The sequence below is a fragment of the Numenius arquata genome, chromosome 16, assembly GCF_964106895.1.
Source record: "Numenius arquata chromosome 16, bNumArq3.hap1.1, whole genome shotgun sequence".
Taxonomy (NCBI): Eukaryota; Metazoa; Chordata; class Aves; order Charadriiformes; family Scolopacidae; genus Numenius; species Numenius arquata.
The window spans coordinates 1,039,558-1,110,430 of record NC_133591.1 but is presented as its reverse complement, the minus strand read 5'-3'; the positions used below and the strand labels follow the sequence as shown (position 1 = coordinate 1,110,430).

At 48.1% G+C, this 70,873-nt stretch overlaps 2 protein-coding genes across 3 annotated transcripts; one reads left to right on the top strand and one right to left on the bottom strand.

The window, feature by feature from the left end:
* Window positions 1-13,740: 13,740 nt before the first annotated feature.
* GNB1L (G protein subunit beta 1 like) lies at window positions 13,741-44,554 on the top strand. Its single transcript, XM_074159713.1, is given in 7 exon segments — window positions 13,741-13,914; window positions 27,162-27,289; window positions 27,516-27,641; window positions 29,575-29,737; window positions 33,395-33,493; window positions 39,385-39,600; window positions 43,834-44,554. Coding segments are annotated over 7 exon segments (1,173 nt in total). The 3' UTR covers window positions 44,101-44,554.
* A 12,952-nt stretch (window positions 44,555-57,506) lies between these two features.
* Window positions 57,507-67,169, bottom strand: TBX1 (T-box transcription factor 1). Of its 2 annotated transcripts, XM_074159575.1 has the most exons (9): window positions 67,136-67,169; window positions 65,777-65,946; window positions 65,541-65,728; window positions 62,049-62,150; window positions 60,572-60,743; window positions 60,213-60,368; window positions 58,885-58,952; window positions 58,579-58,679; window positions 57,507-57,925 (listed from the first exon to the last, which is right to left on the bottom strand). In XM_074159575.1, the coding sequence occupies exons 1-9, from the start codon at window positions 67,167-67,169 to the stop codon at window positions 57,507-57,509; spliced, it is 1,410 nt and encodes a 469-aa protein (XP_074015676.1). The 2 variants fall into 2 exon arrangements, with proteins under 2 accessions (XP_074015676.1, XP_074015675.1); XM_074159574.1 differs by lacking the exon at window positions 67,136-67,169 and having other exon boundaries at window positions 65,777-66,007.
* Between the last annotated feature and the right edge of the window lie 3,704 nt (window positions 67,170-70,873).

Genomic DNA, 70,873 nt, shown 5'->3' with positions numbered 1-70,873 from the left:
TAAGGAGCTTGGACTGTCCACAATAAAAGTGTTTATTTTGAAGATAGGAGGTTGAAAGGTTTATTTGACTAGAGGGCTGATTTCACCCCTCCCTCCCAAAAAAGAAAAGGGGTGATCCCCTAGAAGACTGAAAAACGGGAGAAGGGATGAACAAGTACCAAGGCAGGGGGCAGCCCTGCAAAGCAGCCAAAGCAAACGAAGCCCTGGTTTCTGTTTAAGCCTCAGTTGTGGCCCCCTGTGAGAAAGAACAGGAGCACAGCCCCTGGTGCACAACTGGGCTGCGGGGCCCCGAGGTTCTTTGCAGCAAACACCTAAGGAAAGAGTTATTGGTGACAGAATAAATACATTGCTGCTGTTCAAAATGGAGAATCTGCTCTTTTGAGATCCTACTGATGGGAGATAACATGTCAAAACGTGCACCACAATGGAACTTTCAATTACAAATTGCATCCAACTGTAATAAATTTGATCTTGCGTTAATTCATGTTAAATTAATTGGATTCTGTCATTCCTGAATTCTGGTAAGCACCTTATCTTGCCATAGAACTCCTTATCTTTGTGTTGTGAAAGGGGTATTTAATTTGCAAGGTGACTGTAGGGAGCATTAACAGTACCATATTCTAATAAACATTTTAGCTCCTAACAAACTGAAGACCTGGAAGTGTACTGCACACGTGGTTTCATTAGGCAGAGCCTTTTACAGCAGTGACTGGCTGCTCTGAACCTCTTAATTCAAATCATTTCAGCAAAACATGTAGGGAAATGGGCTGTATTTGTGCATTTATCTGAGCTTAGGAGATAGCCAACGACGAGAGGCAGAGCCTCCTCTGTGTACTGCACTTTCATAACCACTGAATGCTGTTCAAGAGCCCTTGAGAGCAAGGATTTAGGAACCAGCGTTCCTGCTAATGTGAAATTTGATACAATTTGAGTAGAAAAGCAAGGCCCAGATTTTCCCTCAAAAACTCACAAAAATCTCCATGCCTCTGTTTGCATCAATATAGCGGAACAGAAGAGCACATTGAACAGCACCATGGTACTCTAGGTGTCATTTAGCTCTGAAAGAATCTTTGGCTCCATAGGCAAAAGTGTCAGGAAAACCAAAAAGCATTAGTTGTATGAGGTACCAATCTTTCCAGCTGGAATTACAGCAGTATAGCCTTCTGAGAAGCCACATAAATGAGGAAACTTTTATCTCCTAGCTAGGTGACACAAGCAAACGATGGTTTATTTCCTTTCCTTGAGCAAGTCTTGGTGTAGCTGGAGAGCACGAGGGGACTCTTAAGGGGGATGACGATGCTGTTCTGCAGTGCTGTCACACGGACACACCTGCACGGAGCTTGCCATCACCCGAGGAGAGCGGATGGGAATGTTGGCAGCGGATGTTCCAATCCCACAGAGCAGCATTTTTGTTCTAGTAGAAACAACACATACTGGGTTATTTCACTGCTGCCCGATTTAGTCCAAGTATGACACCTAACCATTAATTTCCATTTGGAACCATTTCAGGCTCTCCTGCAAGACAGCATCTGGAAAACTAAGTGTGGCTACGGTACACGGAAAGACTTGGGTCTGTTCATCCCGGAACAAATCCAGATTGCCAGCAGCTGCCAGAAGAGGCGAATGAATTCAGGAGCACGGTAAGGCCGTGCTGAGCAGAGCTCCGTGCGAAGGCCTGCTGTGGAAGCAGCGGACGGGAGCCTTCCCCACCGTGTGTGCACCCCGCTGACCAGACCGCAGGCCCGCCGCCACGAACCACGTTAAGTCACAGCTGGCTCGGTGCGTGCTCGATGGCAGCAACAGCCCGACACCCGCGCCCCAGCCCGGGCCTTCCCAGCCGGCTCCGGCGCTGCTGGGGCCGCACCTCTCCGCTCCCCCGCCTTCTCCCTCGCACCTCCTGCCCTTCCTGCCCGCCTCCACACGGCACCCGCGGGGCTCGGGTCCGGCCCGGCTCTGCCCCGCGGCGAGGGCAAGGCCCTCCCGGCCGGGGGTGAGCGCGGAGCCTCCCGCCGCCCCGCGACCCGCAGAGCGGAGCTGCCTCCCGCCGCCCGGGGGTGCGCGGGCCGCCCGCAGGGGCCGGGGGTGGCGGCGGCGGCCGCTCGGGGCCGGGCCGTGACGCACCGCCATCGCGCCTGCGCGCCCCCCGTGACGTCATGCGCGGCCCGCCAGCATCACGCCGGCGCTCGGCGCTCCTCTGTGTCTGCCTGGTCCCTGGGCTGGCAGCCCTAGGTACGGCGGAGGATCGCCGAATCATCGCTGTCACGCTTCCCGTCCCCTCCAGGCGCAGCGGCGCCCGGTGAGAGCCGGCGGGGACGGGAGGACGGGGGCGGGAGGGGGTGTGTAGGGGTACGGGGAGGACGGCCCCGCCCCCCCCCCGCCACCGGGGGCTCCCGGCTCGGCCGCGGGGGAGGCGGAGCGGGGGGCGCGCGCGCCTGTCACCGGCGCTGCGCGCGGGAAGTCACGACTGCGCCTGCGCGGGGGCGTCGCCAGGGCAACGGCGGAGCGACCGTTACCCGCCTCGCGCCTCCCCTCAGGGGCGGCGGCGTGAGGGAGAGGCGGGGTCTGCGGCCGGCCGGCGGGGGGCTTCGGCGAGAGGAAGGCGATCTGCCGGTGACAGCCCGACTCCGCCGCCCCGCCCGGTTCCCCCGCGGGTCTCCGCGCCTTGGGCTTTTGTCGTGGTGTAACCCCGTCCGGCGACCGGGCCCGCGCCGCTCGCTCAGCCCCCGCTGGGACGGGGAGAGGATCGGAAGGGTAAAAAGACAGTTTAATAGGTAAAGCAAAAGCCGCGCGCACAAGCGAAGCAAAACAAACCAAGGAATTAATTCCCTGCGCCCCGTGGGCAGGCAGGGGTTCAGCCGCCCCCAGGAAAGCCCGGCCCTGTCACACCTACTGGTGACTTGGGAAGAAAAACGCCATCACTCCGAACGTCCCCCCCTTCCTTCTTCTTCCCCGGCTTTATACGCTGAGCCTGTGCCATATGCTATGGAATATCCCTTCGGTCAGTCAGGGTCAGCAGTCCCGGCTGCGCCCCCTCCAGCCTGCTCACTGTCAGGGGGGTGTGAGGAGCAGAAAAGGCCTTGACTGCACGGCAACAACCGAAACCAGTGCACGATCACCAGTATTCCCATCCCAAACCCCAGACACAGAGCTACAGCAGCTGCTAGTCAGCTCCATCCCAGCCCAAACCACAACAGCTTTGAGTTCAGAACACACCCCATCAAATGCTTAGTATCAGTGAGCCATAAATACCAAACCTACTTGTAGTGGGGCTTACAGTTCTGATGTATTGAATTTTACAACTCTTCCATGGTAATCCCAGTGCCTTGCTTTCAGGACCAACAGAAATGAGTGGGTTTTAAGGTATTTCAAAGTGATAGTGAACGAGCTTATGTAAATGCTGCTTGGGCAGATCGAGGTGAGGCAGGGAACTGTGTCTGCTGAACTCGGAACCCAGACCTGTCCGTGGAAAGCGCAGCCGCCGGTGGGTCGGTGCTTGCTCTCTGCCTTCCCCCCTGCGGCTGCAAAATTGCAATGGCAGTCCTCAGGGGGACTCGCAGTGCTTTAATACCCTCCAGCTGAAAGCATTTACAAAAGAAAAACATAGTCTTGTTAATAATACATATATGCAAAAATAATACTGAGCTCTGATCAACCTGGTGGGGTCTCATAGCTGACCCTGCTTGGAGCTGGAGATCAGGCTGCAGGCCTCCTGAAGGCCCTTTCGTCCGGAGTGATTCTGTGACTGTATAACTAATACACTGTAATTTCTTAAGGCAAACTTCTATTCAGGTGTAGCCTACAGAAATCTACAAAACTAGCCTCATTTCAAGATTGACGAGAGTCTCTAGGTTTTTGCTTTGATTGCTATCAGAAAATGGAGAGAATTTTGCCTTAATGGATTTTTCAGGGATTGTTTCACTGAAGGGGAAAGAAAAGACCAACCCCGCTCGTTTGTCTTCACCCGGTGCGTACCCTGGGTGAGCTGCTCCTCATTCACGGAGCGGCAGCGCCGGGGTTCCCAAGTTTTCGGGTTTCCTTGCTTTTGCTCCCTCTGCCGGCACCGTGATCCTGCGGGGAGGCACCGCACGGGCCGCCGGTGGGTGAGGCGTGGGATGGGGCACGGGTATTTTCAGAGTGGGCGCTGTGCTCGCTGTGTAGCATTTCAGGGACCTCGCTGGCATCCCGAATGTCATCTCGCAGTGTTTGGGTGACATCTGCATACTGATATCCGACTTTTGGGTTCTTTTGTTGTATGTTTTTCTTTTCAATAGTACTGGAAACAATGAAGAAAATGCCTTGTACAACTCCTTTATATACCACTTTACAATAGAAAATAATCTCATATCCGGGTACCACAGCTTCATTTTGAAATGCGCAAGGTAAAAAGCAGGCATGGTGTGTGCTCTGAAAAACCAGAGGGCAGGAGGGATGGAAATCTGTGTGTAACTTTTTCACTGGGAACCGTTTTGAAGAGCACGTCTCTATGCTTTTTAGCACAGTCTTTTTGTGACCTGCCATTCTTCCAAAGCTTCTTCCACCAACCCCCAGTTTTAGTAGTATTTCTGTGAGGTTTTAGAGAGGGCTGAGTAACTGGGAAGCATTTCATTAATAATTTGTCCTGTCTTCGTAAGTTATATGGAGTAGAGAGGACATTTGATTTATTTTTAACTGAATTACTACATTTTCAAGAAACTACTGGAGTAATGTCTTGTTTTTTAATGACTCCTGTTAATATTTTTATTGATTTACAGGTAAACCATTTTTTTCTTGCTGTAAAAATATCCTATGATTGGGAAATCTGTTTGTTCTGGCTTGGATGTGTCATTATCAGTTATAAAGATTCTGCAGATGGAAATTTTGTTGGTGCATGCACTGGAATAGACGCCAGTTTCTACTATCAGATAAATAGTCTGGTTTTGGTTAATTGGTGTAAAGACTTATTTTTAAGCATTAGAATTGTAACATATTAGGGAACGGATCTCTTGACTATGTTGCGCCTTTTCTGACCCCGTATTTTAGAATACTGTGAGGGATTTTTGTGAAGAAATGATTACCTATTGACCCCTATATGTTCTTACATTTGAAAGAGACAAAGTTTATTGCTCTCTATCTCGTAGTACGTTGGGCTATATTATATTTTGTGTTTGCATACCTTTTGTTTTTAATTTGAGTACTATTTCTCTGCAAGCTCAGCCATAACAATGTACTATTTCATTGGAGCAGTATGAACTGTAAACCAATCAGTTGTCAATAATTAGCTTATACGGGAGATTTAATGCTGAAGATTCTGGTTTTCCGAAATGATATTCTATGAAGGACTGGCTTCACTGGGGAAAACAGCTACTATGACTACTCTTCTGTAAGAAATTGTTTTATCGTAGTTACATTGGATTATAGATGTATGTCTGAGATTTCTGGGATTGTGAAGACAAGCTTAGTAATGATTGAAAAAAAAAGGGTGAACTTTCTTTTTTGGACACCTTTTCTGAGTTGTAATGTTGATACGTTACTTCTGTACAAACTTGAAACCTCAGCACAATGTTACATGTTTGTGTGTATGTCTTTATAAAGCAAAAAGCACTAAGTTTAGTAGCAGTAGTAGTGTCTTGATCCCAAAAAAATCTGTGTGGATAGATTTATGCTTTCTTTGTAAGAATGCAGTTTGACTGCACTAGAATATACTTGGTAGTACAAATGAAGGGTTTCAAATTAGTAATAGCTTGAAAACTACTTCAGCTACTGGGTTTTTTTGCCCAAATTATTGGTCTCCGTGGGGCAGTAAAAGTGATCACAAAGAAATGAGAAAGAAATAAATCTACAAAAAAAAACCTGTACAATTTTTGCCCAAGCAAACCAGGTTCCCTTTGAGCTACCTGCTGGCAGAATTGTACGATAAAAAGTGGATTTTTTGCTATTCGTAAGCAATGAAAATAATCTCTCAACTATAATGAATGCACTTCCTATGGTACATTTTAATTATATGCAACTAATTATGGCATAGCTCGTCATTTCAAAAATCGTTTCAATGGCATTTATGACTTGGTGTAAACACTCGTATGTCGTAGGATTTTTTGAAAGAACTGGAACTTTGAGAGATGTCAGCTTTGCCGTGCGGAGAAGCGTGACTCCTTAAACAATAGGTGCTAGCTATCCAAAGTGGATTGTGCACCACGTTTAGGCTACAAATGTTAGAGTCAACTAATTTACTTTAAAAAAGAGGTATTACTGGGTGTCATTTAAAAAGGAATATATTAGCCTTGAAAGTTTCCGGACCACTGAACTGGAGAATCCAGGCTATGTCACGATTCAGAAGCATTTAAATTATGAATCAGTCTCTTCTACATCTCAAAAGTGAAAGTTATAAGGGAAACCACCTTTTCTATAAATGGATTTACCAGCACAGGTCTTTAGAATTGTAACATCATACTGTAAGCAAATTAGAGGTCTTAGGAGCAAAAAACCATTTAGTCAGCAAGTTTTCTGTTTCATGATTTATTTTTAAAGGTCAGAAGGTGACCACTACAGTCAAAAAATAGTGATTTGTGCAGGAAAACCTTCCCAGATGAGATGCAACCCTGTCCTAAACCTCTGAGTTTGCAGCCAAAGTTTCCCAGAGCTGCTGGGTGACTGTTGGACATAAGGTAAAGCTAAGCAAGAACTATTTGGAAAGAAACATAGACTAATGTTTTGCCTTTTTTTTTTTTTTTTTTTAGTTTTTCCACAATTTTTCAGTAGAAGCTAAGTTTCTTTGATTTAGGGGAGGGAAGGATTCTTCTTTAAAACGTACCAGATAGGAATCTTAGGACAGACTTTTCACACTCAGACAGCTGGAGCAGCTGTAGATTCCCCACTGAAATGAAAATGCTACAATTCAAGCTTTAGAAAGGTAAAAAGTGTGACCAGAGCATTAAATAGAAGGGCCATGTGATACCAAAATTAAGCTCTGTGTTTATTATAAAGAAAATCCTAGTTGTAGAAGGGAAAAAAATGAACTTGTTCCACCACTTTCTTTTTTCCTCAGGAGAAAACACAGAATATATCCTAGGTAATAAATCTGTTTTATGGCTCACATGAGAAAGGGTGGAGAAAGTCCCATTATTTTCTTCCCAGAAATTGAAATGCACATGAGCTAACATGGGAGACACTGGGATTTTCATCCAACAAATGCACAGCTGGCTTCTGCTTTTATTGTTTTTCTAAGCCTAATAATTTTTCATTTGATTAGCTGGTGGCTGACAAAACTATCACTTGTTCAGTATTTTATATATTTAGTAAAGTAGGTGTGATGCAAAGAAGGTATTGTAATACATACCCAGAAGCATAGTTCAACTTGTTCAGTTGATGAGAAATTTCTCCTTGCCTCTCCTTAAAATGCAAGTTTCTGTCTTCAGAATTTGAGTTTGAATATCAAAAAAGTAACTTCTTGAGAACTAGAAACAGGAGAATTGTGTAAGCATTTGAGGATTAATTTATTTTTGCATTCACATTGTAGAATTGCATGGTGCTCTATGCATAGAAGTAAATAGTCAGGAACCAGTTGGCAGAACACAGGGGCAATTTTGCCATGAGAAAGTGGTGGGACTATTTGATGGAAAAAAAGTCCTAGTTAGGAGCTGGGAGAGGTAGAGCTGCAAACAAGATATATCAAGGATTTTAAGGGTGAGCTGTGAAGAAGACCCATGGACACAGTGTGGGGGGAAAAAAAGCACCAAACAAACACAAACCCACGCAAAAGAGTGAGACAAAATGATAAAAGTGAGCACAGGTGGGAGGATAGGAGCCATCTAGGACTGAGGCTGCTCAGAGCCATGTCTGTGCCAACCTCTGTGAAGCCGTGGATTCTCAATCTGAAATCAGGAGGGAGAATGGACTATCACAAAACTCCTTCTCCTGCCTTCTGCAGAATACAGAAAACCTGTTCAAGAGCTCAGTATCCTGGTGGTCCATGGTGCTGTGCCGCGTAAAGAGGTGACACACAGCCTTAGCTGCAGAAGGGTCTCTGGCCTGGTGCTGTTACACAGCATCTCTGCGCTCTGCCTGAGGTTTGCCAGGTCTGCTGTTGGTAAGGGTTTGACCTTATTGAACAAGGCTCTCAAATTGGAGAGTAATTGGGAACATGGGAAACATTCAGGATTTTTTAAATTTTAAATTTTTTTTTGTCTAGTTGTGTGTTTAGGCCCCACACCTTTCACTTCAACAATTGAGGGTGTTGGTTACTTCCTCCTGTGTTTGTGTAAGAGAAGCTTTTTATAGTCCGTTTTTCCAGTTGGCGTATGTACTTCCTCCATTGCAGCTTAACACGTCATTCTTCCCACTCCCTCCCAACCACTGAAGCTAGTGGAAGACCTTCAGTGTTTTTTATTTATAATAAAAATGGAGCTGTGGGGTTGGGAATGGTCATTATTCCTACTTTGAAATGTGTTATTCAATAAGTTGTGTTTTGTTCTCGGTAAAGGAGAAGCGTGTAAGGAAGCAAAGAATGTTTAGTTTACAGGACATTTAGTTTGAACTGGACGTTTCCAGCTCAGTTTTTGTTCGGCTGAAAATCTAACTAGAAAGAAAAAAGTTTGTCAGAAACATGAATGGAAGTGGCTGCATTCTATTTTTTGACCAAAAAGAAATACCTTAATGTAATGCCAAACGTGAAGAAGTTTTCAGTGTCATCCATCCCAACTTCTGCAAGGGTCACAGCTGAGGTGAAGGCAGTCTAGGAGCTCCACGTCCACCCGTTGTTTCCCTGTACGGATGAGTCTGGCACACTGACAGCTCAGCAGCCTGGCAGGTTTGGAGCTGTGCTGGAGCTCTTACCTTTAAGCAGCACCAGTTACAGCAAGAAGGAGGGAAGTTGGCGTGCCACTTCCCCTTGGTCGGCTGACAGAGGTGTCCCTGTTCAGGACAGCATGCACTGCATCCTGGTTAAGGACAGTGCAGCATCTCGTTTACCATAGCTTTAGTCCTCTTTGCTGGATCTTTTTATCACCATTTGTCCAGGACCGTTATGTAGCCCCAAAATAGAATTAGTAATATTTTTTAAAATCGCAGTCTTTTTTCCACCCTCTATGACAGATAGCCTATTGAGAATATCTACTGGGAATATCCTTTATTTCCTATGGTTTGGATGATATTTCTCAATAAAGGTTATATTTTGGAACTCATTTTCCAATTAAAATTATTTTTTTTATATAATCCTGCAAGGTTTTCCAACAGTAGTGAAACTAAAGAACACAGCCTTGGTCCTTCAGTGGGGAGGCACGTGCAGACATGGCCACTGTGGACTGAACTACCTACTGCTTCGCATCTTCAATATTTTTAGTCTCTATATAAGCCTTTATTTTTCCCAAGTGACTGGTTTTAAAGTGACAGGGTAACTCTAACCCAGTCAAGGCAGGAATTCAGGGGCAGGAATTCACTTTTCTCTTTTCCCATATACTAGCCTCCACTGTAAGCTTGCAGCAAAAAAGTGGATCTGAGGGATGCAGAGCTTAATTGCGACACTGGGCCTGAGAATCTGTGCACCCTAAATCTCATGTCTCACCATGGGATGTCTAAGGTCCTGACAGGTCATTTTTTAGCTCCTTTTGTATTCTGTGATTACTCTGAAAATAACATTTTAAAGGCACTTGCTTATTTTATTGTTCCGCTGCTAAATAATTGACATCAGCACTTAGCATTTAATTATAGTGATTTAAAACCATAAATATTGTATAGTGCCTGACAATCTAATTGGGCATTTTTATAATAACCCCCTATTTTTTAAAATAAGGGGAAAAATCTCTGAAATTCATGCCTTCATGTTTGTGCCCATTAAATGTGGTTATCATTATCTAGTGACGACGTATGTTCTTCCTAACAAGGATTCTCTTCTTTTTCATGCTGATGCTATCTCCGTGCTAGATTATTCCTGTCCCCAGCAGCACCGCGGGGCAGGAGGGGGAAGTAAATGTGTCCCATCTGGCCGCTTTAGGCCAGCCTTGGGTGTGGGGAAGTGGGAAAGGGGAGACGACGGGGTGGAGAGACGGTGGGGTCTTCGTGCCTGATCCTTCCCTCCCTGTCCTATAACAGGGCCTGGCTTTTTGTGCTCTCAAGCTAGTGAGGAGTAACGTGGGAGTACATTGCATTTGGGATAGGGTGAAAGGATTTGTTCTCCTGTGTGAGAGGAAGGGAGCCAGGGAGGAACTGTGACTGAGTCACCCGTTCTTCCTGGAGCGCCTCCTGGGGTGGTGCCGCTACATGCAGCCCCATACAAGACTGAGCCTGAAGGCTTGAACTAGCTGATTGCAAATATTTTACAGAAGTCTTATTTTGTGGTAATTGCTTTAAATATGATTCAGTGTTTTCTCTTTTGTCTGATCTTGTTGATGAGCCTTCGTGCCTGATCCTTCCCCCACTGTCGTGGGAGCAGGGCAGGCATTCCCATACCATCCGCACCATTCCTGCTGTGTTTCGCCTCTTGGTTTCAGTGGCTGGGAGTAGGTGCATTTTCAAGTGCTGTTACCATTTAATACAGCGGACCAAGAGTGTGTCCTTGCAGAAAAATGGCTGGTCCTGGACTTGTTCTTGTGAAGCCTTTGAAGCTACTGAGCTGATTCAGAGAGTTGGGGCACAGCACTTTGCAGAACTGGGGTCCACGTACTGTTTGCCAGTTCACATTCCTACTGATTCCTGAAATTAGAGCTCCTGTGGAAACCTGGAACTTTGCTTCTGAGGCAAGTGTTGTGTATGAACCCAGTCCAAAGCACCCAGTGTTCAACAGATATAGGAAGAATGGTTAGGATTTAGGTTCCAGTGGGTCACCAATAGTATTTACTAGAGACTAATAATAACAGTGAACAGACTCATTCCATTCCCAGATCTCTAGGGTTTTAAAAATCCAGCAGAACCAGCAAAATACCTAAAGCCCAGCCACTGAAATACAGCCAAATTTTGTAAAGATTACAATGGTGGCTTCAATTAAATATAAATTGTGCACTTTAAATGTACAATTTATTTAAAAGGAGTTATTTTGCCAAACCATAAATGTACCAATAACTAAACCAAGAAGTAACAGATTAAGAAGTCCAAGTTTATAAGGTTTAGAAAAAACCTTTCAGATATTTTTAATGCTTTTGTTTAACCATGTGATTTGTATTTAATCCTAGTTAGACCTAATTCATACATACGTGTCCCTATAGCAGGCTGTACTCTTCTTGTAAGCAACTGACTGCTCTGTGCTATGGCATTTGTTCAGCCCAGGTTGGGGGAGAGAGGTGTAGGGTACAACTCACTTGCAGAGTATTTTGCATATAGTAGGAAGAAAAGTCTGTCTGTCTCACATTATACCTTCAAGAAATACATGGGTGCTCATAATTCATATTATCCCATAAAATTTAGAAGAGCATTCAGAGGCTGCAAATGAAGGTAATTTATGTATAAAACCTCATCCATGAAGAATTTACTGCCATAGTAGGTATAATATACTTTGGCACAGACTTCCTCCCTGAAACTAGTACTTGCAGACTTGAAAAAGGAGCATACCAAAGACCTTGCAGGTTAAACTGTGATCTGGTTTTATACAAAACACATTATTATTGAGACTTTTGTGTTTGAGAGCTAAAGCCAGTTGCTGTTAATGTTCCATGCCTGTTGCAGATGTGTGTGAACATCTTCACTATGTGAGCAGTCTCTTCAAAATCAGTGTTAGTTCAGTGGTGCTACCTCTGTGTAATTCTTGATGTCTGTAAGTATTTTGGACCTTAGTGGGAACTGAGGAAACTGCAGAAGTACATTTATATAAAACATTCATGTGTAGTATCTGAATATTCTGCTTTGCAGAGGTAGTTTGCTAGCACTGTCATGAAATCCAGGTCTCATTTCCTACTGCAAGGACTGCACTGGAAACACAGGGCCTCATCTTCCTCTTGGCCCTTGGGCAAAACGGCCAGATAAAGGCCATGGGTCCCTCCATCTCGTTGCCATTCTGATACAGGCATTTCTGGGTGACCCCAGGGAGGTGTGCCTCCTGTGTCCTGGTAGGCTCTTGCTGGCAGACGTGGGTGTGTGGTGGCAGAAGGGAGGCCAAGGTAGGACTGGGGTTACGGTGCAGCGAAGCAGTGCGCAGCCTTGGGAAGATTGCAGCGCTCTCTCCTCAGTGCTTGGGTGCCTCACGCAGCTGGAACAAACATACATTTCCTTTTCTTCCTCCTTCTGGGGTCTGATTTCTTCTTTCTTTTGAGATTACATTGTGCACATATGCTTTTATAATTGTTGCCTCTTTTTGACCCAGACACTTTTACTTCCATGAAAGTTAATGACATGAAAAGAAAATCAAGGGAAAAAGGCAACCTGTTGCAACTCCAATATTTCCATGTAATACAAAATAACCTTAAAATAGGGAAGGATCTGTTTTTACTGTAAAATATGCCACTGAAATGCTCATAGCTGGGAATGGGGAGAAACAGCTGCTGGCATGATCTATTAGAGGGATTTTGGCCCAAGTCAGGAGGAGAAGCTACAGGGCTTATTGCTATAAAAATGGACCAAAGCTCTCAAGCATTGATGTTGAGCAGATAGGACCTTTAAAATTCTTCCCCGAAAGACACACAGCAGTGTAGGGAAGCAGTCTGTTAGGCTCAGGTGGACAGAGAACATTATCAGTTCCTTTGGGATTTTAACTAGTAATTCCAGGAAGTCTAGGTGTTTCAGGAAGTCCTATTAAAATATTATGCTATTTCTTCCGGATGTAGATCCTTGGACAGTACAGTTCCACTTGGCCTTTTCCCTGCTGGCTTGCCCTGTATCAGAGTCCTGCGCTACTGAGAGCAAAGATCACTTCCTTTGCCAGGGGCATTAGCTGGAATTGTATCTCTTGCAGAAAGAAGTAACTTCTCTCTTGAAAGTGACGTGATTTTTCGAGGTCAGTGAAGATTCATCTTGTCAAGGATGTCATTTTGCTACTAAGGAAAACCTCGTTGGGCTCATACCTGAAGTACAATGCTCAGTTCTTTGCTTTTCCAGACGGATTTAGCGGAGTTAGAGATGGTGCAGAAACTGGCAACTGAAATGATCAGAAGAAATGGAACAACTGTCGTATGAGGAGAGATTGCACAGGCTGGTACTCGTTGGTTTAGAGAAAGACGAGTATTTATCACTGAGATTTACAAAATCATGAAAGTGGGGAAAAAGCTGAGTGTGAAACTGTTGCCCTCCAAATCCTGCAATGCAAGAACTAGAGGGCACGCAGTGAAGCTAGTAGGAGATCAGGTTTAAAACAAATGAAAGAAAACGTTCCTTCATTTTCTGAAATTTCAGATGGTGAATTTTTTGCCAGAGAAGGTAGTGAAGGTGATGGTATCAGCAGGTTCAAAAGGGATTAAACAATTTCATAGACAGCAGGACTGCAAACAGAGAGTGAAGTTACGTGCCCTGTAACATCACTCGTGCAGCAATTGTGCAAGGAGAAGTTGGGGGCACGCACTGTGAAAGCGGTCAGGCTTCTGTCTTTTCCCTAAATACCATCTCTGTTAGCAGGCCATTGCTGGAAATGGGATATAGGCTACATGGACCAGTCAGCTGATCCTGCAGCACCAGAACCATGCAGTGTTTTCCTTTGGAAAGTTGTTGTTGTTAGTTCACTGAATTCTCATAGGATGATCAAGAAAAAATTGGTAGCAAGTGTGTCAATACTGCATTGTTGATACTTGAAATATTAATGTACTTTATAGTCTGATCCATTGATAGTCATAGGCCTGCCTGTTACTGTGCATGTTACTAACATGGCATGTCTTTGGAAAATGTACAACTTGGAAAATGAATTTTAGGTTTGTGTGTTTATTTTTCTTGGCAGTGAGTTTTAGTTATCTCTGAAGTGAAAAGCTCCCCAGGTGCAGGGAAGCCGTGTGGTGCCATGCGAACTCTGGCAGAAGGTATGCGGGGCAGGTATGCAGGAAGCTGGATCGGAGCAGTTGCTTCATGCTCCAGTACTGTGTGCTACTGAGATGCCTTTGTGCTAGTTCCAAGTAGGCCAAGCTGAGAGAATGAGACAGAAGAGGGACTTTGGGCCGACCACATCCACAGGTCAGGGGCCCAGCACTTGGGGTGTGCTCCCTGTTCCAGGCACTGGGCTTCAGTGCCTGGGAGCAGAGCTGCAGTGACAGCCCTCCCTTCCTCCTCCCCACGCACCCCGTTCACAGCCTGCCCGACTCCACGTCGCTCAGTCAAGCCCCAAATCGTTAGGCTACTGCTTCCTACATAGTAGCTAGCTCTTTTATTATTCGTATATTTTTTAAGTTTATTTAGGTATTGTTTGTTATTGACATGTGTAACATTTAGAGGAGACCTACAAAGAGGGAAAAAAGTCACTAAATCACTTTAATATGGGACACAGAAAAGTTCTTTGAAATGGTTTCTTGTAAAAAAAATGTTTCTTTTGTATGCTTTAATCTTTGAAACATTAAGCATATCAACAAAAACATTCTCTGTTCTAATTAGAGGACATGTTCGCATGCAGACTTCTGAGTATTTGTGTAGCTCCTCTGCTCTGGGCACAAGTTTTCAGTAAAGACTCTTAGAGAAGCCACAATCGGTGCAGCAAAGGCTGGTTCAGTGTGTCTGAGGAAACTGGTCATGCTCTGGTGTTGGTGAGAAATCCAGGGAAAACAGATCCTCACTAGTGGTCCCGGATGTGCTACTGGGAAACATGTTTGGCTTTTAATCAAAAGAAATGGAATGTTTGGTTCTTAAGAGTATCTTTTTTCCTCTTGTTTCAGTTAAATAAATGTTAACACAAATGAAGAGCTTAAAACTGCCTGACTAAAGCCTCAGCTCATTGAGCTTTGGTTCATGAGAGTTTCAATGTCATCGTCCTTTTTGTTTTCCAGTTTTCTGGGGAAGTACTTCAGCTGTAGGGCAAAAATAAACAAAAGAAACCTTTTAAATGTTCTTCACACTTAAATACATTTAGGCATATTTTTAGTTACTATTTCCTTCTCGCAAATTTATCTTGATCTGAAAAAAAGTTTCAGATGTATTGTTTTCTTAACAAAGATTTGACCCTCGTCTTTATAGACAGTTTCACTATTTTTCCTCTCAGCATTTAGTTCAAAGGAGCACTCCTGGGCACGCAGGCAAACCCCAGTCCTGTTGTGTAAAACAGAGATGTGTGGCTTGTATCACGGGAGTTTAGAGAACAATGCAAAGGTCAATTGTGTTGCTTGCTCTCCTGCCACATGATGGGGGGGTGTATGAATGCATCCCTGGAATTCCACTCTGGGATCTGCATCTTTGAAGCTGATGCTAAAATTACTGTGGAGGCTCTTCCAAAGGCGGATACTGATAGAAGATTCAATGAAATCGAAGGTCGCCAGTCTGGTAGGCGTTGAAAGATACCTGGCTATGATACTATTTCTGATTTAATAATGCGAATGGGAGGCTAGCCCTTTGTAATAATTAGGACTAATTACTGAAGAGGTGTTGACAGATGGGCTAAGAGGAAACAAACTGCCTTTATCCAGTGGCTTAGAGTCAGATTACTAGTCTTGTGTTATCTGTTTCTCAGAAAGTAGAAGCTTCAATCATTCACTAAGTCTTCAAAGGGGAAAGGGATCCTAACAATATACAGGATTTGGGATGAAGCTATGAAATACGTCTTTGACTCAAAATGGCTAAATTAATCTCCTTTCCGTAAATTATCATACTTCTAAAGTTTGAGTTACAGATGGAGAATCTGATTGTAGTACTGAAAAATAGGTGAAATCAATATTGATGACTGTCCTCTCATTATTTGTTGTCACTATTCCTGCTCATGGATTAGTCTAAACTAAGTTCCTTGCTCTTAATTATATTAACATGAATTCTTTGATTCCCTCTTATGCCATGCTTGCTGTCCCTCTGAAATGGAGACAAGGGGCAATATTTAGTACTCTCAGTGTTTGTTTTACACAGATGTCATATCTGCTCCAAAAGCAGAAATTATGTGTGCCCAGCTTAAATTACAGTTTTTACCTTTTTAGGAGACAAGATCATGTATATTCTAGGAAGAAAACAAATTGCAAAATAATTGCATTTACTGAGAAAATACTTGTTGATGTAGGATTTCCTTAAAAAGTATTTCTTCTCTCCTTTTGGATGCAGTGTCCATCCAGGACATCTGCAGGAAGTACGTAGACGGGATTGCCCAATGTGAATGGAGCAGCAAAGGCATTCGGGGGTTAATGCTTTGTCACTGCCGTGAGCGCTCAGTGGGACTTACTTGGGGCAAATGATTTAAAAGTCTACAACCCTGCAGCTTCTCAAATGACTGCTTTTAAGCACATTTCTTCCCACCCTCCACCATATATAGGTCCTGTTTTTCTGAGAAGCATGAGATAAATATGGTTGCATTGAAAAGCATTTATAAGGAGAGGTAGCTTTCAATTATTTATTTACTTTTAACAAAAGAGGCCTTTTAATTAGTGTTTAAATATTTATAACAGTTTTATTGTGCTGTAAAATCGGTTATACTTTGATCTAGATTTTCAGGTTTGAGATAATAGGGTTGGTAAAAGTTTTCCTAATGAATTTGGTCAGAACATGACATAATCTGATTATCTGATGAAAGATTGACACTTCAGTTCCTGCCAGCACAAAAGCGCGGTACAATAGGGGGCTGTTCAGCACAGGCAAAGCCTGGGAGTTCAAGTTCAGGTACTGCAGAATTGTTCAAAGTTTCAAATTCAGGCGGTGAAACGGTTTTGCATTTTTCACTACATTTTTGGCCAGGAGTAGTTTATCATGGATGAGAGGAGTGAAGCTTGAAGTTACATGTGTGAAGTATGTAACTCAGTCTGTAACTTTGGTTTTATTTCTCTCCATTTGCTAAATAGTAGTTAGTGTTGCTCCTTAGAGTACCTGATCAGAGCAGGTGTGCACGGGAAACAGTCAGTGCTAGAAACTGGGAATTAAGCGTCATCGCTATTCAACCACTGGTAAATGTGGGAACAGCTTTTTATTAATATCCCTCACATTTTAACAATTTAACTATTTAACATGATTACTCTTATCTCAGAGCCTTGGAGACGAGCATATCTAACTAATGCATCCTACGTGCTTCTGCAAAATGGATATAAACTTACGGGATCAAACTAGCGTGAAGGAACAATTGTAGGTTTGTATCTAAAGTGTAAGCTTGGCCTATACTGTTAAAATAAACATTATTTTTTTTATCTGATATTCAGGTAATATTTGCCTTGTAAATGTCATTCCTGTTTGCACTGGAATTACAGTGATCCTTATTAGATTTCCTGGACTAATATGCTCTCCAATAACATGGCTTATCCAAATACTTATGCTGTATTGGTTGGGAATCCTAATAGACAAACAACTCATACTATTAGGAATTAAGCCTGAATTTGGGGGGGGATATTTCTTAGCATAAAAATACTTTGTAATCTGTAATTCTGACTCGTATATTTAAAAATGATATACATAACACTAAGTCTTCCCTTGTTTTTAAATACTGAAGGGGTTCTTGGAGAAAGTAAAATGTATGTACCAAAAGGTTCGGTCTTTTCTGAAATGCAGCTGCTTCTGGTCTGGAGAGCTCACCTGAATAGGGATTTAAAGCTTTAGCCTAATGAACTGATGCAGATTAAAGTACTGCCCACAGTGCGTTGTTCCTTAAAACACTGTGTGGTGTGTGGATCCCACTGGCTGTGGGAAGGGAGTCAGAGTGGAGTCCTAACCCCAGCTCCAGTGGCTCTGTCACCCTGGGAGGTCACTTACTGTCCCTGCCTTGGTTTCTCCACCTACAAAGAATGACCCAAGATAGTGCTGCTCTCGGCGATGTGCTGTAGTTCGCACAGAAGCAGAGACCTTCTAAAGAGAAAATGCTTTATGACATACTGCTGTAATGAATGAATCCTGCAAACCCTTCCTCGTTTGAGCCATCTTACCAGTATCATCTACCAGTTCTCTTTAAAATCAGTGTTGGTTCAGTGGTGCTACCTTTGTGTAATTATTATGTCTGTAAGTATTTTTGTACCAGTTTGGAAACGTGTAGCTCAGATCCAAAATTTGGAATTCGAAACATGAGCTGGACACAAATAGGACTTACCGTTGTTTATTTAATATTCCTTCTGTGTTTACGTCAATTTATCCCATTTGCTGTTTGCAACTTCAAAGTATATTTTTAACCGTTATGAAACAAATGTTGAGAGTATAAACGTGGGGGGTAGGACACAGGTACAATGCTCTGACATAAATGTATCCCGCTGTGGCAATGCTGGGAAGGTGCTCAGCCTCTTCAGTTCAGCGCAGAATCTTTTTTTCCTCTTTTAACGAGTATGTATTTTGTGAACGTATTTTGTACTTGTCTTTTTTACTTGATGAAATGTAAACTGTGTGATTAAAGTAAAAGGAAATATTGTGGAAAGCGCTGCCAGAGCTTAACTTGCCGTGCGTTTTAATTTAATTGCCTACCTCTGCAAGGCGTCTCGCCCTCGGTGAGGCATATGCAATAGGGGGTTATTTCATAAGCAAAAGAAAGCAGAGAGCCAGGAACGTGAGCAGGAGCTTTAAAAGTACATGAAAAGGAGATTGCTTCGTTGTGTCTTCAGGAGAGTCACTGCTCAGTACCTCCTCCCACCGAAGGTGCGAGAGCTGTGAATTTCAGGGGTGTTCGTAGTCAGAGAAACTTGAGGGCTTCTGGCTGTAAACCACAGTCGTTTCTGCTTCAAGTACGGCCAAAGCAAAATAAAATACAACACATCTAATTCTGTGTGGCATAAAATAATTGTATATTTTTCTCTTATCGGAGCTTAATCCAAATATAATACTTACAGAGTAAGAAAAGAATTTATATACTTTTGTTTTAGCTGAATCTAAGGTAACTTAATGCAAAATCAAAATGCAGCGTCTTGTAAAACTTACTGAGCTACTGAAATGAATCTCATTTTAAGGTAAGTATGAAAATGGGGCTTGGTCTCTTTCTCCCTTATTGTTGACTGTATCAGGCCAGATCCTGAGCAGAGCTCAATGTCAATGGAAACAACTCCGTTTCTAGCAGCTCTGGATGTGGTCCTGCACATCAGGATTCAATTGATAAGTTATTGTGTCATGTGTTTTAGAAGTATAAGTTAATTTCCTATAGGTTATATTTTTATTATGTAATATCATGTTACATATACATTTCCTTAATACCAAAAACTCTTAAGTTCTATTTCACACTTTGAAGAAAAAAGTATAGAAGACAAAATGTCATCCAATTTGTACCGTGTTTCATGTTCCTATGCCCTGTGGGAGGAAAAGAAAAGTAATAGAACAGACAAATAAATAAACGTGGTGTTGAAACTGGCCTGACAGTTCCTGCTCTTGCGCAAGGGAACTGCAATCAATTTATTGTCTTCATTGGTCAAATGCCAGAATAACAGTATAATATTATACGAGAGTAGATTAATTAAAGTGTAATTAGAATGGAATAAATTAAATAATCATAAAAGTTTGTCATGGGAAAAATATGTGTTTAGAATTAATTAGTTTTCAAATAAAGTGATATTTTAATTGCTCAGAGTTACAGAATCCTTAATTGCAGACATATAATTCTGGCCCAAATAACTGCAGTTGCTGTAACAACTTGATATATTTCTGCTCTGTCAATTCTTTTTAATAGTTTGTTACTAAACAAGATTATTGCAGGAAATGTCTGCTAAAATGTCTGGAAGATGTTTAATTAAGCCCATGCTATCTGAGGGCATTATTAGCTCTTGGAACCAGAAGATTTGTGGCTGATGCTGCATGAAGCAGCACCCCTAATTAAGGAGGCCAAGCCCGTGGCTGACAGCTCGCTGTGCGTGGCTGAACCAGGGGCTACTCCACACGAGCTTTTGATGGGCCTTGGCTTATCAATTTTCTGCTAGATTACAGTGATTTATCAAGTGTACAAACTGAAATTCCTGTTAGGTCTGATGGTATGGTACAGAGAAACAGTTGTGTAAATACTTCTTTTCATTTACATTGTGCATTTTCATATTCTTCAAGTTTCCAAAGTGATTAGGTGTTTGTTGTATTTTTTCTTTTTTTTTTTGCATTGATTTTGTGGAGCGTGTTGCGGCGCTGAACCGCTGTGGGCTTTTATGGCTGTTCTTTCTCCAAGGAGGGCTGGCTGTAGATATATCATTGCACTTACCAAGCAATAAATGGTTTCAGAAAGTGAAACAGATGGGTGTCTTTTCCCTCATCTGCAAAATGGACCTGCTTATGAAACACCAGGATTTCATCGTTTCAGCTGTATTTTAGGCTCCCTTATTAAAAGCTAGTGCAATACATGTGAGGCAGGGGCTATCTTGTTTTCAGACCCCATATTTTTGGCATAAACATATCCATGATATTTGGCTGTCTCCAAAATGTTTACTTCAGTAAGATTTGCAGTGCCCAAAATGTTTAACTGTGTTAGCAAAGGTCAGCCAGCTGATAGCTGAAGGCGAATATGTCAGAATGAAAGACTGAAAAAAAATTATCAGTCTGACACAGTGGGAGTATTAGAATGATTAATGTTTATGTTAATTTATGGCTTTTACATATTGATTAATAGCTTTTTGTTTCAGTGACCAAAATGTGTAAGTGGCAATGAGATCCATATGCTAACTCAGTGTCTTTCAAATAATTACAATCATTCTTAGTTTTGTTCCCATGCTGAATCTATGTTTTCCTACAGAAAATAGTTATTGTACAGTGACTTTTTGTAAAAATTGCAGATGGAAGTATTTGCGAGTGACTCTCAAGACGCAAGCCTGGGTTCCACTATTCCTGGAGGTTACATACTGACATTTATATATATTTTTCTTGCAAATTTCATTACTTAAAATCGTAATACATTGTGGTTTAGCCTCATTCAGTTAGGGGATGTTCAGAGACAAAAAAGGTGCTAACGCTGTGAGGAGCCATTATCTGAGTGGAAATCATTAAGAATGTGTTGCGTTGCATGGTGGTTATTAGTCATTTTCTTTTCTGCTCCCATCAGATTTCGTGGCCTCTCACCAGTTGCTGATAAGCAATTTTGTTTGCTCACTGTCCGTTGACTAGTACAATTAAAATGTGGAAACTTCCATCATTCGCTGCCTAAATGTCAGGAGAGAAGGTAATTTTGGGGAGCTCCTGAGAGAGGATAAGCTCCTAACGTCCCTTCAACTCCATGGGAAATGGGGGTTCTCGGCACTTCTCAAAATGCGACTGGGGAAGTGGTTTCCCGAGCAGTCGTGGCTGGGCATTGGAAATGGTGAGGTGACTATTTCCAATAAAAGCTCTGGTGGCATTTGGTGTCCCCAACCCATAAAGGGAAGTGATCTTGTCAGGTGTGGTGTCGGCACATCACTGCGGCAACAGGTTTATGGTATCAGGGAATAAAGGATTGTGCAGCTCCGCCATAGAAATCACTGCCTTCTCTTTGCCATCAGGGTGTCTCTAACTATCAGGTTTTGGAAGCAAGAGGATTCTCTCTAGAAACCCATCTACAGTGTCTAGATACTGTCCTTCCCGCTGCACGCACAAGCACACTCATGAATGCTCCCGGTCCACCCTTGTGATTTTTTCCTTTTTTTTTTTTTTTAATTTCTTTTTTTTAGGTTTTGAAGTCACATATGAAATACAAATAAACACCACTGTGCTTAATCTCTACTTTGGTAGTCATAGGTAGGTAGTAATATGAAAAATAACCAATTTAAGAGAAAGCATTTGGTTATCCTTACTCCTGAAAATTAAGAGTGCTTTATTAGTACATTTTACTGGTTAAATCAAAAATTCCTACTAATTCTAATTTCTGCTAGAAATCAGTTTCTTGCTTTAAAGATTTCTACTTATTTCTAATTTCCACTTGAAATAAATTATTTTTAAATTAGCTTTAAAGAACTCCTAGAAGTATAATACAGTTTATACCTCAGTTTAGCACGGGAGATAGCAAAGGGAGCCTTAAAGGGAAAGCTGTGGTATTACTTGCCTGATGAGTGACTGTTCCTATACTCCGGGGCTCTGGCCTTTGCAACTCTTCACATGCCCCCCTGCGTCCCTCCGTCTGTGCCGCCGGGGCTGTACCAGCTTCTGCTCGTTTCTGCCTTTGCACCCAACAGCCGTATCGAGTGTGAGTGGGGTAAGGAAGCGAAAAGCAGGCTGCCTGCCTTTTTGTTTTGGCTTTTAACCCAAGCGCTTGTTTCATTCTTCCCTAAGTGTTTGTATGTGTTAGCTTGTTACAGGACACAAAAAGGTATTTCTTTGTACAGTTACTTTTCATCTCAGGTGCAAAGAGATTTCTTCAGATGACTGTCTCGCAACATCCCTTTCTATTGCTGACTTCCCCGATTCACTGGGTTCCCTCTGTTTTTGATCTGTATGTGCAAAATGTAAAGCTGGGCTTAAACATTTGTCACGACACGTCTGAAGAATTATTCCTCTACCAAACCATATACCTGCTTTCAGACGTTTTGTAGTCAATAACCTATAAAAATTCACTTTTGCAGTCAGATGAGGTGAACTTTAACTCATTCAACTTGTGCAGATTCGTCTGGCATCTCTTTTAATTGCGTGTGGAAATGCTACTCATCAAATGGGTTCTTGTAGCCCTAACCTCTCCTTCTCTGCTTCCTAGAAGTGCCACAGAACCAGGCAGCGTTTTGCGTCCCCCAGGGATGTCTGAGATGTTTCCGAGTCCCGCTGTGTTCCGGTGTAATTCAGGGAGGGGAATGGGGTGCTGTTGGGACCCTCCTGATCCACCCTTGCTGCTCCAGTAACTCACGCCCCGGCGCAAGGAAGGGCCGGGGGTTCCCACAGCGGCTGTTACACGGGTGTTTCTTGGGCAGGAGACAGTCTGTGGTTTCGCCACTTTGAAACCCCATTGTCTGCAGGGGGATAGAGGCCGGATACGTGGGATATTGTGTTTGGAAAGCTCATGCTGCAAGGGCTGCCTGCTGTATTCTAACACTGGAGATTGTAAATGTAATGGAATAAACAAAATCATTTGCGTTGCACTATTAATTGGAGGGAGTCTTATTTCCACCGACTTCCTCTGCAGTTTCAGCTGGTGACCCCCTTGGAAAACACTGGAGCTTCGCTGCACGGCCCGGCAGGGTCACGGCGCCAGCGCAGGTGGGCACAGAAGCGCAGGCTCAGAAAGGGCTTTTTATATGAATGAAAACGAAACAGCCCGGAACGGGGGAAGAACAATTTATTCACATCTTTCTCAATTCATTCTTTGCTGTGATTTTTTCCTTTGGGAGGGTGGCACCTGGTAGACTAGGAATTTTCAAAAAATAACAGGGATTTCATATATCTGTTTGTGAGCACACCTGGATGTGTTGAGTAGGCTGCAGTAGTAATTATGTCTGCACACCTGCTGGTTTCAGTCCCAAATCAGTTTGCCAGACGTGCCGAGAGAGATTTATTTCTCCTATACCTGAAAAAGCTCTTTTACCACTGAGTTTTTACTACTCTAAATAAGACTAAAGAGAAAAACAAAGAGGATTTTTTCTTGTCTTTGCTTGAGCCATTGGTATCTCAAACTGAACCGTGGAGTTTGTAGGGGGAGGAGGGTGTTTGGATGATATTTTAATAGCAATTTGTTTTTGCTTCAATGTGTGATAGAAATACAAGTGACAGGAGTGGGAACAGGAGAGTTGCTGAATTCTGCTGGAATTTTTCCTGTGGGAATCTGCTAATGTTTTTAATTCTCTGAGAGATTTTTCTAAGGTAATCCTTTTGACATTTACATATTTTAAATGACTCTCATTAAATAAAAGCTTAACTTTTTATATCAAATGCTGACATGATGATATTGGAATACCAGTGCATAGACATTCAAATGGTTTGAAGATTATTCTAATTGCAACCTAAACAAAGTAAGTTTTGTGAGGAATATTAATAGTGATTTGTTCTTTAAAATAATGTAACTTTGAAAGAAATTCAGTTGTTCTGGCATTTAGTAGAAGCATTTTTTTAGACAAAACCCTTTTCAGTACCTAGTGTGTGGTGCACATAGCTGTTTGCTAATTGAAACACTAATTTGAACAGCTGGGTCCTCCACTCCTCACTCACGTAGCAAATATAATCTCTGGAGGAGCCCAAGGGTTTGCCGTGCACCTCGTGGAAAATGCTTTTAGTTGGTTGTATGGGAGGGGAGGGGAGCTCAGTGCCTGGAGGAGGGGGCTGTTACAGCACAGAGGAGGCTGGACAAAATAAAAAGTGGAACATCTTTTAAAAACTAAGAGCATCGTGATGATGATGATGATGATGATGCATCTCTTACTGGTGATACCCTCTTGCAAACAAATATTGCCATAAGCAAAATAATTCATATCTTGTAACGTCCTTTCAGAGGAGGCAGGAGTCATAGCATGAGGATATCTCAGCAACAAGCACATGGTCTAGCCCTAAGATGCTTTTAAATGAACTTTCTTCTGTATGTTCCACTTCGCTTGTTCAAGCCCTTCAGCCAGATTTTGCTCTCAGACCAGCCTAAATACTAAGCAAATTCATTTAATTAAATTTGCTGCAGATATCCCCAGTTAACAAGAACAGATTGGTCTCCCTGAGGCTAGATGGAGTTAACAAGAAAATAAATGTTGTGCTAATTAGAGAACTCATTTTCAGGCACCTGGGGTGAAACTTTAAAAAGTCCTAGAGATTTAGGATTGAAAATTCATTTGGAAACGAGTCTTAGGCTTCTAAATCACTTAGGTACTTCTGAAAAATTTACCCAGGGGCTTTAACCATCGCGCAGTCATCGTATTTAGCACGTTTGTAGCTGTCTGCTAAGTGTGGGATGACCATTATCTGCTGGTATCAGTGTACCACTAAGTACTTCATTATCCCGGTAAGTGAAGTAGAGCCGGATGCTTTCCTGGAGTAGCGAAGGCACTGATACACCAAATTTCCGTCTGTTTGCGACCTCACGGGACTTTCTGTTGATTTAGGTACCTAAGAACTTTTCATTATATCTTGGTCTTCAGTGACTTGTCCAAGCTCATGGATGAAGAAGACAGCGTGGATGCAGTTTTGTAGTTCAGCACTTGCTGGAAGAAAAATGTCACTGTCATTTGTCTGCTGAGTCATGGTGGGAAGGAGTACGGAGTCATCTCATAAGCCCAATAAAAGATGACATAGGTTTAATACTAAGCCCAATTTTCAGATTCACATACCTGATTAGCAAAAAAGCAAGCAAAGAAGCAGGAAAGCAAGCAAAGCTCCAAGGAGCAGCAGTCACTTCATTTGCTTAGAGCTTGAATGTGTGTTTTCAGTTGTTGGGGTTTTTTTCCTATAGCCAGTCTGAGGATTTTTCTGAAATATTGTCCTTGTAAAGACATGCATGAGTAGCGTCTGTTTCATGCCAGGTAAAACCCTTCCCACAGCCACGCACACACTCACTGTCTGTCAGCAAAAACTTCTGTGTCAGTAATTACAAAAATGCTATTAAACCCCTGCCTTGTAATGCCAGATACCCTCTGGGCTCCTTCCCTTCTGCTTTGTCTCCTTGCGCAGTGCAGTAACCCAGGATCCTGCCGTGACGCGGGACCCCGCTCCCCTGACGAGCCACCCTGGCTACTCCTTTATTTATTGGTTCTTCAGAGTGCCCTTTTGAGGGCAACAACATACAGCTGTAGTGTCCCAAAGAGGTGGTCTTTGGTGACAAACCCTTAGTCTATAGGTTTATAGCAGGTGAAGCATGACACAGACAGACACCTCGGAGCTGGATCTCACCATGGGGGTGAACCTGTACATCATGTAATCATCTGAAAATTCACTCCAGCCTGTCATGAGCCCAGATCATCAGACAACATCATAAAACAGATGAGTCAGGGCGCTAAAACATGGAGGTTATCCTCTGAGCTCATTATTTTCATACTAATTACACAGTGCTATTGAGGGAGAACTGCACATTATGCTGAGGGATCCTGTTTCGTCACTAGTCCTAAAAGATAATTGTGTTTAATTAGGACCTATAGATACCATGGTGATTAGTGATCTATAAATACCCAAGGCAGACCTGCAGATGAGGTGCAGTAGCAAGTGCGTCCATTAAACACAGCTCAAAAGCTGATACCGGGGTGACGTGACAATTAAAAGTTGAGCTGTTTTAATTTATCATGTAATGTGTAGCTCTACGCTGCCTGATTCTCTGCAATTCCTCTGCTGTGAACCCGCAGGAGGAAGACACCTGCTGATCTTCCCTTACTGAACTGAGAACACTTTTTGGTTAATTCAGTGTAATATATACCCGAATGGGAAAGTGATGAGAGTTGACACGTGCAGTGGCAAAAGCTGTCCTTTTCTGTATGAGGCCAGGTCTGAAAGGGAGAAGCAGAGGTAGAAGCATGGCTACAAGTGTCACAGATAGAGCAGTAAAAACGTCTCATGGTGAAAATATTTCTTGTAATGTCCCTGGGAGTTCACAATAAATTCCCCTCCGTGTTTCCTGTGTCGGACAGGGCAACACGTGTCCCCGCACACTCGTCCTGCTCTGCCCTGACTTGGACACATTTGGATCATACAGAGCTGAAAGCATCTGCCTTTGCCACTCATCCTTTGGGGAATACAAACCCCTTGGAATAAAATGTTTAACACAGTAGTCACTAAGTCAGGGTGAAATACTGCAGTTCTCTTCAGGTAACCCTGCTTGGAACCAAAGGAGTAATGGGATTCTTGTGTAAAAATGACCATAACTCTACCCTCATCTGAAATTCTTTTCCGTTGCTATGTTCACTGCAATGCTTGTCTGTAAATGGGTGTGAGTGGAAAGCACAGGAACAGTATTTTATGGGGAGGAAGGGGAGAGACTTGCCAGGGGGCTCAGTGAAATGATAAATTGCCCACTGAAATTATGGGTATCCAGTTTCTTGCATTTTGCAGCTCTTCCTTTTTGCAGTGGGGAGAACAGCTGAAGAATTTTGTATTTACAAGTGCGCGAGGGGTGCATGCACAGGGGCAGCTCAGCACCTACCTCGCTTCAGGGATGCAGCAAAAAGCAGATTTGATGGGTGCTTGATCGGTCGGTGTTAAGAGGAAATCCTTTGAACTGTACGGCAAATAGAAATAACAGCCAATAATGGTAACTCAAAGAGGAAAGCGAGTAGGAGAAGCAAATGTCCTGATCAGAATATATTTAAAGTTGTGCCTTCGCTTCAGGCTGCCTTACCCTCTGTGACATCTGTGTCTTCTCTCTCCCCCAGTTCACAGCTGGGATGGCTCTGCCCCCCCCGGACCCGCAGTTTGTTCTCAGAGGTACCGGTGCTGCCGTCCACGCGCTGCATTTCTCCTGTGGCAGCCAAGAACCTGCTGTCCCCATTCTTTTCTCTGGGTAAGTAAACCAGCATCGTGTGGACGTTTCCTTTTAAAACAAAGTGTATTATTTAGATAAATGTATCTGGAGAAAACAACCAAATGCATGACAGGTGAATGACGGGTGTGTTACCTTTGTACAAACAGCCTCAGGTTTGATTAAAAACAAAAAAAGGCAAAGTATCAGCCTGTCTTGTCAGAGTGTCTGCAGCCATCACACTAACAGCATCTGTTCTTGCTGCCAGGTCTGAGAATGGGTTTATCCATGTCTGGAACCTGAAAACACACAGGGTGGACACAGCACTGGATGGCCATGGAAGGAAATCTGTCTACTGCGTGGAGACTATGGGTGGCAAAGACAGACTCCTCAGGTTAGCAGGCACGCGAAAACCAGGGAAATTGTTCTTGTCTCTGTGATGTATAGGATTGAAGAAGCAAAAAGAAAGGAATCTCTTATTTCTGGAGTCACTGAAAATATACAGAAGCACAAAAATACAAAAAAACCCCAGTAGAACAAAAAGTAGAAAAAAGGATACAATTAATTTCTTTATGATACGTATGTGATGCCTTCATAACTACTGGGGGTCCATAGTGCCTTTTTTAAAATACACTGGGATTTGAAGTTGACAAATGCTTCACAACTGGTTCTCAGGGAAGATCAAAATTGATATAAAGAGTTTATAAATAGAGGGGAGAGGGAAAAAGGTAAGGAAGGACGAGAAGAGTCAGAGCGGGAGAACGGAAGGCTGCAAATGAGCAAGAAGGCTGAGCTGCTCACCATCGCTTTGTTGCAAAATATCTTCTGTTCTCGTTTAGCAAGGGAAGGTCGGGAAGATTTGTGTTCTTTGGATTAGACAGGTGATCTTGAGTAGATGCCAAAGTGTCTGTATGACTGGGAGGTGTTCTGACATGTTTATCTAGAGAAGACATCTCTTATAATATACAGTGGAACTCATTAGCATTTATATTTGTTATCTGCTTAAGTACAATTATCAACACTCTCCCCCATAAAATGATACTGAATGAGCATTGTTTGTGTAATTATCGAGTTTTCCATACCTCTATTTTTGCTGTCTATATAGAACAGTTCATTCCCATAGCCCTGCAGTTTTAAGACAGCAGTTACCTGTATTTTTGTTTCTCTGTTCTAAAGCTGAATCACACCACTTTCTCGCTGTACCACATTGTTTCTGTGCTGGGTGCTGTAAATGTTGTGACAGTTGGTCACTCAGCTGAAGAGCAGACAGGAGTTTCTGTATTGATGTTGAAGAAGTCCCAACAGTCTGTAGATTTGTATCTACCTCTGTTCAGGTTACATACTTCCATCGGGTGACACTGCTAATTAAAACAAGAAATGGGTAAGGGATTCTTGATGACTCCTTGTCCTGGTGATAACATGAGGACACATCCTGTGCTTCTGCAGTGTGTGGCTCGGAAGCTTCTCCACCAGGGAACTTTGTTCCGGAGCCAGTGGGATCACATAACCGTGCAGCAGTTGATGCTGAGCCCCTTGTCTGGTCTCCACGGTCTGGGACCAGCGTGTGGACTTTGCTGAGGGACCAGGTGTGCGGAGGAGTCTCTGCGGGAGCTGCACCGGTACATCGCTGGTGCAGCCGCTGCTTGGGATGTTTTAAACACAGCATTTCATTGTTTAATTCCTGCTACTCCCGGCACTGTTGGTCCCTCTCCTGCTGTGTCCGTCCCCCCCCCCCCCCCCCCCCAGAGCTGTAACACTCTTCTGTGCCCTCCCTGAGGCTGCGGGAAGTTGACCACTGAATAACTGTAGCTTTTCATTTATCTTTGATGCAGTTTTTGTTGTCTTACTCTTTGTCTTTCAGCTGTCAACACGCCTGACATTTCTATTTCATTGCTAGGGTGAAAGAGTGTTAAATATGTTACTCTCTGGATACTTTTGTTTCCTTTAAATTAGATCTAATCAATGGTAAAAAGTAAGAATTGTATTATGAAAATGTTCAAATACTCATGAGACTGCATAAATATACACACAGATATAAGTAGTGTAGCTGTGTGTGATCGAGTCTCTCTTCACAAGGAAACAGGGCTGAGAGACTGTATCTGACGGACCCTCGGGTCCTCCCTCCTCCCAGTAACTGTTGGACCTATTGGCCGGTTCTGCCGTCAGCAGAAGGGTGGGGGTCTCGGTGGTGCATTTCATGAGAGACCCAATTAACACCCCCGCAGGAGCTGTACAAAGCTCATTCCTTTACTGCACGTTAAAGACCCAACTTTGAGCCAGGCTTCCTCAGAGCCGCTGCTCATGGAGAACTTGTTTTACCGCAACAGTCAGGGTCGTGACCAGAGGATCTGCCTGTGGGATTTAGCAGAGGGACGGACTGCGGTGACGGATTCCATCTTCACAGAGAACGTGGGATTCTGCAGATGCTCCCTGGTAAAGGTGGCACAGGGACGCTGGCTAATGGCCATGGCAGCCAAAGCCCTGCAGGAGGTAGGAAGCGTCTCTTTTCCTGGTGCTTGGGAGATGGGTTTGGTTTTGATGGTTCAGAAGGGGAAACATCTTTGCTCTCAAATCCTCTGCTCAAGAGAGGGCAGCACAAGGAACCTTTGGGGGTTCTAATCACGGATTTTACCTGCCAGAAAGATGACTGAATTCCGTAACTCATGCTCTAATAACAAGGATATCACCCCAAGATTTGTCTGACATTTAAGTATTTGCAACTGCTGCTGGCCTTTCATGTGCAGGGGTTTTGAAAACTCCTCTGGTGCTGGTGAATGCTGTTAGAGGGGAACCAGAGTCCTCTGGGGAGCCGGTGGCCAGGAAGGCTGTCATCAGGTGGAGGTGCTCATCTGCCTCTGAAGCTGAAAGTCGTTTGGAGAGAGGAGGGGGGGCGGGGTGATTTGTAAGGCGGGATGTGGTCTTTCACCCCAGGCTAATTCTTTAACTGGTACCTCGGCCGGAAATAGCTGAATTACTATTAGCAGCCAGAGGTTTGCTCAGTGTGAGATACCTGTGGGGTCCGTTTCAGTTCCTACTGGGTGACCCCACATCTAGTGCCCGTTATCGCAGCCGTCGCTGACTGACAGCTTTGTTGGACGTTTCCTCTTCATATTGTTTTCTTTGAAGGACTATTTGGGGACATCACACAAAAATAAGTTATTTCAAATACTTGACATTGAAATACCAAAAATATGAAAAAAAGAAAAAAAGCGGCGTAAATAAGACAGGCTAATTGCAAATTGTTCACGAGCACAAAAGGTCACATGCTTTTCTGGACTATAGGATGCGGATCGTGAAACTGAAAGTTGCATATTTTCTATACGAAGTAATAAGTGGGAATGGTGCCTGTGTTGCAAGAAAATGTGAGCTTTTTATTATTCAGAAGTTAAGCACATAAATTTAAGTACTTTGTTGGCTCACGGCCAGAATGTTCAGCCTTTTACAGAACTGAGTAAGTCTGGAGACACAACCAGTGCTGCACCAGTACATACAACCATTCTGTCCCACAGGCTGTTGGGATCAAAGAGCTCTCCCCGTTTCACAGCAGCGCTCAGTAATATTTAAGTCAAACAAAATTGACAAGTGCATTCTTGTGTCAGCCGGAGAAGAGTTTGTGTCAGGCAAAGAGCGCGCGCGCACACACACACACACACACACACTCTGAAGCATTAAATAATGGTCTGATCCAAAGAGAAGACATTTACCCCAATGTCTCAAACTCATCTCGGTTTCATTGTCCTGTGTTTGCTTGGGGCCCGCACGCTGCCCGTGGTCTGCAGCCTCCTGAGGTGGAAGTTCCACTCCGGGTATGAACCTTTACATTAGAACCGTGTCAGGTTTCAATAAATTCACATAAACTCCCATGACATATAGTGCTTCCAAATAGGCAGCACCGTGTGAGACACAGTACATTTGCAGCTTATGATTAAAATTAAGACTTAATAAGTGTTTATGCTTGGCTGGTGCCCAAAAAAAGAGTAATTTTGTCTTAAAGCAGGTTCAGTCCATAAATAATGAGATCTGAACAGGCATTTATTTGTTCATGATTGCATTTAAATCACCAATTATGAGTTACACGCACTTTTCTTGCCAATTTGCCAGAAACATGTTAAAAGCTTTATTAATGTGAAAAAGGGTGTGTTTCCTTGTGGCCAGTTTTAGCCACCCAGGAACACTATTAACCTCAGGCAAAGGCAAATCTTTCTCCTATTAAGCAAAACCAATATAAACACAGAACTCCAAGTTTTAGGTTACAGTTGTCAAAATATGTGAAATAGCATTTATTTCTCAGGCTCAGTCACCTCTAATGCAGCCGGTCTCTGGAGCTGTCAGCCCGGCAGAGGCAGCTCCTGCCTGCCTGCCTTCCCCAAAAACCGCTTCTCATCTCTCTCTTTTTCCTGTACTTTTTTAATCAAGTTTGTCCTTTTTTAATCAAGGTAAAGCAAAGGAGGTTCTTGTTGTTCGTTTGGTTTTATTTCTGTTTAACCTGCCGAGGTGCATTTATCACAGCCAGTTTATCCTTATTACGTAGAAGTTGCAGTCTCAGTCTCGTCCAGGAGCAATGCCCTTTGGAGAGCAGCGATGAGACACGAGAGGAGAGCGGGTCAGCTCCGTATGCAGAGCCTGTGCCCTGCAATAACTAACTCGGTCGTTAGGCTGATAGCAAGAAAGTTGCCAAGAGAAAAGCATCTCTTGTTAAGAGTGTAGCTCCAAAGAACCAGAATTCCCAGAGGATGACCTTTGGTCTGTTCATAGGTTTGCTGTACGTACTGGAGGGCTCTTTGCTGTGGTCCCCATTCCTCAAATCTGGAGAACAGTGTCCTGCTCCGTTGCTAATGGCTTTAGAAAGCGTTGTGTGCGTTGTGTTCAGCACATTGTCGACTCGCAGCCCTGCAGTGCAGCTGGCTTTTGGCAGGCGCGCTGACAACCTCTAGAAATAGGAAGATGTTCTGGCAAGCTTTGAACTAAAGGTATGGGACGGGAAAGCCATCGCAGCTGCCGTGGCCCTGATGGATGGCTCCCGGAGGAGCCATATTTGTGTAATACCTCATCTCGGATGCGCAGGGAAATTCGCCCGGCGGGGGCTGTCCCGCAGCACTGCTGGGCTTGTGCATGTTCTGAAATCGGAATTCTGATGCTGGATTTATCAAATGTTTGAAGTCCCTTAATTTTACAAGATAATGCAGACCATTGTTTCTTTAATTACAATAAAAGATCACCTTAGTGATTAAGTATGTGTTTGAGAAACAGGCATGTTCCTGGCGGCAAGTTTTTGACACATAAGCATAGTTCCAGGCTTGAGAATCAGCCCAGAGTGAGGCACTTCCCTGTCAGCCAGGAGACCCAAAACCTCCCAGTGCCAAGCTGGAAAGGCAGACTCCCACCATCCCGAGGTGGAAACGAGCTACGTCCTTGGCAGAGGAAGGACTTGCCCCATGCTAAAAAAAAAATAATAAAATAAATCACTAGATCCGTAATTCATTACCATCAGTGTGAGCAACAATGGAGGCCGCGATGTAGACAGAGAGCGGGTGTTTAACGCAATATTGTCTGACTCTGCTTTCAGTAGGGTCAGACCACATTGTGTTAAAAATACCTGTGTGTCCCCACAGCCCCCCCGGCGTTAGCAGATCATTGGGGTTCCCATTTGGTTAGTGCAGTCAGCTGGTGAATAAAATAATCCACCTTAGATACATATGTTGGCCGTGCTTCCACACAAACTCTGTGTTACCGTGACAGAGCGGAGGAGACAGTGCGAGTGTCCACAAATGAATATGGCAAAAAACTAGCAGCAGAGATGGAAAAAGGGGAAATGGAGAGGAAGGAGGGAAGTGCTTTCCGCTGAAGCAGCCTGCAGCGTTATTTGTGTACGCACAGTATCGCCTGCTGTACGGAAAGGAGACTATACTAGAGATTAAAGAGCAGAGTGGGAGAAGAGGATGCATTCATTCCAGCAGTTTTGTCTGGTCTTTCCTAAACCAATGCATTTATTTCGATAGCTGCGGATCCCCCCCAGCTCCAACTTCAACACGCATTCCTCAGTTTCCTCCAGACAGTTTTCACTTAATCACCTTAAAGGACTTGTGTTTTTAACAGCAGAATTTTGACCTGGAGCCTGACCAAATAGTCTTGTTTTCCTGATGTCAGGTTCAGGTTTTGGAGCTGCCGTCCAAGACGTCAGTCTGTACCTTGAAGCCAGAGGCGGGTGCCAAGCTGGGCATGCCCATGTGTCTGAAGCTGTGGCAGGTAAGGCAAGAGCGACTGCTAATTGTGAAATGTTTTCCCTGTGATTCATTTTATATGAAGCACATGAATCTTTCTTCACTTGGATTTTGATTTATTATCAAACCAATCAAGTAATTATACTATTAAAGGGGGGAAAGATTTGTGAACATCCTTAATGTAACTTTCAGAGCTTTCCAAGCTTTAATGGAAGATTTGCAAGTGCTCGGGGAAAGCTTTGTATCCTTAGGATAGATATGGGGTTTGCATCAATCAAGAGGAAAATGAGTGACTTACCAAAGCCAGTTGTTTGATATGGTTTCTCGCTGCATTAAGAATGATGAGAAATGATTGGGTTACTTAAAAACAGTGATTTTAATGGCAGGTTGCATTCACTTCAATGCCCTCAGGACAAGGAAGCACTCTGTGAACATTTCTATTCCAGACATACAATAGGAACGCAATATTGATGGTTGTACTGACTTTGGACAAAAAAGGTAAATAAAAGCAATTAATGAAAAAAAACCCCACATTTGCAGAGTATTCAGCAAATACTATTTATGGGGTGCCCCAGTGAAAGACAAGGAATACAAAAAGGTGGCAGCAGAGGGAGGAAGGAGCTTAGGTGGTTGGCACCATGTGTCCAAAGAATTGGTGGCAAAGCTGATTCCCGGCTTAACCCCCCGACCAGGAACGGTTATAGCTCGGCAGGACCATCCCAGCCCATTTCGAGGATGTTACTCCTGCAGGTTCACCTGAACTTTTCTATTGGTTTCAGCTGAAAAAAATCACCAATCTGTTGTTAATTGGAGGCTTTAGTATTTTCACTCGAAGTCCTGAACTGACTGAAGTCGAGAGGAATTCAGTTGCTGACTTCAGACAAAAGTAGAAGAGGCCACAGTTCAAGTCCCATGCTCTAATTAAAAACTAGGAAAAAAAATAGAAGGAAAATTAAATAGGCTGATTAGGCTTTTATTAAACAGAAAGTTTCTCCTAAAAATGCAATCAGTGTTCAGTACTCAATGAAATGAATGGGGCTTTCTGTCTCCTGGACATATTTTAATAAGATGAAGATAACTGAGGAAATGTTCAGTGTTGAAAATTTTGTTGCCTGTATAAAAAGTCCTCTGTCTTGCCATATTTTCTATATGCATTAATATTGCTATTCCTCTAGGAAGCAGAGCAGGTGCAGAGTCTTAATTTTATATAGTTTTTAATTTCGTACCAGTGGGGATAAAGCAAAGGACTGGGAACTGGGAGAGATAAGTTATTCCATGCAAATTCTGGCTGGGGGAAGTCACCGCAACTTCCTAGCCTGCAGCAGGCTGGGACAGCTAATCCCTCACGGTCTCACAGCTGTGTCTGCTTTTTTACAAGTGTGTGCAACTCGGTTTAAAGCACGGGGGAGGAGGGTACTCTTAAGGGCAAATAATGACATGTGGTGAACCAAAGTGATGCTCCGCATTGGTTTGCGGCGTGGCTGTCCCCCATACAATTCTTGTGGGAAAACTGGCTTCACACGGCCTGGATGAGCATACGATCCGCTGGGTCAAGCACTGGCTGACTGGAAGGTCCCAAAGAGTGGTGCTCAATGGATTTAAATCCAGCTGGCGGCTGGTCACGAGTGGTGTGCCTCAGGGCTCAGTGTTAGGACCATTTCTGTTTAAAGTCTTTATTGATGATCTCGACAAGGACATAGGGTGTATCATCAGCAAGTTCGCAGATGACACCAAGTTAAGCAGGAGTGTTGATTCCCAGGAGGATAGGGAAGCTCTACAGAGAGACTCTAGATAGATTGGATCATTGGGCCAACATCAATGGTATGAGTTTCAACAAGGGCAAGTGCCAGGTTCTGCACTTGGGCCACAATAACCCCAAGCAGCGCTACAGGCTTGGGGAAATGTGGCTGGAAAGCTGCCTGGAAGAAAGAGACCTGGGGGTTCTGATTGACAAGCGGCTGAACGTGAGCCGGCAGTGTGCCCAGGTGGCCACGAAAGCCAACGGCATCCTGGCTTGTATTAGAAACAGCGTGAGCAGCAGAAGTAGGGAGGTGATTGTGCCCCTGTACTCGGCACTGGTGAGGCCACACCTGGAGTATTGCGTCCGGTTTTGGGCACCTCAATCCAAGAGAGATGTCGAGGTGCTGGAGCGAGTGCAGAGGAGGGCAACGAAGCTGGTGAAGGGCCTGGAAAACAAATCCTATGAAGAGCGGTTGAAGGAGCTGGGACTGTTTAGTATGAGGAAGAGGGGGCTGAGGGGAGACCTCGTCACTCTCTAAAACTACTTGAAAGGACACTGTAGAGAGGTTGGTGCTGGTCTCTTCGCACAGGTAACTAATGACAGAACGAGAGGGAATGGCTTCAAGCTCCAGCAGGGTAGGTTTAGACTGAACATTAGGAAAGAATTTTTCACAGAAAGAGTGGTCGGGCATTGGAACAGGCTGCCCAGGGAGGGGGTTGAGTCACCATCCCTGGATGTGTTTAAGAACCGTTTAGATGTGGTGTTGGGGGATATGGTGTAGGGGAGAACTTTGTAGAGTAGGGTAGATGGTTGGACTCGATGATCCCAAGGGTCTCTTCCAACCTAGACGATTCTATGATTCTATGATTCTGGAAGTGGCTTGCTGAGGAACTGTGTGCCATAAGAGCAGGAGAAGAGGAGGGAACCCAGCTGCACCCTTCCTGAAGAGAGGCCGTCCAGGATTTCTTTGTACAGCCCCGCGTTGGGCAATAGCCACGTACCCGGGAGGTGAGCACTCCCCAGCCCAGCGCTTGTGGGCAACGTGTTGCCTAAGAGACTGTCTGACGTTGCTTATGGCACAGTAAATTAACAAGTTGAAACAGAAGCTGACATGGAGAGAGCCGCATAATGGGCTGCAGGAGCGTGCGCAGGGTTGTCGTCCAGCAAGAGTCTGGGGGTTGCAGCTGTGTATTCTCATATTTTTCAGCATGTCAGTAAAAAACCATCCACGTATCAGGCAACAACGCACCTTCCCAGCAGCAGCACGAGTGAGAAGCTTGGCTATAGAGCAGATGGAAATTGAGGCTTAGGTCAGGCTTGTGGATGAAGCCTCACTGTCTTCTAAGCGTAAAAACACTGCTGGCTGTTTATTTTGTTGTTTTTTCTCAGTTTCCCTTTATTTTTTCTCATTTTACTAGATCTGTCCTTAGATACGTTATTTCATTCAATGGTTTTTTCCTTGTGAAGGTTGATACTCTTAAATACATCATCCCTTCAGCTTCACACCTTCCTGCTATTACTAATTGGGTGGGGTAGCAGTTGCAAGAGTAAGGATCGTCTTCCCTTAAATTTTTTTGCACTCCTTGGGGAAGGCATCATGTTGCGTAATGGTGCAAACAAAATAATTCAACAGGAATAATACATGTAGAAACTGGAAACACAGAGTTATTACTTTATATAAACTATAGCAATTATTCCTGTTGAGTTGACAGCAGATCACCTTCTCTTCCTTCCTTGACAGTTATCCAAATGCAACAACAAAATGTTCTGCTTAGGAAGAACAATGATTTATAATTTAATTTTTCCACTGAAACCAAAACATGAATGGTGAAGACTCTTCGCCAGAAGTGTCTGTTATTGGGAACTGAAATAAATAGGCCGTTGTGAACCACTGTTTGGTGAGTCCAGGCATCAGAGAACTCCCCTGATCTTTCAATAGCTTTTATTGTTCAAGTATCTGTACTCATTGAAATATTACACTTCAGCTGGTTAGGGAATGTCAGGAAGAAGAGTGTGGGAGAACCTCATTACATAGAAAACAATCCTTTGTTTTTAAAATAGACCAGTCTTAGATCTCACCTGCAAATCACTGGTTTTCAAATCTGAGCTGAGGTGCCCACAGCACGCGCGCACACACACACACACACACACAAAGGCTTTGCCTAGCATTTCTCTAACGCTGAGCACTCCCCTCTCCCTGATCTCAGCGAGGGTTCTGAGCACCTGTGGAAATCTGCCCGTCCCCTTTGGAGTCGGGCGGAGGAGCCGGCTCTGCCCGTCCCTGTCTTACCTCGGTGCCTGATGGAAGTGGTACCTTCTGCAGGGCTCGTAGAAGAGCAGAACAAATAACTTGGGGGGGCAGGGGGAGAATGCCCAAACTGGGGGATTTTTTTTTAAGCTTAATTAAGTACCTATGAAATAATTTGTTTTGCTTTGAAGGCTTTACTCTTTATTAGATATAAATAAAATCTGTAATGTTCGTTTCATTCAGATTTTTTTTTTTTTTAACTTTTCCCCTGGTATTAAAAACCAGGTACTCTTCAGCCAAAATACCTGATGAGTTAACATTAATTCACATATATTTGACATATATTCTTTCATTGCTCTGACATTATATTATTTTAGCAAATCAAAAATTTGACAGAAAAATGGTGCACAGTTGTAGGCATTATGAGACACCTCCTTTGGGGGCCTGTCTCTCCAGAGCCTGCTCCCCACCTTTTCAAAATAAAAGGGGTCTTAAGGGAAGGAGCGAGGCTGCTGCAGGAAGGAGCCCAGGAGTGGGCAGCCCTGCGCAGAGGGATGATGGAGGGCGTTTCCCCTTGGTTTCCTTCTTTTAAGGGGCAAGTTTCTTCCCGTCAGGGAGATCCATTCCGCATTTAAACACTTCTTTAGGCTGAATAAATCTGAGAAAGAACATGAAGCTTTTCCTCGGCAGCCTTATTACCGAGACCACCCACCTCTTGTTAGTTTAACTCCCCCCCAGAACAAATAACAACCAGTGGGAGAAGAGTCTGAACCATTAATAGAGGCTGTGAGCCTTTGGCCACCGCAGGTTTGTATCACACCATTGACAGCCAGCGAGTTTGAGGAACCTCATCAACAATGTGATATGATGCCAATAATTAATTCTTTATCAACGTCCTTTATTTAGAACTGAATACCAAGCAAATAAAGCCCGTAGAATCAGACAGTGTTTGGAAAAAGCTGAATAAACTACTGGGTACATTTCTTAGGGTAGGGTGTCCCTGCATGAGGTGATCATAATCCCAATGTCTATTTTGCTGTTTCTTCTCCTATTAAAGAAATCACTGGCATTAAAAGATGCCTGGATTTTAGTTGATTTTCATTAGGGATTTGCATCTTCACTCACATAACCAGTTACTGCTCATGGGTCATTAGTCTTTCGGCTGGAGCAATGATGAATATTTTCCTTAAGTGTGACATGTAATCCAGTAATGTTCCCTTCTTTGAGTTATTTCAGAGGCTTAAATAAATTAGGTGTCTGCCCAGGGTGCCATGCCCTTTGGCCTGTGACATCATTAATCAAAATAGCTTTCAATTGGTTACAGTGGGACTTGGGCGCCCGTTAACCCCTTGGTGACTCACCCAGAGGTTCCTGATGGAGGTTCAGTGTTTACCTTTAAGCACTCGGGGCGCTCGGGAAAATGCTCCCCAATCCCCGTGCGCAACCCTCCCCTTGGCAGTGTGGGACTGGCATCACTAAGCTGGGCACTTCCGGCAGTGTCCAGGTGGGTTTGAAACTCAGCTGCTCTAAGTCTTTTGGTTTTTTAAGGAGCACAAGCAAAGTTCAGGCCATGAAGTAAAACTACTGAAAACTTCAGGCAGCCTTTTTCCAGCTGTTGTAGAGGGCAACAGTTCGGATTTTTCAGAGAGAAATTTTTCTATATATGTATATATGTGTTAGATACATGTTATATCTCTAAACCATAGAATTTTATATGTAGATATAAAAATCATAAGTGCATGTCAGCAGCTACCAACGCTTTTGGTAAGTGGATGGATGATCAAGATATCACATTCAGACTTCTAAATGTTTCACTTCTACGGCAGTCAGCATTGTCATTTATTGGTGCTTGGACTGAAACCTACCTGGGGATGATAATTTTCCCAACAAACTATTTACTTTTCAATTGTACTTTTGTCTTGATCAGCCCAACTGCGGTTCCCAACCTTTGCTTCTGGCTGGCTATGAAGACGGATCAGTGGTGCTTTGGAATTTGTCAACGGGAAAAGCATTGAGCCAACTCGTTTGCCACCAGGAGCCAGTGATGAGCCTTGACTTTGACTCGGAGAAGGCCAAGGGGATCTCAGGCTCATCTGAAAAGGTGCTCAGCATCTGGAGCCTCAATGAGCAACAGAACCTCCAGGTCAGGATCATTGGCCCTCTCGTGTCATTTATCCCACTTTGCACTAACAGTTTGATAGACTAAAAAAAATATTTAGTCATGAAGAGGAGTTGTTGCAGATCTCTAGCTAATTAATCACAGACTGGTTAGAATGTCTGTGCTATGTGACTGGGCTTAGCAAAAGATGGTGAGGATTTAAAAAAAAAAAAAGAAAAAATCCTCTCTCACATGTTTCTGGTTTTACCAAAGTTGCAACAGGCACACAAGCCTAGCATTACTCAAGCCATTGCCTCTGTATCTTCATTTTTCACGTTAGGAGTATTCAGCTCTTGGAATGTCCTAAACATTATAAATGAGTTATAAAAATGAGAAACAAAGGATTGCTTTTCCAAAGGTTCTGCTTGAATGGATAAAGGTTTCCTTCCACTGTGGGAAAGAGAGAAATATTCCATGAAATACTTCACAAACAAAAAGAGCAGGAGTAGCCCAGTCAGCACCAAGAGGACACGAGGTTTAGGCAACCAACTTCCTTTGGCACCTTGAGAGCCCCAGCCGGAGACAAAGAAACTAAGTTAATTGGCTCTATCAGTGTGTGTCTGAGACACGCACACCTGGAATGACTGGTTTAGAAGGAGGTCTCATAATCACCAGTTCAGGCCATGCTAGTGAATGGCAATAAATATTGCTTAATCTAGACAACTTTAGCAAGTGTTCCAACAGTGCCGAAGGGTTAAGTAGGTTTTAACTAGGTGTGGAAATGAAGTGCATAAATAAGGCTCATGAAAATTAAAATGGCCCATGCGTAGCCTCTCCACTGTGAGTGCTTTAACCTGTTTCAAACTGGCAGTTGTCCCCTGAACACAGAATGAAAAGGACGGGAACCAGCCCCTGTGTGCCCCACACCATCCTTGAGAGGAGAGCTGCTGGTTACACCAACTTATGGAGGAACATTAATTGGTCTTCCAGCTTGCAGCTTTTGTGAGGCTTTTTTAGGTAGTTTGGCCAGCTCATGCTGTTTTCCGAATGGTGTCACAGGAAGGAAAAGCAAGTGCTTGGACATCCGACAGTGACTCATCACCTAGGAACACTGAAGGTGTATATAATCTGTAAGGCACCACCACAGAAGCCGCATTTCTGGAGTGGGGCAGGGCACTGGGACCCTGGTGCAGGTAGTGTAACTGCAACCCACTGAGCTGAAGTTTGGGGGACACAGTGGTCACCCAGAAGAACATCTGAATTTAATAAGCAATGAGATATGAAGTGAAAGACTAGACTCTGAATAAGTAGTAAAGATGTATTCAGCAAATGTGATAAAGAAGAGTTTTAACAAGTCTGGTACCCAATTGTCATAGTTTGGAGTTTTTGTCACGTCTGCCCTCCCCCTGCCCCAGCCTTTCTGTCACTATTGGCACACATCTGCACACATCCTTAGCTCAGGGATGCAGAAGGAAGGTGATAGATAAATCCCAGTAAGAACCTTGGTATTGGGGATAGTTTTCTACGGCCAAGGTGTCAGAAATCTGACATCATGACAGGCTTCTTAAAGCTTCAAACACTCTGATGCTGGAGAGGAAGCTGTTCCTTCATATTAATTATAGCATAGCTTTTTCCTAAATTCAAAGAAAATACTGTTCTCCACAGCACGTTTCAGTTCGGAGTTAACTGTAACGCAGGGGTACAGGTATGACTCAACGGGAAAAACAAACAGTTCTTCACCTGAAACATTCCAGGTATTGTTTTCCACATTCCCAGGAGATGTTACATCTTCAGCATATCACACCGAGAGATAGTAGCTTGTCTCAGAAGAAATTAAAATGCCAAGTATTATAAACTATAAGTAATGTTTCTGTGCTTCGTGCATAGTGTGAATGCCCTAATAAAATGCATCTTTCATGTGAGCACTAGAGATTGTCAAGGACATAGATTAAGTTTTTTTCCACTATTGCATTAATAATATAAACCAGATGGGGATTTTTTTTTTCCCTGACATTCCAGGTACCTGAGGTAATGGTAGACATTGGAAAGCCACTCAGTGGCACATTATTTTTATTCTAAAAGGTTTTAATAAGTAAACGTGGTGCATAGCTATCTGCCGTTGGAGAAATAATGACGCAATGATGGTACTTGGGTTCTGTTTTAAGTGGCAACGTTCCAGTGTGTCAATGAATAGATGATGAAGGTAACTTCATAGTTTAGTGCTATGGGGAAAGTTTGGTGTATTGTATTCTACAAGAAAGTTGCTGAAATCATCACTGTCAGCAAATGACTGGATTGGTTATGAGCCTTCTGATTTGGATGAGATAGTGTAATTATGTGATGATGTTTGTGGTAGAATGTAGGAGGTAAACAGCTTCTTCAGGTGAATAAACAAAGCAGAACTAAGAAATCTGATAAGCACAGAAGCTCCTTTATATATGACAAGAAAAAAAGTAATTCTATAAGCTGTGGTGTAAGTATGTGCACAAGTTTTGTTGGCTGGGTTGCTGAGGCTTTTCCCTCAAATGCTGAGGCTAAGGCTGCGACTATCTTGGCTATTTTTCTAATAAGAATAGGGGTTAAAGTCATGGTCTGGGTGTGAGAGAGGGAGATGGAAAAAAGGAAAATCACAGATAGCATGCGTTAAGGAGGGAAGGAGAGGTGGGTGTCTGTTGGCCTCAGCATATCAGAAGTTCTTCCTGCATCTGCTACTGGATGTGAGTTTCCTTGCTCATGACTGGCTGAAAGCAGCTCACCTGTTTTTACCTCTTTGTTTGCTTAATTACGAGCTGATTTTCTGGTTAGGAAATGGTGTTGGTATGCAGCTGACTGCAGTAGTTGCCCATAAGTGACTGGATGGCACAAATCCTGGCAGCAGGATTTCACCTGGCTGCATAGACCTTGAGCAAGTTGTTCTACTTTGTTTTCTCTCTCACCTCTTGTATTTGCAGATCATGCACAAATGCCCACTGTTCCCTCATGTTCCATAGCCAAAAGGCATCACCATTATAGGCTTCATTTTCAAGTTGTAGCTTGCTGATGACATGCAATTTCTCCCAGTCGCCCTGATTTTGCTGTATGGATCTTGCCCACATAATTGACGGTAACGATGGGAAGCACCACACCCAGGATTGGCTATAGCCATTAGCTAATAATCTCGCTTCCAGAGTAAGGCCCATCTTGCGTTTGCCAGGCTGGTGATGTAAGTAACAAATCCTTCCCTTGCCAGTGGGCACACGCCAACAAAAACCCCACTGAAGCCATGCTGCGTGAGCGTAACTGGGGAGTTTGCGTACAGCCGTCCTAGCAAAAAGCACAGCTTTTACAGGAGCAGCCCCACAAAACGGTGCACACACTCATACCCTGGTGCACACACTTGCATGTGTTTCAGAGGTAGCTGCTGACTAATACAAGTTACCTGAGGTGAGAACAGCAAAAGTGTATTTTATAGAGCTCTTCCCATGTGCTTCAGGGGAAACGCATGTCAGTGAAGTGAAAAATTTTCTTTCCAAGGGCCAAGTCTTGTGCAGCCCCAGTACCTCCTGAAGGAAGCTAAATGCCTTCCCATTTAATTGTGGCCCTCAGAAACTTGTGCCCCAGTAATCTCCAAACAGTAACAAAAAGCTTCCAAGATGGAAATCAATAACTTGGTCATAATCCCCTTCTTGGAATTTGGTGTAAATAAAAGTCTCTTGGGAAGGAGTACTAGAAATACAGATTTCCTGACACTGTAACCTAATTCCTGGAAGCATTCCTTTCTCAAGACTGTGGTAAATGCTACCACAGCTTATTGGGGTTTTTGAGAGGGGCCACAGTAGTAGAAATAAGTAGCAGGTAGTTTAAACATCAGCTCAGAATGTCAGCATGGAAATATTGCAAAAGCAGGGAAAATACATGGCCATAGCTCTGAACGTTGCAGGTCATGCAAGAATAGCTGGAAGAAAAGGGCAAAGCTGTGTAGTCTGCATCTCAAAACCTTGACCCAGAGCTTCACTTGTGGCAGAATACAAACAGCTTTAAATGCAAAAACATGCTAGGGATGCTTTTCTTTTTAGCGAATGGTGCTGGAGATGGACGGGCTCAAGTTAAGGTCTTTTCCGTCTTTGTCTATAATTGTTCTCACTTAAGGCACCGGCCACCATGTGGTGAAAAGCTCCACACTGCCTGTGCGATACCAGTGTGGTCGGGTGGGCACTGTCCCTTCTAAAGTCACAAAATGTTCCTTTGGCTTCTGTTTGTTTTAAATAGTAAGAGCTCATCTATAACTTTCTCACACAGGTTTACAAAACACACGACCTTGTCAACGCTGGCATCTCTGATGTCACCATCCGGCCAGACAAGAAGATTTTAGCAACAGCAGGGTGGGATCATCGCATCAGGATCTTTGGCTGGAAAAAGCTGAAGCCCTTGGCAGTGCTGGACTACCACACTGCCACTGTCCAGTGCCTGGCCTTCTCGGATCACAAACACTCTGCCGAGCGGCTGCTGGCAGCTGGCTCCAAAGATCACCGCATCAGTATCTGGTCAATATATGCTCAGACGTGACATGTTCTGCCCTGTCATGGACTAGAAGAGGACTGGGGAAGCAATTCTTTACACTGTAATTCAAACCTGGATGTGGGGAAGTAGCAGAATGTATTTCCAGGCTGATGTGAGAGTTCTAGGTTAATTCTTAAGCTGCTTGTTCAAGCTGCAAGTTTTGTTTTCCGGAGAGGGAAGTGGATTTTTAAAATTCATAACAAGCAGAGCACAGTCACAAAGGAAAACACAGAACAAGTCACTGAGTTCTGCTACAGGTTTTGCAACAGCTTTTCTTTGGCAGGTTGCTTAAACAACTTGTGCCATTATCTTCTTTGGTGAAAAAGGACTGGAATCCCTCAGACTGCGGTGGGGGCAGAATACTTCTGTTTGTAAGTCCTTTATGTATCCAAGAGGCTGAATCAGTGTAAAATATCACTCTTTCTTGAAAATTTATACCCATTAAACCACCTCCAGTGGTTTCTCATTGTCAGTTACTTTTTCTTCCCCACAGCTGAAAGGCTATCAGACCAACCTTGATTTGTTCACACCGCTGTCAGCTTCTAACTTAAACCAACAGCCAGGAATGTGACTAAGGACGGCCTTTGGCATTTATGAATTTCATTATGTCTCCTGTCACCTCAAGCCTCACAATTAATCACAAGAAAGAAAGGGGAAAAAATCTTCCCCTGCTCTGTACTGCAAAGCTGTGTAAAGCCCTTTACAGAGCCAGTGCTAAATCCTTTCCATAGACTGACTAGCTGGAGGATTTGAACTCAGCAATCCAATTAGCGCCCTTCTCCTTGGAGAGTTCGGGGTGAGTTTCGGCATGGCAAGTCTGGGATTCAGCCACACAACTCCCATTAACATTTGGGGGAATTGCATGGATAAATCCTTATCCACACAGTGCAAATGGCTCCATTAACTTGTCATCTCTGCGGTCGTGGAAGCTGAAATTAATTCGTGAAGGTTTTTTTTTTGTTTGAACCACGAAGCAGCATTTGCATTCTTTTAAAGCATATTAGACACACAACAGTCTGCTCAGAGACATCCTCCTGTTGTATCTAGGCTCAAAGCTGCAGTTACAACTGGCCCACTGAAACAATTAGCAAGGGCCAGTTTGTTAAATAGGAGGTGGCCTGGAAGCCAGAATTCAGCTTTACAAACTGAAGTGGTCGTGCACAGGCTGTGCACTGTTGATACTTTACTGGAAATATTTGTTTCTGCCTCTGTACAGAGCTGGACATGAAAGAAAAAGTCATCAGCATTGTAGTGAACAGCAACATCAAAAGGCTTTGGAAATTATTTCAGGGAAAACACACAAGCAAATTAAGGTCTGGGTCTGGTACCCAGCTGTGCTTTACAGGCAGAGAATATTGTTGGACTAGAAGTCTTGTGCACCAAGCCCGATATTATTTCCATTAAAACACAGAAACAGGGTGCTGCTGCCAGGCTTTCCTCAATAAAACTTGGCCTTACACATTTTGGAGTGTGATGACACTTTAAATAAAGCATATCTTTGTTTCTTTACTATTCAGTAGCCGCATGGGGGATCGCATTGCAGTGGAAAGTTAAAGCCTAATTTTGAGTCATCCTGAGTGAGGGGGGGTACTGGTGTTCATCACATCAGCCAGAGCTGTGTAGATGGTAAGTGCTCCATCTCCACCCACCATCCCCCTCCCACACAGAGGAGGAGCCGCCGACACCATACAGTGCCCTTACGGAATGAGGCAGGTCCTTCTCCACAAACCCGCTGCTGGAAGAAACCTTTTCTTTTTTTTTTTTTTTCTCCCTTTCTTAAAGTAGGTCAGAATTAACATAGATAAACAAACAAATAAATGAATATGGAAAACATTGTCCTGTGTGGTCCGGGGACACATCAGAGGGAGTCCGCAGAGATTGCCTTTTGACTGTCCTGTCTCGTACAGCACCACACATGAAGTCAGGCAGTCCTGTGTCAAAAATGAGCATTTTCCCCCCCCCCAGCCCCAAGTACAGGGTTAGAGGCACAGCTGCTACCGTCATTTTGCATGGGTCAAGGCCAGGCACACGTTGGGACTCCTGGTACAACAGGCATGGGACTGCTCAGTGCTGGAGCCCAACATGCTTTTGGATATCTGAAAAGTTTAGCTTCTGAGCAAAACTTCAGTTTCCACAGCTTGTCACTCAAAAAAAACCCCAAAAACCAACAAACCAAAACCAACCCCAAAAACAACCAAACAAAAAAACCCAACCCCAACCCACAAGACACATAGTCAGTCCCTGTGCTGTGAACCCACACTCGGCTTCCTCTCTCAACTGTGTGTCCTCGCTATTAAAATTCCTTTCCTCCCCTTCTTCCCCATGGACTTGAGAGCCACTCTACAGTGGCTCTGGGGTGCAGGAGTGGCTGGGAGGCGCGATTCCTCTTCTCCATGGGAGCAAACAGCAGCCTACACTGTTGGGCAATTTCCACAGACTGAGCTGCAGGTCCAATGCCCATCCAGCAGAAAAGGAAATCCAGGGCTCGCCCATCTTGGGCAAATGATTGTGGCAGGAAATGAGAAGGGCCAAGCCCGGTCCCGGTAGAGAAGTAATCGCGCTCTCCTTCTTTGGACAGGAAAAGGCAGCTGTGCCACCAAAGCACATTGTAAGGGGTAAGAAGCCAGTTTCCAGACTGGAGTGGGACTAAGATGCCAAATCTCTGCAGCGTTTCAGGGCAGCTACACGCTCAGCACAGCCCTCCTTGTGAACGCCAGCCATGAGCACCTCCTACCCCAAAGCCATCGGAGGCTCCCGGGCATCTCTTGCCCCTGCAGGGCTGCCTGATGGGCCGGCACTCAGCTCCCCCCACGCAGCACTTCCCGCCTGTGTGTGAGCCCGCGGGTCCCAAAGCAGTACACACAAGGCATCCTTAGTGACGGCCTGGGCATCGTACAGCCACTGTAGGAAATAACTTCTGATGCAAATGCTGTGATATTGGCACAGTGGCAGCCCCCTAGGAAGAACGGATTAATTCCCCATGTCTTAATATTAGATCGGAGCCTGAAAGTTAGGAATTCTTGAGTATATTTTCTCTGAAAAATGCCATTTACTGTCAATGTCGGTGTCTAAAGCAATTATGGAGATTCTCAAGGGATGTTTACACTTACTCATAGGTCTTTCGGAAGATACGCTAAAGATTACTATGCACCTTCACATCAAACTTACTGTCCTTTGCTGGGGGTTAAATATTGATGTTTGTCTGACTAGGTAGATTTAAAAATAAACTCAGTCATGCAAACACAAACTGAAAATGAGGGCATGAACCGCATCTGTAATCTTACCAGCAGCCAGACACAGAGGTAAAGAGTTTCATCAGCTTCAAGAGGAAGGACACGTTGCAGATCTACTTGCAAGAACAGCTCCATCCTATCCTTACTTACTTCCCATTACCAAAGCGCTATCTGTGTGATAGTTTTGCACATTACAACAATTAATTAACAATTTACATCACCACTGATTTTATTTAAACACTCAGTAAAGGGATTATTTCTTTCTACATTATAGTTTCCTTGAAATGAGCAGCCAGACTACATTAGTTTGATTTAGAGTTGAGCCTAAATGCCATAGTTTGAATATGAATTATAGTCTTCCACAAGTTTATTTGCTTAAGGAACTGACCTGGACTTCCCTGAAGTAGAATGATTTCCAACAGGAAAGACAGTCTATATTGCTAGACTGTCAAATACAGTTGTCTGATTGCAACAAGGAAATTAACAAGTTGTTTTTCTGGAAAAAATTTAAAGCTTTTTACAACTGTAACACGAGCACAGTTATCGCTCCAGACTTCAGCTGACTTGCTTGCAGGGAGGCTGGAGCGAGGAGCCACCTTAAGCTGCTGGAGTTGGCTCTGGAATCTCACCTGCCAGAAAGGAGCAGGACTAGCCTGTACCTGGCCTAAAGGAGTCAGGAGTGAAGGCGATGACAGCTAAATTATTACAAAAGGCTTCCTCCCAAGAATCATCATCTCTGGCACTGTGAGAGGGAAGAAAGGAACCAGCATTCGTAAACTAATAGAAATAAATCCCAAACACTAGCATTTGTGCAGCAATTACATGGAATATTTATCACCACTGGAATGAATGGTGATCTCTGACCCTCTAACATTTTTTGCAAATGAATCCATTAGTTCCAACCCCTTTCTCTTATCAGTACATGAGCCATAAAGCATTGCAGGTGTAGATGAGCAAGGAAAGAGGAGATTAATTGTATTTGTAGTAATGAGTGGAAAAGGAAGTAGGGCCTGCAATGAGGCAGTTGTTAAATTTAGCCCTCTACAATGCAATTCCATTAGTAAGCAAATAAATTACTCTCTGCAGCTTGACTTGGATTGTTGCAAAGATTTCAGTTTTAAAGAGCAGATTTTTATAGTTAAGTCAATACTGGCTTCTGGACTGCTTTGGTTTTTAGCACATTTAAGATGCATCTACAAAGCCAATTTACAAATTAATAAATCTTTCCTTTAATTCAGCCTGCCAAGAACAAAGATAGAACTGACTACTGCAGGAGCCATGTTAGTGATGTAAACCAAAGGACTGGGGATTAAACAAGGATTACCGAGCGCTAAATCAATGTGTTTCCTTTTCTGGCTGTGTGTCTGTGGTGTGAAAGTATGGATCATGACATAAAACATGGCACATGACTGCCTGGATTAATACTAGACAATGTTACAGCAATGCTGAGATGCAACGTTTGATGTTTAAGCGTGACCAGGGCACTAGCAAGAAAGCCATGGCAATGACTAAGGAAGAAGGAATGTTTTTTCTGTTGTTTGCGGTATTCTGCAATTTCAGCCTGGGTCCCCCTACTAGGGTAATCTTTCCAAGTAAACCTGTGTGTGTTTAATCCATGCCCTTCTCTTCTGCGACATGCTGGAGCTTTTTTTTTTTTTAATAATGTGAAGAAAACTATCCAAAATTGAGATCCTAGTAGCTTTTTGGCAATTTATTTAAGGATCTCACAGTATGAAATTAAATGCAAAACCCCCTCATGTCTGCACTATCAGAACAGCAGATAGAAAAGTAACTTTTAAAATAGACTTAAATTGAAGCATGCCAGGTGTGAAACTTGCCAACAACGTCAAAGTAAGCATGGAACAAGTAGCCACGTTCTGGATACCAAATTCTTTATCCTCTGACCTTGCCACATTCTTGGATATGGTTTTATTTACCACCAACCCTTATCAAACACCACAAAATAAGGGGTCTGTTTGGTTGAGCCATCCGCTCCCCTAAGCATTTGCAACGCTAGCATCAGCTGCATTTACTCAGCCTATTAAGAATTTTGTTCCAGAGTACTAACATCCCCAAATACATTTAATGCTCACGTCTGAATAGGTAAATTTTCTTTTAGCTATTAGTGGCTTATTCCCCTTCAATACAATCCATCATAAAAAACTCTGATGCTAGAATTTATGATTAAACCACACAGTTGGAACTGTAGCAACATAGTCTCTCAGTTGTGACTGCTTTGCTCATTTGCTCAAACGAAACATATCTGTATGTTCTACCACCATTACTGTGTACTGCTTTATTCTGACTTATCTCAGAGGAATTTGATTTTTAGGGCATTATAAGAGGAGGGGAAAGGGGAGTGAGGGGGAGAATCAAAACAAAGAAGCACTTGCCCCTCTAAGTTAGGGCATAAAAAGATTCTAGAAAGCACGAAGGGTCTTGAAGCAAACCACCTCCAGCAAGCGCCAGATTCCTTATAGGAAAAGGACAAGGATGGCAGGGAGGAAGAGTACCCAGAGCAGGCATACGGTGACAGGTCTGTCTTTTTAAACTTGTACAGCAGCTCATTCAGTTTCAGAAGTATTTGCTTTTACCTCCCCACCATGCCCCATTCATCCCACTAGTAGATCCTGTAAACTGCAGCTTACAAGTCTAAATCAGCTTGTGCTCACCCAGAGGAGCATGTATTTATTTCTTTATTGCTATGAACAGTTGTAACGCCAAACGTTACAGTGCCACTGGAGATGAGATAGCAGCAGGAGGGACTAAGGTCTTGAAGCAGCCACATGCACCACAGGAGAACCATCCCAGAACAGTAGTGACCGTCTCCTTAGAGAAGAGTGAGATGGCACTGAAAAAAACAATTCTAACAATTGCCTATTACAATTTGAAGTTATAATTAAAAAAAAAAAAAAAGAGCTGTTAGATTAGATTTAGATTACAGCTGGATGATGTTTCCTCCTAGTTTTTATTCACAGTATATGTAAATTAGGGCAGCAAAATACTGTAGAAATCCTTTGGCACTTTCTCAGCAATGATCTCTCTTTCCTACCAGCTGCAGGGTTGATTGATCCTGATTATGTCCAGCCCAGGGAATCTGGGGAAGTTGTTAAAATGCTGAGCCATTATCATGCTCCGCAGCTCTGGTGTCTCATGCATGCAAAGGTACATTTTCCAGGCACCCACCGCACTGCTTGCTATAAACATATTCTGGCCCAGGTAGGAGGAAAGTTGGTGCGTTGTGCCTACATAATAACTTTAAACATGGCAGAGAATGTGGACATGGCATTTGTCTTTTTGGTAATTAAAAAAATTGCTGATATGAAACCTCAGTGATTCATTGTCTATGTTCACAGAAAAGCATCTAGGCTGCTTTTAACGTAATACTTATGGTAAGTATTGTCTTTTCAGATTTTTTTTCCTCAGATATTTTGATGGCATGCAGACTTGGCATCACGCTAAATAGAGACATTGAGTCTTTATAGTTTTATCTCTTGAGCCCATCTGGTTTGAAGTAGTTGACAACAAGCAGGAAAGGGAATAGAATGAAAGACTCATTTCATGTTTGCTGAAATAAAAGAAATGTGTAAAGCAGTGTTCAAATAAAACCAGCCTGGGAGGAGGTCCCCTGCACCCCCCTCTCCCCACCCCTCCTCTGCCCTGTTCCGATGACTGGAAGGGGAAGGCTTCACCTGCAGCCCCTCCACTGCCCCGACGGCCGCTGCTGGAGCTCGCACTCAGCCCAACGGCAGCCGGAACATGGAGGGAGAGGGGGAACCCTCTGCCCCCGGGAACAAGGGACAACGGGAGCACTGGGCAAGCAGAGCGAAAAAAGCAAACACAAACACAGAGCCCTTGTCCATCAGCCAAGCTAAAACAACTGAAAAAACTAATAGTGCAAACACCTCACACGAAGGTGTTGGGTTTTTTTACATGTTTTACATGTAGCTTATTCCGTTTTTAACTTCGTTTTTCAATTTACAGCCCCAGCCCAAGGACTTCAGTCTGAGTAGCTGGGCACCATGCAATGACCCCATCCCAGGCAGGTGCAGAACATGGCAATGGCACCAGCTGAAACACCCGGGACGGTTACCAGAACCAGCTTCAGCGAGAGCAGGAACACACGCCCTTTCATCCTCCAGCACCAACTGGAGGCCACTAAGGGCTGCTCACACAGGAACTACAAAATTCTGCAGCTGGAACTAGGCTAGCACAGACGTGGGAGGGCACTCGCTTTCTGAGTGAGGCACATGGTGTGACATCCTCGTCTTCTCAGGGAGGTGACAAGAGACTATCCTTACCCACTCTGGGAGCGTACGATGGAAGCTGCTGTACAAGTGCATGATTTTACACCATGTAGCAGCGAGTCTTGAAAGTGCACATGCATTTCCCTTCCTGCTGCTCTGTCTCCTTATAGAATTAGGTCCTAAATGTGACTTTTCTGGCTTTTGTTCTTAATCACTTTGTTACTAGTTCAAATTTATAATTTTAACCTAAATAGAAGTGAGTGATTTATTGTAATTATTTTGTATAGGCTGCTCTTCATAAACTTTTTTTTTTTTAAATCTGGAAAAACATTTAATTTCCCATATGGAAAGAACGCATTTATCATACTTTACTCAGATACACTTGGCCGACTATTGCACATATATGCAAAACATATGTGACATATTCAAGGCTGAATTTCATAAAACAGAAATGCTATGAAATGTGATATAATAAATATATTACACAGACATATGTGGCCAATTTATAAAACTATGGTATCTTTGGTAAATTTATAATAGGTCATTTCTATTAATGGGGGGAATGAGTGCATTTTTCTGGCATATGCAACACATACAGTACTTTACACAGACTTCCTGAAGGGAGGTAGACCTTTCAAAAGCAGACTTGTACATGCACATATATAGTGTATATGGGACATGTCCATATTTTTCAAAATTAGTGTATATCTTCAAAACCAGCTTTTGCTTTTTGCACTGCTCGTGCATGCAACATACCAGGCAGAAAAAGGTATGAAATACTGTTCTTGGAGATTAGCAAACCTCCGATATGGTAACTAGATTCCCACAGACAAGGGGTGTCTCACTTTAATAAAGAGCATGTTTTATAAGCACACGCTGTGCTCATGATAATGGCCAGTAATAGAAATCTTTGAGTACGGTTGCTTTCATCTAGTTGTGTCAAACACTGGTGTACATTAAATATCTATCAATTGAATTAGAATAATTAAACGAGGACAAAAAAAAATGCATACATTTAGAAAAGTTACATACATACACACATACCGGTCTCTACTCTAGCAGACTGCACTCTTCACAACACCAGCTTATAGCAACAGCTGAATTATTGCTGGCTGATTATCTTCAAATTCTAACTCACAGATTATTAATTATTCTTCCTTATTTATATCTGTGTGCTTCAAAGATAAAATTTTTGCTTTATAAAACCAATCCATATTTTCTCTCAGATTGTGTATTTGCATGTTTGGGCAAAAGTTCTGCAAGGGTTCCTTTCCCGCCTGTGCCCGACCTGAGGTGCGATGCCCGGCTCTTCCCTCTGGAGGGAGCCTGCTCTTCAGGCACGGCCGGCTGCGCCTCTGCCGCATCGCCGGACACCGGGGCCGCGGTACCCCGGTACCCCCAAAGCCCGACCCCGGGCAGCACAGCACCTCCTGGCTACACCGGCCGGTAACATAAATGGCGGGTCAGCCCATCGCGTCCACCGTCTCAACGCTCTGACAGCAAAACCGCGTTTGTTTTCAGCTCATCAGGAAACCGAACAACAGCAGGAACGGCGAGAAGGACCAGCACGTGTATGTGCGCACACGCGTTCCCCCGCCGCCTTCAACAGGCTCACAGCAAAAGGTGCTAAAATTCGCTTTGCAAGTACTACTGCGTTAGCTCTTCCAGCTCTCCTCTGGGCAGCAGGGCTCAGCTTCCACCCCAAACCCAACCTGGGGGTGCTTGACGTGTTCCCAACGGCTATCGGGATGCTTTTACGTTGGCACGTGCACACAGCACCAGCGTGCGTTTCTTCTTCCTTTCAGACCAGATCAAAGTGCAGCTGCCCCTTGGCCGGGCATCCAGGCGTCACAAGCTGAACTGCACTTGCTGGCAAGAAGAAGGTGTGTGTGACAGGGAGGACAGCACACCAGCTGAGGTGGCCCTGAGCCCTGCAGCCCCACTAGCCACAGCTCCTTGTAGGGATGCACTAGGAAGCCCCTAGCTCAAGGGAGGCCCGCGCTGTCCCCCAGTGGCATGGTGCCTGCAAAATGCCTTTTTATGCTTACTGCAGCCCTTGGGTCATTCCCCACACTGCAGCCACAGACCGTAGCATGAAGGAAACCAGAGCACTTGCTCCCCTGGCACCGGCCATGTGTATGCACGCTTGAGATTGACTGAAGAGATGCAACACCCCAGGATGCTGAGGGGCATCTACTGGGGACCACCTTCACAGGTCCACCCAAAAGAGTTCTAGGGTCTCCCCGAACAGGAGGAAAGATTTAAAAGTACATCCATGAAGTGTGTAAAAGGCACTGCATGCACACAGAAGTCTCATCCCCATGCTCCTATCCTACATTGAATATAGTCAGATCCATTAGCAGGGAAAAAATAAAACCACCACCACCAAAAAACCATTCCTGAAACCCTAAGCTATCCCCAGTGTTGGGGTAAGTGATCAAGCAAAGACCTCCCTTGTTTCACCTGCGGGTGCCTAACCCTACATTTATCCACAGAGGTTTCAGACATTTGGAGCAATCAGTAAATTCAGCCTGTACATCTGGAAAATGGAGCCACATGGCTAATTTATTCTGTAGCCCTGTTTGGAAGAGACAAAGGGTGCTTGTATCCTCTGTGCTCGGTCCTGTTTTACCAGCAGCTTTTAAATACACAGTGTTATGTGTGACTTGAGGCAACCGTAAGTGGACGTATTGTCTGGAAATGCTGCAGCCTTCTTTCCGAGTGTGTGCCATGGACCTTGGTGACAGCATGTACTGAGTGAAGTTTAAACATACACGTAATCAAATCATACAAAGTCATTTTTCAAGTGAAAATGCAATACACATAGAGAAGGCATGGCCTGTACATGATATACCTTGACTAAGTGGCTGACAGGTAACATGACATTAAAGTGCTACAGATTTTCTGTGATTCTCGAAAGGCTTCTACCACCCAATGTGCAGCGTCATGGGGGGTTTTGTTTGTTTGAAGTGGATTTTTTTGTTGTGGTAGAAAAATAACCCTGCTTGCTTTCCATATCTGGAACACTCCCATCCGGTGAGATACACATAGCGATACAAGGCGGAAACACTAGTCAAAGCCCCAAGGAACCTTGATTTAAGGACTAAAACATGACATGAAATGCTTACTAATATGATTAATACTAACATATATAAGCACCTTGCATGTTGATGGCCTAAAATCAAGGTTAGAAATACAATTTTCATAGTTAAAACTGTAGTCTTGATACAGCTGCATGGTGTCTCCTTCCCATTCAGACACAGGACTTCTGTAGTCGTTCTTCTAGCAGAGAGGACAGACTAGCGATCCTGAGGGCCCACAGCCATAGGTTGAAGTTCTGTAATTTTCTCTTCTTCTAATGGAGATAAATTAAAATTCCTACATTCCAATTCAAGGCAAGGACCTCGAGCCACTTTCTGTAAGAGCACAGTTTAGTCCTAGTGTCTGGGGTCATGCAGTCCTCTCAGCTCTTGTGCCGTAAAGTACGTTTGAAAAGGCGTGTGGCAGGTCTGCACTGAGAGCCAGTGACACTTCTTGCAGCACTCCATGTATGTGTAAAGAAAAGGGGTGCTTAGCAATACAAACGGAAGTGTACTGTAGCCATTTCAACCTGGGACCCCCACCCTGCAAGCTGTTGCATAAGGACGGATGGCTACAGCCATGGGCAGCTCTGGCAGCCAGGGAGAGAGAAGGGAAGAAGCATTTGCCTGTGGAGACTCACTGTTCAGACTGAACAGCTCCAGTTCACTATTCCTTCCTTATTTAAGTGACCTCGTTTTGCAGGGGATATTTAGACTTCAGAGCACACAAACTGACGAATACACATAGGTAATCAAACAAGAAATGAAAGAAAGAAGAAGAGGAAAAACATTTATAAATGTCACCATCCAATGTCTTTTCAATTTAAATGAAATAAGATTATCTACATATATCTACAAATATCTACATGTATCTACACTGTTTCCAAATATGATTCTTTGGTTATCTTCAGTTTTTTCCTACACTGCAACTATCAAGGGGAAAAAAAAAAATTATGTTTGTATAATCTTTGAAAGAAATAATAAATATAACAACTTCATTAAACATTTGACCAAAGCTTTGGCACTAACCAGTTTACAGGTAACAAATCATACACTGAAAACTCTGAAATAACAGCGGCAAAGCAACAGAGCACATCCGAGAGCCATTTCCCACTGACTAATAATAAGCACAAGGCTATTTTACACCAACCTTTCTGAGAACATTAATTATGGTTTAGTCAGACACTAAGAATCTCACAATTCACTGCAAATGTCAAATAAAATACATATTTCTTGCACAAGTCTTTTTCATGGATCCAGATATATTTTTTATAACAGAAAAAAAGTACATAAAATATTCATGTTAGCCTGTATCCCTTCTTAAACCCTTCCAAAAAGTTTTGGAAGCCCAAAGCCCACAGCCAGAGACAAAATAAACATTGCTATTAACACTGCCACCTGCACAAGGGAAAGATTATGTTTTAAAAGGTTTGTAGTGAAAATGCACAAACATGGATGAATAGAGGACTTAAAAAAAAAATAAAATAACCCCCTTCTTTTCATAGAGTCACATGGAAAGTGTTCATAATACTGTATACCAGTGCAGCTGAGGAGCTGTTCAATACCTTCTCTGAACACAAAGGGACTGCCGTTCAGTGAGCATCTGACAAAAAACACAAGCCAACTACTCAAAACACATCGCTGGAGAAACTGTGATGAACAGGCCCATCTTTTGAACAATAAGGAAAGACTGCTTGAAGAAAGATGTTAAAGGAAAAAGGAAAAAAGTACTTACCAGCTCTAAGAGGGAAGATACAGCAAGCAGGTAGGTGCAGAATAGGTGCTTTGGGGGCACTGCAGTTTGGGTCAGCCAAATATAAGGGGTGAGGCATTCCGGGAAAAAAACCCTGAAGTTCCTCTAAAAGGCACCTCTCAACGGAGAGAGCAAGAGCTCCGGGAAGGGTGTCGGAAGGCAGTGCTGTCAGGCTGCTGGGCAGCAGCTAGTTTACAAACTATTGCTGAGAATACGCAGCCTAAACTCTGTGGGTATCCCCCCACCCCCAGGCTGGTTTTTAAACTTTAGCATCCGTTGTTGTGAAAACAAGATGCTGTACGTGGCTGTGCTCTTGGCCATGGGCTCCTCAGCAGCTCCAGAAAACGCTGTTGTGATTAACCTGCCCCAACGAACCCTAAAACCGAGGAGCAGGTCAGGACCGGGGGAGAAGGGGACAATTAGTTCTGACAGTGAAAATTCAAAGTGTTCCCTTAAGCTAAACTCTGCTTCCTTTGACAGTCTCCTCGAAGAACTACCTGAGCCAACGGTGAATGAGGCCAAGCGTCCCCGAGGTAAGAGAGACTTACATCGACATGTGCAGAATTACACTCCGTCCCCGGGCCCGGCGGAGCTCACCGACAGCCCTGCCGCCCTCCCTGCTCGGTGCTAACCCTTCCCGTCCTGCTGGGCCGGGAAACACCCGTGCCAGCGAAAAAAGCGGTGGCGAAATCACCAAATCTCCATGAGGAGACCCGGCGGGCGAGCGAGAAGGCGGCAAATCACCTCACGGCGGCCGCTTGCCCGGCCCTCGGTGCCCGGCGCGCTCGTGCGGACCCGCACGGACGGAGGCGCGGGGGCAGGGAAAAGGGAGATAACGACATATGGCTTCATTTATCAAAGTGCAGCTGCGGGTCACACGCCGCCATCGGCGGCACCCGACGACCCGGCCCCTCGCCGCCACCGCCGCCCTCACGGCGGGTGGGGAGCGTAAGGGGAGCTCCCGGCTTCCTGCGATTGGGCGCGCCGGCTGTCGATCAGTCAGGCTGGCCTATCAGCTCACTCGTAAGGCGGGAAGAGAGGGAAAGGCGGGAAGGGGGGGGGAAGGCGGTCCTCGCGCCGCGGCGGCTCGGCGGGGCCGTTACCGGGGCCCGTAGTCGTAGTTGGCGGGCGGCCCGGCCGGCGAGTACATGTTGGCGGCCGCCGCGTTCACGTGGTGATGGTGGTGGTGGTGATGGTGGTAGCCGTGCCCGCGGATGCCGGGGAGGGGGTACGGGGCGGGCCGGCTCTTCGCCCCCAGGTAGTGGTCGTAGGCGGCGGCCGCCGCCGGCGGGTACTTGTAGGGGTGGTGGTGGAGCGGCTCCGAGGCGGCGGGCTCCAGGCGCAGTTCGTGGTGGGGCGGGCTGGGCCGGCCGCCGCCCAAGGGCAGGAGGCCGCCGCCGCCGCCCGGCAGCGCGGGGCTGAGCACCCGGGAGAGGAGCTGCTGGTGCGCGGCCTCGGCCGGCAGCGGCGGCCCCCCCGCCGCCTCCCGCTCCGGCTCCCGGCGGCCCTCGGCGGCATCTGCGGGGGCACAGAGCGTCACGGGGGGCGGCCGCGCGCGGAGCCGCGACGGCGAAGGCGAGGCGCGGCAGCGGGGCTGGCTGACAGACGGAGCCGCACCGGCAAGCCGGCACAGGCCGGGGGCCGCCGCCGTTGAGCAACGCTAGCACGCACAGAGCGCCCTGCATCGGCGGGCCCGGAGCGCGCTGCAAGAAAGGCCCCGGGTTGTCTCTGCCTAACGGCACAGGGGCCGGTGGCGGAGGTGCCGCTGGGCCCCGCTGCGCCTCCCAAAGGGACGGGCCCCGGCCGCGCTGCCGAACCCTGTTGGAAGGGCAGCGGGCGGGGGGGGGCAGCGGCCTCGCCGCATCCCTGCCCGAAAACCTGCGCGTGCTGCCCAAAAGTCGAAAATGGGACAATAAAGGGAAAGGGCAGTGTTTTTAAAGCAGCAAAATTGCTTAAGCACAGCAGCAGTGAGCGTTTTAGACCCCAAAAAATTAATTAGGCTACGAAAGTGGGTATTTTTGTTTAAAAAAGAGACGGTAGCGCAAAGCTCAGGAGCGATGGAGCCGTGCCCGCTGCAGCCTGTGCGCCAGCAGGGCACGCAGGGCTGGCCCCGAGCACACACACGCTGGGGCTCCAGGGCGACAGGCTGACCCCGCCACTGGGGCTCTCACCTTTCTCTGTCCCGTTCTGGTGGGCTGGGGAAGAGACTGGATTCCGGGATCTGGCAAAAGCGCTCATGAGAGGAAGGGCCCCTGGCCTGTGATTCCTGGGCCTGGAAGAAGAAGGGGACAAGTGTTATGGAGTCAATGGTCCAACAGAGCGAGGACCTGGAGCGTTGCTGCCGTGAGCTGCAGCTGGCAAACGGGGCCCAATGCAGTCTCCCCCAAGCTCCATGCAAGCCATACCACACTGGGCAGGTGCGTGGGAAACTGGGGGTGAGTGGGGTGCAGTTGTAATCAATAAAGACAGGGCCTTACCAGTCCTCAGGGTCGCAGTCTCTGAATCCCTTGGCGAAAGGGTTGCTGGCGATCTTCAGCTGCGTGATCTGTAAGGAGAAGCAAGGAAATGTCTCCCAGCAGCATACGTGGGGCTCCCTGCTCAGCCAGCCAGTGTGGCCCCGGGCAGGCTCTGGGTGTCGGTGGTGCCTGGTGTAACGGAGAGGGCCCAGGTGGCCGGTGGGGCCACAGACCACAAACATGTGCTTTCCCTCTGTTAGAAAACGTGGGCTAGCGTGCTATCTAATAGGAGTTCAAGGCAAAGGGAGAGGCAGCCCGAGTCGGTTGCAAAAGCTGTGTAAATGCACTTGTAAGAAAATGCCACATTATATGGGTCACCACTGGAGCAGCTAAGACAAATCACTGGATAAATCATACTTATGTATTTATTTAATTCGCCGGGGAGAAGGCAGGACATTTTCTATATTTAAGCAAATCCACGGATAAAGTATGTGGTTGTGAGTTTCCGGAATGGGTTGAAAAACAAACTTTAAGCCCCTCAGTGACAGTTCCAGCCTTAGAGGTCAAACTGATAGAAAGCAGGAGAGAAAGAGCAGCTGTCCGGAGCCATCAGGCGAATGCCAGCCGGGGAGGGACTCCGGAGCCCCTTAAAGGCACAGCCTTGCTCCGGCCTCGCCTGGGGGGGGGGGGGGGGACGACGACACCCCGAGTCGATGCGCTCGGGGCCGCTGCGGAGGCTGGCGCGGTCGGGGACGGCCCCGGCCCCGGCATCAGCGCGGAGCGGGGCGGTTCCAGCCGCAGAGCCCCCGCTATGAAATGGTGTTTGTACTCGCGGCTGGGATTCCCGCTCTTTACGTTACACTGATACGAGTTAAAGAAGCAATTGGATTAAGTGCTGCCCAGAAATCCGCATCAGATTAGGGGGGGTGGCTTGTTTTCTTTCGTTTTGTTCCTTTTTTTAGCATATAATCGTATATTGGGGAGGAACAGACCGCCGCGAGCTTAGAGAAGTAAAATCGCAGATTTATCCAAACAAATTGTGAGTGACATTTCGCAGCGGGACGCCTGTAGTTTCCCAACTAGCCCCGGGTCGGGTTTACGCAGGTAATGAGGTCCCCCCGGGCGGGGGAAGCCGGCGGTGGGGCTGGAGCTCGGTCGCTTCCCCGGCCAGCGGCGGTGCGGCTCCGCCCGGCTCCCGGGTTCCTTGCGCCGCCCCGATGGCTTTAGCGGACGGGGAGGAGGCGGCGGGAGAAGCCCCGGACGCCCGCGGCCCGGCTTCCAACGCGTGGTACCTCCGGGGCGACCCCGACCCCCCTTTTTCGTTGCCTCGGGCCCCGCCGCCGCCTCACCCGGTGGTTCTGGTAGGCGGTCACGGCCGTGAAGCGCGTCTCCTCGAAGACGAAGGTTTTGAAGTTCTCCTCCGCGTATTTCTCACTGTCTTTCCGGGGGTCCACGTAGACCACGTGAAAACGCGGCTGGTATCTGTGCATGGAGTTCAAAATGATCTGAATGATAAAACGAGCAAGGAGACAATAACTGATCCAGGCGGAGCATCCAGAGAGGAGAGCGCAGCCCCCGGCCCTGCCGGCTCCCCTGCCCGGGGGCGGCCGCGGGGCGGGGGCGGCGGAGACACCCCGGGAATCGCGGCGCGGGGAGCTCCCCCCGGTTGCAGCCCCGCGTTTGACACCTCCCCCCCGGGAACACTTACATGCCCGTTGTCATCCAGCAAATTGTTGGTCAGTTTGAGCTTATCGAAGGAAACGATCTGCTTCATCCACTGCGCCCCTTTGGCCGGGGAGTCGGGGTGGTAGTGCACCCTCCCGGGGGTGGCGGGGTCGGCTTTGCCGGCCACCAGCCAGGAGGAGCTGTGGAAGGCGTACCTGCCGGGAGGGGAAGGCACCCTCAGCCGCAGCCCGGGGGGGCTGCCGCCGCCCCAGCACCCCGTGGCCCCGCAGGGTCCGGCCCGGCGAGGGGGAAATGCCACCTCCCCCATCGCTCCCGCTTCCCGGGGAAATGAGAGGAACGAGCTCTTCTCCACAGCCAGACTCGTTGCGGGGGGGAAATAATATTTTACCAGGTCACCAATGGAACTGGCAGGAGAGAAATCTACAGGACGGAGGCAATTTATAGCTACCTGCGCAGATTTGGGAGAGGAGCCACAAAAGCTCCCTCTTCCTCAAAAAAAAAAAAAAAGAAAACAAACAAACTGAAAGGGAGCCCTCTATCCAGTAATGTTCTGGCTTTAACTGAAGAGTGGGAATTTATGTGTAGATTAATAGCAGGTCCAGAGTTTAGCAGCCTCGTTTCATTCTTTCAAAGTACATATTCAACAGTAACATTTAAAACAGAGAAACCAATCTTCTATACACATGTTTACTTTAAAAGCCAGTGTTTGCACAGGGGGAATTAGACACCATTGGACTCGAGCAGAAACATTACTTTTTAAAGATATACTCAATTGGATGTTATATATCCCACTTCCCTTGACAAGCAAACATTTCTAGGACGCCCTGAGAATTTGGATATCTGTCTAAATATTTATATCTCGGACCCTGCGATTCCTACGCGGGCTGCCTGCTCGGCGTCCCCATCTGAAGCTAAATACATAATGCGCCTTTCACTGTCTTTAAATTAAAGGGGCTGACAAACCAGACCGCATCGCTGCCTTGCGGGTCGCCGCTTTCCAGGACCTTCCTACGCTGCCGCTGGAGACAAGGGCAGGGGTTTGTGGCTCGGACGGACGGAGCCTTTCCAGAGCACAAAACCCGCTCTCTTCAACCAGGGGCTCCCCGGGGGGCACGGCGCAGCCCCGGGGCGCCCGCGGGGAGGCTGCCCCCACCGAGCGGCTGCGGCACTCCGGGAGCACCGGGGGGACTTCCGTTAGGGTGAACCGGGCGTTTGCCGGGGGGAAGACGGGGAGGGCTTTTCTGGGTAGAACAAGGTGGGTCCTGCCCTGCCGCCCCGCGGAAGCCCGCGCCGCGCTGGCCCCGGGCGTTGGGCGAAAGCTACGGGGGGCCCTGCGGGTCCGCGCCCCGCGCCGCTCCCGGTGTGAAACGGTCCCCAGGGCAGCCGCATCCCACCTCGTCTCGCACCGACACGTGTCGGGCCCAGGGGCGCGTCCCCGAGCCCCGGGAGGCGGCGACCCGCCAGCCCCTGCAGCGCCGAGCACCGCGGGCGTTACTTGCCGGTATCGCTTGTCGTCCACGGGGACGAAATCCATGAGGAGCATGTAGTCAGCCATGGGATCCATCCCGAATATCTTCACCTGGAAGGTGGGGAACATGCGCCTGACACAGAGAGGAGAGAGAGGAGAGCTGAGTTGAGGAGCAGCGGGGAGCCCCGGGGGCCGGCGCGGGTAGCCGGGGGTGCTCAGGGCCGGGTGCGGGAGCCCCGCAGCCTTCCCGGTGCTTCCCCTCCAGCAGCCCCGGCGTACTCCCGGTTGCGATGTCAGGTCCCTTCGCAGAACCGCCGTCCGGAACGGGAGAAAAAGGCAGATATGGCCGGGCAGCGTGCGGAGAGGGCCGGACAGGAGCTGCCGTGTCCCCCGGCAGTATCCCGAAGGACGAGCCGGGGCAGCGCTGGGCGACCCTACCTCTCCCGCCGGCTCCGGGGCCGCTTGTGGGGGGCACCCGAAATGCCCCACCGCGGCGGGACGCAGAGACGGGGCGAGGGAGGAGAACAAGCACCACCACTTCCCCCTTTGCCATGGGGAGACACAAGTGAAAAGAATTTCCTCCCCGCGGTTTCCCCATCTTTCCAGCTGATTTGATTTGAGGCAGATGCGAGGCGTTCCCCTCCCTCTAGAAAGAGAGGCAGAGCCCCGGGAAGCTCGGGCAGTCCCGGGGGGAGGCACGTCTGGGCTTTCCTGAGGCTGACCCAAGGGAATCGAGGTCCCATTTCTGCAGCTTCTGCCCCCCTAAATTTGAGTCCATTTTAAAACAGCAGTTACAGAAGTAGCGTGGTCCCTAGGGCCAGCAGGAGACCTCCCGGAGCCCAGAGGGGCAAACGCACCCCCCGGGGGGCAAAGACTAGAGAACAACTGGGATCTCCCAGAGAGCCCCCTCCTGGCTCCGCTTCGTTGCCAGAGCCCGATCGGGCAGCCTGTCCCCGCACCTTCGCGGGGCGGAAGGAGAGCGGGAAGGAGCCCGGGGCTCCCGGGCAGGGCAGGTCGCCCCCCGGGACTGTCCCCGCTGCTCTGCTCCGCGCAGACCCCTGGGGACCCCAGGCTAAGCCATGGGCGCGGGTCCCACGCTCAGGGAGGGCACGATTCCTTTGAGGGTCTGCGGGGCAAATGCGATCAGCGGTGGGCTAAGGAAAGGGGCCAGGACGGCCCCCCCGTCCCTTCCTCCGCACACACCGGGGACAGGGCCCGGCCCGCGGCTCCACGGCGGGACACGCCGGAGATGCGTCCTCGCGTCGGGGCTCGTTACAGCCTCGCTTTTGTTTGATATATTATTTTTTTCCCCCCGAGTAGGAAACCAAGGGAAGGACAGCGGGCGGCATTTCGGGAGGGGGGTTTGCAGCCGTTGAAAAACCAAACTCCCAACAGCCGCTGAAAAAACAACCCGATCAAACCCAGACACGGAGAGCGCCCCCCGGCTCATTCTCGGGGCGCACGGCCGGACCTGCTGTGACTCTTCCCGGGGCTTTTTTGGTTGTGTGCCTCTGCTCTCCGCCGAGGAAAGGCTGCCCTGCCTTCACCGCGGCCAGAGCGGTGGGCACCGGGGCTCTGGCTCCGCAGCTCCTTCCAGTCCGGGCCCGGCGCTGCCGGGCAGCGTCAGGATCGGGCGGCTGCGTCTCCCTCTCTGTAGCGCTTTAGCAAACTCTGGAGGACGTTTCCAATCGTTCCCTCTGTTAATATTATTTTTAAACGTGTAAAAGACCCCATTAGCTCCAGTTCCGGTGTTTCTTGTTTTAAAATTTAGTTTTAAAACAAACAACCCGAGATGATAAGACCCACCTAGACAAACAGCAGGGCCAGCCCAGAGGAGCTGGGAGAGAACAGGCTTCGCAACGCCTTCTCTGACCCTTTTCCTGCTGGTTTTATCCCATTTTCTCCTGTTTTTACCCGCCCGTCTGGAGATTTGTCGTTGTCATAAAATAAACGAAAAGGAGGGGAGGAAAAGCTCCTGATCCAAATCGAGTCGGTTCGTTTCCGAGCCCTTTTGGAGCGGGGTGTTTGCAATCCTTTCGCTGTCTTGGGAGAGCGAAAAAAGCCAGATCGAAGAGCTCCTGTTTGCAGAGAGCCTCCGCCTGGAGCCTGACCGACCTTTTCCGCTAAGGGAAGCAGCGCCGAGCCCGGCGCCGGGCTCAGGGGCCGCGGCCGGAGACAACGGGCTGCCGCGACCCGGCACCGGGGCAGGCACCGTCTGCGGGAAATCACGCCCGGGGTCCCGCAGCGAGCGCCGGCCCCTCCTCCGGCTGCTCTTCCACCGGGCACCGCGGTGATTTTTTTTAATCTTAGTAAACTGCTAATTTTTAAAAAAAATATGCAACTGTGTATACGTTAATATATTTCTTTTCTTTTCTCTTTTTTTTTTTTTTTTCACCTTCGGGACCCTCAAAGCCGCTGGCGGGAGAGCGGGAGCGCACGGCCGCGGTCACCGCTTGTGCCGGGCCCTTTCGGAGCGGAGCCCGCCCGGCCGCGCTGCGCCCTTCTTCCCCGGCGGGGGCTGCGGCCGGGCCCGGGGTCCCGCCGCCGCCGAGCCTTCCCCGGGGCTAACTGAGAGCGAGCACCGGGGGATCGGTTAAATTGTTTGTTTTTACTTTCTCCCCCCCCTCCGCCCCCCGCCGGATCGCTTTAAATCAAGGGAAGGTACCGGAGCCCGAGCAACGCGCTCGCCCCCCCGAAGGCAGCGTTTGCCCGGAGCCGGCGAGGGAGAAGCTCCGCAGCTCTGCCCGAGCCGCCGCCGCCACGCCGCTTCCCGGCGATCGCAATTAAATGCAGTAATTAACAACCGCAATCGGGGCTCCTCTCTTCTCCCTACGTGTTTTGCTCGATTCTAACGCGGCCGCATCAGCCGCTTCCTTTGTTCCCCGGCCGGGAGCGGGGTCCCGGCCCGCCGAGCCGGAGCGGGGCCGAGGGCAGCGGGGCTCAGCCGCGCTCGTTACTCGGTAGTGGGGAAACGCAGCAGCCCCGGAGGACGCTTCAAGGTGCGGAATTGGGTTCTGTTTGCGTCCTCGCCGGAAGGAAAAGACCTTCCCGTACTAAAAAATTATTTAGTTGCAGGTATTGCACGGGGTTGTTTGATAGTTTTTTCTCCCCCGCCCCGAGCCGTTGCTGTCCGCCCCGGGGGCACCGTGTCCTCCGCAAACACGGATCCGAGTCCCGTGCGGGGTAACCGAAAGCCGGAGGCGCCCGGCGGAGCACAGCGCCCGTTCCAGCGGGAGCGAAACCCGGCGGCGGAGCGGCTCCCCGAGCCCCGCACGCCTTCGCCCCCAGCCCGCGGGAGCTCCGCGTTCTTCCCCGCAGGACCCGAGGCCTTCGGGCCGCAAGAGCTCGCAGATTTCCACCCCCCGCGCCCCGGAGAAGCGCTAGGATCGAATGACGGCAACGGCCGGGCCGCTCCGCCGCTCGCCCTCGGCCAGCCTCGATTTTCGTCTAAACCGCCTCCGGCCGGACTCTCCCGCCCCGGCTCGCCCGGGTGCCCGGGGCCGCTCGGGGGCTCCGCACTGACCTGCCGGCCTTGGTGACGATCATCTCGGTGCCCAGCTGGTTGAACTCGTCCCACAGCGCCTTCATCTCCAGCTGGACGCTCACGTTGGCCACCTTGGGGTTCTTCTTCACCGGCGCCTTGGCCGCGGCGGCAGCCCCCGCCGAGCAGCCCGAGACGGCGGCCGGCCCCGAGGCGGCTCCCCCGGCGCCCTCGGGCGGCTCGGGGCCGGGGGGCGGCGGGTTGGCCCCGGCCGCCGCCCCGCCGAAGGAGTAGCCGTGCTGGGGCTGGGGCGGCGGGTGCGGGTGCTGCTGAGCCGTGCAGGGCTCGTAGTGCGGCGGCTCATGCTGTCCGTACGGGTCCCCCGGGGAGGGGGAGAGGTGGTACCCCCCGGAGGCGTTCAGGCTGCTCAGGCTGTTGGCCGTGAAAGCTGCAACATCGCAAAAATGGGACAGCTGGGTGAGCCAGGGGCTGGAGATAGCTGAAATCATTCCAAAAACAGGCGGTCAGGGCTCCGCTCCGGCTCCCGCTTTCCCCCCCAGCTCCGCGCCGCTCCGCGCCGCTCCGCGGGGTGCCCTCCGCCTCTCTGCCCCGCGCCCAGCCCCGCGGGGCGCCTCCCCCTTTCCGCTTTGCTTGGCCCCAGCCCCGCTCCCCCCGGGGCAGGCGGGGAGCTCGGTGCTCCCGCTGCCTGCCTGCCTCGGCTCTTTTTTTTTTTTTCCTTCTTTTTTTCTTCTTCTTCTTCTTTTTTTTTTTTTTTTTTTTTTTTTCTCTCCTTCGCAAACCCGAGAGATCTGCCAAGAGCCGCGGCGGTGCAGAGCCCGTGCTCTCTTTGCAGGAGGCCTCCCTCGCCGCACACGATTTGGGACAAAGCAAACTCCCCCTCCAGAAAAAAAAAAAAAAAAAAAAAAGAAAGAAAAAAGAAAAAAAAAAAAGAGGAGGAGGGGGGAGCTCAAAGAAAGAAACCGGTTCTTATTTCCGTGTAGCTGCGGTGCTGCAGGTAACGTCCCTCGCTCTGGGGCCGCGGCTGACAGGGGAAGGCGGATCTGGTTTGGCAATCCCCCCTTCTTCCCACTCCCGGGAGAGAGAGGGGGCACAGACGGGGACAGGGCAAAGCTCCGGGGCCGCGGCGGGCAGCGCCGGAACGTGCAGCCCTCGGCCGCCGGCCCGAGCGGGCCCTGCGGCTCCCGACAGGCCGCCCCGAGAACGGACGGCTCCTTCGCATCCCTTCCGATACTGACGGGCTCCTCGAGGTCCCGGGGGTCTCTTGAGTTATTTCCGCCGCGGCCCCTAGGCCGGACAGGGCCTGCAGAACCGGCGGGAGCCGAGCCGCGGCCCGCCGCTGTCCCGGGCGCGGCCGGCGCTGTCGGAGGATGCTCCGGCACCTCCGAGGGTTACGCGGGTCCGAGCGGCGGAGCCGTCGGAAGCCGCCACCGGGGCACGGGCAGAGCCTTACGCTCCAAGGGAGGGCTTGGGGGGGTGGAGGGGGCCGGCAATGCCCCCTCCGAGCGGCCCCGCGGGCGGGCCGCGCTCCCCGCGCTCCCCCCGGCCCTGCCGGCGGGCCGGGACGCGTGAAAGCCCTCCGAGAGGCGGTGGCCGGGGGTCCGGTGCGCGGCGCTCACCTTCCATGTCCCTGGTGACGGTGCTGAAGTGCATCTTCTGCGGGCGGCAGCCGGGGCGGGCGGGCGCGCGGCCGCGCTCCTCCAGCGCTCCCTTCCCTGCGTGCTCGGCGGCGGCGGCGACTGAAATCAGAGAGGCGATACTGAAAGCATTTGCCTTGGGAGACAGAGGGCTGTTTTCGTCCATAGGGGAGACACCAATGCAGGAGCAGCAGCCGCGGCAGCCTCCCACCACGAGCCCCCCCTCCCACCCCCTCACTCCCCTCCTTTCTACCGCACCATCCAGGGAGGTGCGAGCGGGACCCCCCTCCTTCCAGACGGGGCGGGGGGGGGGGGGGGGGGGGGGGGGAGGGAAGCTTAAAAAAAAAAAAACAACACCAAAACAACAGAAAACAACCCAAACCCTGTCCCCCCCTGTCCGGGAAGGGCGTTGGGGAGCAAGAAGCTTCCCCGGGGCTTTTTGCAGCCAGCTCCGAGCACCGCAACGGCCGGATCGAGCCTTGTCAGAGAGAGGGGAGCGGGGGGGGTTGTAATAAATAACCCCACGAATTTCTTCCCTGGGGTCTCAGTTTCTCTCCCCCCAGTTTCGTTCCCTGCGATTTATTAATTTATTTTCTCTCTTCCCTCTCCCCCCAACCACCAGCTTCTGCTTCTGCCCCCCCCTCCCCTTCTTTTCTCCTGCACTTAGGGAAAGTGGCTCCCTTATAGGCGCTTTCCCCCATTCAGTGGCTGGGAGGCGTCACATGGAAGCCGGGGGTGTTTGCCTGCAGAAGCGGCGGCGGCGGCGGCGAAAGCGAAGTGAAACTCCTGCCGAGACGGTGTCAAAGGGCTGGGGAGGCCCTTCCCCGCCTCCCGGGCACGGCGAGCGGCCGGCGGGGAGAGATGGGATGTGCCGCGGGGCGGGCGGAGGGGCCGGCGGTGTCAATCACGGCGCCGGGAGCCGGCCGACGGGAAGGGAAGAGCCGAGCCCGGCAGAGCCGAGCCCGGCGTCACGCTGCGGATGTCCGGCACCGCGAGGCAGCATTGCTGCCTTCCTCCAGCCCGCACCCACCGCGGGGCTGCGGGCTGCCCCGGCCCGGCCGCGGGGGCTCGGCGGCAGGCGGGGGCCGGGCACGTCGGGGTGCGCTGCGGGCGCGGGTACCGGCGGCCGCCTCGCCGGCGAGGGACGGGACTCTCCTAGCCCCCGGCCACCAAACCCCCAAAGCGCCCGCCGGCGTTCGAGCAATTTCCTTCGCACCAAAAAGCGGAGAAAACGGAAAATAACCGTCGGGGCGGCAGGCGAGCCCTTGTCCGGCCCGGCGTGAGAGCCCGCTCCGTCGGCAGCACCTGCACGGCCCGCCCGGCCGGGGGCCGCTCTACCCAGGCCGTCGGGGAAGGTCGCCCCTGTTCCCCTCCCTGCCCCGGCGAGCGTCAGGCGCTACTCACCGCCCGGCACCGGCCCCTCGGAGCGCCGCGGTGTCCCCCGGGCCCTTCCTCCGCATAGGCACGGGGCGAGGCGGCGCGCCCGCCCCGCGGGGCCCGGCCCGGCCCCGGTGCCAGTCCCAGCCCCGGTGCCAGTCCCAGCCCCGGTGCCGCTCCCAGCCCCGGTGCCGGTCCCTTCGGGCTGGTGGTCGCACCGAGGTCCCGGGGGGAATGCCCCGACGTGGCGGGCGGAGCCGTGGGGCGCGCCGGTGGCTACCGCCGCGGCGGGGGTTGCATAACCCGAGCGATGCGCGGAGAGTCGGAGTGAGCAAGCGGGTTATATATAGCTGCCCTGTCTGTAGCCTGCGGGGCTTGATTCTTCTGTTGAAATATTATCTTTGGATGTGGTAAAAATATTTGCAGAGAAAAATCTAGACGACTCTTACATATTTGAGCATATGTTCCTGCAGCTAACGGCATAAGGGCAGAGCGTGACACCGTCGGTGTTTAGTTTCTTCCCCGCTGCTGGCAGCGCCGTTCCCGGCCGGGGCAGGGTCTACCCCGAGCTCGGGGACACGCCACGGGGAAGCGTGTCCCGGTGCTGACCCGCGCTGCTCACCTGGCGGCAATACAAGGAGGAGGGGAAGGGATTTCGTTAGGGCACCTCGGGGAGATACCAGAGGAAAGCGAGGAGCCGCGGGTGCGAGCTGCAAACCACCCCCGGGAGCTCAGGGGCCGGTGCGAGCGGGACGCGGGGCTCCGTCCCTTCCCCGAGGTTGTGCCCAGCTCTGGGCAGCCTCTGCCCCAGGAGGAAAAAAAATACTCCCCCCCGAAAACTAAGAAAAGCCACGAATCCAGCGCCCCAGCAGAGTCGGGAGCTCGGGGCTGCTACCCTCGCCTTGCTTGCCCGCACCTTTTCCCAGGTTTATCCCTTTCTCCTTCCCTGCCCCTTCGGTAAAGCCCCAGCTGGAAGCGGCGACACGTCGGGGGCAGCCCGGGCGCGGCCGGGCCCCTCGGCCTGCCCACCCGCCCGCGGGCCGGGGCTGCGCGGTCTCTGCCGGGGACACGGGACCCGCCGGGAATCGCTGCCAGCCGGGCCCCGGGCGGCAGAGGAGCGGGTCCCCGCCGAGCCGCGGGGCCGGAGTCCCGAAACCCCAAATACCCGAGGGAGACCCCGCCGCCCCGCTCCCCACGCCGTGCAGGCCGCGGGGGGCTCCCGCAGGCGTGAGCGGCGCGGGGCGCAGCTGAGAGGACGCGGGGGGGGGGAACCCAGCAGCGGCAGAGCAAAGCCGAGGGAGCGGGTGGCACGGCGCGGTGCTGCGAACGGGGTCGTCCCCTCTCCCGCATCCCCAAAAGGGCCTTGCCCAACCCCGCGGGCGCTTGCCCCCGTTCCCCGGCCGCTCCGCATCGCCGAGCGCTGCAGAGCGCATCCGGCCGGGCCGAGGGGCTGCTCGCCCCGCCGTTAGCGGTACTGCCCCGGCCCCCCGCTTGTCCCTGGGTCGGGGCGGGAACGGATGGAGCCCGCAGGCTGTCGGAAGGGCACCAGGGAGAGGGCGAGGGGTGTTTCTCTGCCGCCCCCGGCTCACAGATCGCCCGAGCAGGTGGGAGGGGAGGCCGGGGCTGCCCCGCCGCCCCTCCGCCGGGAACGGCTCCGCGCTGCGGAAACGACGAGGGCCCGAGGGGAAGAAGGGCAGGAACCCCCCATCCTCTGGGAACGCACACCTGCTTCTCCCCGAAACGCTCGGGCCCCGGCGGTGCAAAAGCCCGTGGCGGAACCCAGAAAAGCAACGCGTTGCAACGACTCCCGGGTCCCCGCACGACGGCAGCCCCCAGGCCCCGGGCCCGAGCATCGCTGCCCTCCCGCCGCCCTACCACCCTCCCCGCCTCCGGCGAGGCTTCTCCCCGCAGCGAGTATCCGCCGCCGGCCCCCCTCCCCGTTTGGGCCCCGCACCACGCAATTCCCCAGACCTTTCAGGCGAGGCGGGGGCGGACACCGGGGGCTTCTGCCTTCGTCCTCCCTCGCAGGGGTCTCCCCGCCGGCACCGCTCCCCACGGGCAGGGCCAGGTGCCCCCTGGAGCAGACACCCCCGCTCCGCTCCAGCGCCGGAGCCCGCGCTCACACCGAGCCGCGGCCCTTTCGCTGCGGAGGTGCCCGGGGGGTCCCCACGAGGGGCTCTTCCCGCGCCCCCGGGGCCCGGCGGGGACACAGCCCCGCCGCCTTCCTTTCCTCCATCCGCCCTTCGCACTCACCCCTCCGCCCGCATCTCTCCTCTCGTCCCTCCCGCGATCCCTCCTTTCTGCGCGCTCCCCCGGCCCCTGCCCGGCCCCGCCGGCCCTCCC

Coding starts and splice junctions, on each gene's coding strand:
- TBX1 (XM_074159574.1), bottom strand. CDS start 66,007: ATGATTTCAGCTATCTCCAGCCCCTGGCTCACCCAGCTGTCCCATTTT. Junction 60,369..60,571: donor TGCTGGATGACAACGGGCAT/GTAAGTGTTCCC, acceptor TTTATCATTCAG/ATCATTTTGAACTCCATGCA. Junction 57,926..58,578: donor CCAGAACGGGACAGAGAAAG/GTGAGAGCCCCA, acceptor GTGCCCCCGCAG/ATGCCGCCGAGGGCCGCCGG.